The sequence below is a fragment of the Mustelus asterias genome, chromosome 5, assembly GCF_964213995.1.
Source record: "Mustelus asterias chromosome 5, sMusAst1.hap1.1, whole genome shotgun sequence".
Taxonomy (NCBI): Eukaryota; Metazoa; Chordata; class Chondrichthyes; order Carcharhiniformes; family Triakidae; genus Mustelus; species Mustelus asterias.
This window is the reverse complement of record NC_135805.1, coordinates 99,488,723-99,560,811: the sequence shown is the minus strand read 5'-3', so window position 1 is coordinate 99,560,811 and position 72,089 is coordinate 99,488,723.

Here is a 72,089-nt window from a genome sequence, read left to right as displayed (position 1 = left end):
CCCCGATCACTGTCCTCCCTCCCTCTGCCTGCAATCCTAGTGCAGAGTGGCAGCGGGACCCCCCCCCACCCCCACCAATCGCCCCCAATAGGCCCTGCCCACCAAGTAGGCCCTGCCCCTCTGGCCCCTCCCCTTCAGCACTGCCCGATGCCCGATGGGCAGTGCCAGGAGGCCAGATTAGCACTGCCCAGGGCACCCCACTTTACCTCACGAACTCCTGGGAGGGCCTCAATGGCTGCCTGTTCCCCATTAGTCGGGAGCTGCTGTAGCCCTGCTGGAATGAACCACTCCTGGAGGGGGCGGAGACGCTAGTGGGCCCGGAGGCTTCAGTCCCAGGCCTGCTAATGACATGGAAATGCCAATTTCAACATGGTAATCAGCTCCATGCAGATTTCCAACACGGAGGTGATTACTCTGGAAATCTTTGGCTGGGAGATGTGAGGAGGCCTGGGCGCCCCATGGGATGCCCGCGAAATGGCCTCCGCTGATGTTTCCCGGCCCACTGCACTGGGAGAATTGTCCCCCCAGATGCGTAATTTGAAATCAGCAAACATTTTCAAACAACTGATAAGAATACTTTTTATATTGAAAGGTGTGCAAATATTTAGGGTCAGATGAAGTAACAGAGATTAGCCTCAAATTTGAACTGGGGCTAAAAATAAGATTGGGGTTACCAGGGAGCAAGACCAGTTTACCCTGTCTCATCAGCACGAGGCCCCGGTCACTTCCAATTTAATCTGCTAATTACGTGCCTATTCACAGGTCTCCCTGTCTGTTTCTTCCTTTGTGTTGACTGCACCTCCCACACTGCTATCAAATTTTGAAATTGTACTTCTGACTTCTGAATCCAAATCAGTAAAATATGAGCAACTATGATCGCAGCACCAATTCTTGTGGAATGCCATTTCCCAGCTTCTGTCAGTCTGAGTAGCTGCCTTCAGTTGTATTCAGTGTTCCTGAAGATTGTGGATCAGAGCCAACAGCACATAGAATCATAGAGACCTTACAGTGCAGAAGGAGGCCATTCGGCCCATCGACTCTGCACTGCCAACAATCCCACCTAGTCCTTATCCCCATAACCCCACGTATTTATCCCGCTAATCCCTCTAATCTACGCATTCCGGGACACTAAGGGGCAATTTAGCATGGTCAGTGCATCTAACCCGCACATCTTTGGACTATGGGAGGAAACTGGAGCACCCGGAGGAAACCCACGCAAACACAGGGAGAACGTGCAAACTCCACACAGACAGTGACCAAGCCGGGAATCAAACCCAGGTCCCTGGAGCTGTGAGGCAGTAATCACTGTGCCACAATGCCACCCAAATACGTAAACATTTACATAAGAACATAAGAACTAGGAGCAGGAGTAGACCATCTGGCCCCTCGAACCTGCTCCGCCATTCAATAAGATCATGGCTGATCTTTTCGTGGACTCAGCCCCACTTACCCGCCCGCTCACCATAACCCTTAATTCCTTTACTGTTCAAAAATTTATCTATCCTTGCCTTAAAAACATTTCAAGAGGTAGCCTCAACTGCTTCACTGGGCAGGGAATTCCACAGATTCACAACCCTTTGTGTGAAGAAGTTCTTCCTCAACTCAGTCCTAAATCTTCTTCCCCTTATTTTGAGGCTATGCCCCCTAGTTCTAGTTTCACCCGCCAGTGGAAACAACTTCCCTGCTTCTATCTTATCTATTCCCTTCATAATCTTATATGTTTCTATAAGATCTCCCCTCATTCTTCTGAATTCCAATGAGTATAGCCCCAGTCTACTCAGTCTCTCCTCATAAGCCAACCCTCTCAACTCCGGAATCAACCTAGTGAATCTCCTCTGCACCTCCTCCAGTGCCAGTATATCCTTTCTCAAGTAAGGAGACCAAAACTGTACCCAGTACTCCAGGTGTGGCCTCACCAGCACCTTATACAGCTGCAACATAACCTTGCTGTTTTTAAACTCCATCCCTCCTGCAATGAAGGACAAAATTCCATTTGCCTTCTTAATTACCTGCTGCACCTGTAAACCAACTCCTTGAGATTCCTGCACAAGGACACCCAGGTCCCTCTGCACAGCAGCATGTTGCAATTTTTTACCATTTAGATAATAGTCCTTTTTGCTGTTATTCCTACCAAAATGGATGACCTCACATTTACCAACATTGTACTCCATCTGCCAGACCCTCGCCCACTCACTTGGACTATTTATATCCCTTTGCAGATTTTCAGCATCCTTTACACACTTTGCTCTTCCACCCATCTTAGTGTCGTCTGCGAATTTTGACACACTACACTTGGTCCCCAACTCCAAATCATCTATGTAAATCGTAAACAATTGAGGTCCCAACAAATTTCATTGTCTGAATGACATACTCAGACCCCCACCTTCCGAATTTCACACACAGCTATATACACATGTACCTGACACAAGGTTGATGAGAAGCTTCTGTAAATTTAACCCTGCTCCCCTGTACACCTGTTCTTCCCATGTATTTTTAAATTAAAATTAGCGCTTACAAATAAAGCCATTAGTCCACAACAGATAGTGAATGTAAGTCTGCTCAGCCCACTGAAACAAAGAACACCACAAACACCTTTATTAAGTATCTATTGTAATACAGAGCAGATCTCATTGGATTTCACTGAAAATGGTAGCACCAATCACCAATTTAGAGGTTTATGAAATGTACATACAGACTGTAGATTAGCGGGTAAAGTGCTTTCTTCTGGACTCCCCAATGCAAAGGTACATTGTCATTTTGTGAAAATATCCCACTAATTTAAAGGTCATTAGGCATTTCTCTCGTTGAATTTTGTACTTCTTAGTTCTGTTTGTCTAGGTTCGTGCTGCAGATTTTAAAAATTTGCTTTCTTGCCTCTTTCCAGTTCTTCACTCTTCTGCCTCATTCTTGTGTTCATTGTTGACGCAATTTCATGGATCATCACCCTCGAGTCAATCACAAAGAGCTATCCATCCATTGGGAAACATGCTGTCAGTCTTTGTACCGCTGCTAATAACATAATGTTCTGGATGTTGATTTTTACATGGTTCTGAAAATTGACAGTTGACACAGCTTGAATCCGTGACCACAGAAAGGTGAGAGGATATTTGCGCTTGTGATTGTGTTTGTGGCTGAATCAAATAATTCTGGTTCCAAATGAAATAAGAATGCATTACATTTCTACATTAATACATATTCAAAATATTTTCAGATAAAGCACTGAATTTGCTAGTAGGGGATGTGATGGTGGTGGGGGTGTGTGCATGTGTAGGGATGGTCTTTCCTCTGGGGTTGTTATCGCTGGTTAGTAGATAAAACATAACGGGTTAATTTTTCCCTATTTGCATGGTAATAGAACATAGACCATAGAAAAAATACAGCACAAACAGGCCCTTCGGCCCACAAGTTGCGCCGGTCATGTCCCTACCTACCTAGGCTTATATATAGGCTTACCTATAACCCTCAATTCTATTAAGTCCCATGTACTCATCCAGAAGTCTCTTAAAAGACCCTATCGAGTTTGCCTCCACCACCACTGACGGTAGCCAATTCCACTCACCCACCACCCTCTGAGTGAAAAACTTACCCCTGACATCTCCTCTGTACCTACTCCCCAGCACCTTAAACCTGTGCCCTCTCGTAGCAGCCATTTCAGCCCTGGGAAAAAGCCTCCAAAAATCCACCCGATCTATACCTCTCAACATCTTGTACACCTCTATCAGGTCACCTCTCATCCTTCGTCTCTCCAAGGAGAAAAGACTGAGCTCCCTCAGCCTATCCTCATAAGGCATGTCAACCAATCCAGGCAACATCCTTGTAAATCTCCTCTGCACCCTTTCAATCATTTTCACATCCCTCCTGTAATGAGGCGACCAGAACTGAGCACAGTACTCCAAGTGGGGTCTGACGAGGGTCTTATAAAGCTGCATCATTATCTCCCGACTCCTAAACTCAATCCCTCGATTGATGAAGGCCAGCACACCATACGCCTTCTTAACCATCTCCTTTACCTGCGAGGCCGATTTAAGAGTCCTATGGACCCGGACCCCAAGGTCCTTCTGATCCTCTACACTGCTAAGAGTGTTACCCTTGATATTATACTCCTTTATCCCATTTGACCTGCCAAAATGGACCACTACACATTTATCCGGGTTGAAGTCCATCTGCCACTTCTCCGCCCAGTCTTGCATCCTATCTATGTCACGCTGCACCTTCTGACATCCCTCCAACCTATCCACAACACCACCAACCTTCGTGTCATTGGCAAACTTACCAACCCATCCCTCCACTTCCTCATCCAGGTCATTTATGAAAATGACAAACAGCAAGGGTCCCAGAACAGGTCCCTGGGGCACTCCACTGGTGACCGACCTCCATTCAGAAAAAGACCCATCTACAACCACTCTCTGCCTTCTGCAGTCAAGCCAGTTCTGAATCCACAAGGCAACAGCCCCTTGGATCCCATGCCCTCTCACTTTCTCGAGAAGTCTTGCATGGGGGACCTTATCGAACGCCTTGCTGAAGTCCATGTAAACCACATCTACCGCTTTTCCTTCGTCAATGTGTTTAGTCACATTTTCAAAGAACTCCATCAGGCTCGTAAGGCACGATTTGCCTTTGACAAAGCCGTGCTGACTACTTTTGAGCATACTAAACTTGTCTAAATGTTCATAAATCCTGTCCCTCAGGATCTTCTCCATCAACTTACCAACCACTGAGGTTAGACTCACCGGTCGGTAATTTCCTGGGCTATCCCTATTCCCTTTCTTGAACATAGGAACCACACCCGCAATCCTCCAATCCTCCGGAACCTCTCCCGTCTCCATCGACGACGCAAAGATCATCGCCAGAGGCTCTGCAATCTCTTCCCTCGCCTCCCACGGCAACCTGGGGTACATCCCATCCGGGTCCCGGCGACTTATCTATCTTGATGCTATTCAAAATTTCCAACACATCCTCTTTCTTAACGTCCACATAGTCAATCTTTTCAGTCCGCCTCAATCCTGTAGTACAATCACCCAGGTCTTTTTCCACCGTGAATACCGAGGTAAAATATTCATTAAGCACCAATAATCTGCTGAAGCGAGTGAAACAGGGATCGATTATACAAGCCACCCAATCTCTATTCTATGTATTTCAATGCAAGATTGGGACATAGTAAGTCTGAGGTTTCATTGTGGACCTGAAGGTAATCCTGCTTAATCTTGATCATGAAATTCATTGAGTAAGATGCCATCTTTTTTTATTCATTCTTGGGATGTGGGCATCACTGGCTCGGCCAACATTTAGTGCCCATTCCTAATTGCCCTTGAGAAGGTGGTGGTGAGCTGCCTTCTTGAACCGCTGCAGTCTCTGAGGTGTAGATACACCCACTGTCGTGTTATAGAGGGAATGCCAGGATTTTGACCCAGCGATAGTGAAGGAACGGCAATATTTCCAAGTCAGGATGGTGAGTGACTCTGGAGGGGAACTCCCAGATGATAGTGTTTCTATGCCTGTTACTCTTGCCCTTCTAGATGGTAATGGTTGTAGGTTTGGAAGGTGCTGTCTGAGAAGCCTTGGTGAGTTCCTGCAGTGCATTTTGTAGATAGCACACACTGCTTACCACCGTGTGTTGGTGGTGGAGGGAATGGATGTTTGTGAATGGGATGCCAATCAAGCAGCCTGCTTTGTCCTGGGTGGTGTCACCTATCCAGGCAAGCGGAGAGTGTTCCACCACACTCCTGACTTGTGCCTTGCCGATTATGGACATGCTTTGGGGAGTCAGAATTTACTCCCTGCAGGATTCCTAGCTTCTGACCTGCTGTTGTAGCCATAGTATTTATATGGCTACTCTAGTTCAGTTTCTGAGTCAATGGTAACCCCCAGCAAGTTGATAGTGGGGGATTCAGCGATGAAAATGCCATTGAATGTCAAGGGACGATGGTTTGATTTTCTCATGTTGGAGGTGGTCATTGCCTGACACTTGTACAAAACAGGCTTCATCAATGAAAGAGGATTTACCATCCCATACTCTGATGCATTCTACTGGTAACAGAATATCTCTACCGATTTTAAAAGCCTTTCAAGAATTCAAGCTTGACCTAGAATTATTCTTGTAACGTGAGGATTCCTCTTTTTCAGTTTCTGTTTTCAAATTTACTATTAATTGAATTATGCTTGCCCCTTTGCTTTACAGGGTAAGAACTTAGATAATGAAATGTTCGGCAGAGTTTCCTTATTTCAATTCATGATGCCAAACCAGATAAACCTCAATTGTGTTAAAGGTCTGCATAAAATGAATGTTTTCCAAGAGACTGTTTGATGTGGCATTGTAGAAGTGCCACTTTAAGTCAGGGAACCAAAACAGGTTCACAGCACAGATAAATTGGAAAGAATTTCACAAAGGGTAATTGAGTTTCCTACAGCAATAAACAGTATTCAGTCAGTTGGGACAACCTTACGTGCATTACAGCCTCATAGCAATCATCAATAGATATTCAGTGGATCAGAATGAAGGTAAATTATATATTTCATTTTATAGTAAATACTTATGAGTGTCAAAATTTGTATTCTTCAATGAGTTTCAATGGAAGTTATGACCTTATAAGAATACAACTAATGAACTGCTCGATAACAGTATCATGGTACCAGGTGCATTCCTCAGTATGTACTAAGTTAGCAAACCTGAGCGGGGTTATTGGGAGGGACGCTGTAATTGACAGCAAGGTCTTGAAATTACTCCTCGGAGGCCGGTGTCCCTTCACCAGATTCCCTTTATTTGCAAACTCTCTTCCACTCCTAGAGTGCTTCAGGTACAAAGTCAGAATCAGGAGTGCTAGTGGACCTGACACTCCCATATTTATATACAAGTAAGGCTCCCTGACTGGGCAAGCAACTATGACCTCAATCAGGGAGCTCATACTCCAAGAAGCTAACCTCATGGCTCCCTTTGAAGTCATTACAGGTTTCTGGTCTACAGAGCTGAGAAATCAACCTGGGTTCCTTCTCTCAGTTTCTAGCCAATGTTGGGTTGTAATGTTGCGTGAATATTGGGTGAGAATTGAATCGGATTTTGTGATGCCTTCAGTGATAGATGGGCTCAGCAACAATTCCTGCTTGAACAGCTTGTTGCTGCTGTCCACCTGTTTTGGATGGACAGCTGACTGGTTGGTGGCAGGCTGGTGAAGCCCAGATGTTAAAATCATCTGGGCTTCATGCTGTTGAGGCTGTAAGGTATTTGTCACTCACTTCTCCTGTCTAACTGAATCCCAAAGATAGGAGAGGCTCAGGTCAAACAGGGAGGAATTCTCCGGTCGTTCATGCCCCACTGCCATTGCCAGAGAGGATGGAGAATTTGGTGCTCTTTATTCACTACAATGGAATGAGAGAATCCCATTGGCATGAACGGCGGGAGAATCCCGCCCATAGAACATGGATCCAGTAAAGTTTGTCTGACTTGTGCCTACTTCTGGTGGGAAGTCTCACCCACCAGCCTGGTATACCTGACATTGTCTGCATACTCCCACAATTTTCCTAGCATTTATTAATGATGAGAAAATCACATGCAATCACATGCTCACTAAAGGATTCACACCCGAGGAGCTTCAATTCATAAGCAACATTCAGACTTGGGCTAATAAGTGGCAAGTAACATATGTGCCACAAAGGGCCTGGCAATGACCATATTCAACAAAATAGAATCTAACCATCTCCCCTTGACATTCAATGGAATTATCATCACTGAATCCTCCCACTATCAATATCCTGCAGATTACAATTGACCAGAAACTGAACCGGACTAGCCACATAAATACTATGGCCACAAGAGCAGATCAGAGGCTGGGAATTCTGTGGTGAGTAAGTCACCTTGTCAGGACAATGGATCATAGCCTCAAATTACATACAGACACATTGAATTTTAAAGTAAGGTATGTGATTCTAAAAAGGACATACAAGGCAAAGGTGGCTGAGAATGTGAATTCTGAAAATGTAATTAGGTGTCCATCTGGAAAGTTCCTGTGTGGATTATACTCAGTCCTGAGAGAGACAAAGGGATGTCGTACTTTGAAGTGTCAAGGAATTTCATACAGAGACACTTCAGAGGAAGAGATGCCATGCAAGATCTGAACTATAATCTCCTGTCATAAAGGAGGTTGATTACCATCTCAGCAGAAACCATCTCAAGTGAGTTATATCCCAAACTGTGGACATGGTGTGAGTTGAAAGAAAGCAATTCCGGGCAAAAGATATTTTTGTGCTTTTCCCCTTCCAGGAATACTTAAGAAATAGTGTTGAGACCCTGGTCTCTGTGTGTGAATCTTGTGTTCTCCTTCTATTGTTTTACTGAAGGTCACAGCTGAAGAATATCCACTAGGGGTCCCTGAACTTGCAGGTAAAATAAAGGTCTTTCTCTTTCTGATTTCTGGAAGCAAGTCACAAGTCAGCAAAGCCACAGTTGAAAAGGAAACAGTACAATTCCTTCCAGCTACCCTGCAGAACCAACAATTCCCAAACCAACTGCTCAACTGTTAAAGTCAGCACTACTGGAATCACCCATCTTAATGGCCACAATGTTTCGCCATCTACTGAAAGACTGATTCATATATTTTTGTAAACATTTATTTTTGGACTCACTTCTCATTTTTGATTTGTGTGGAATTTTCTGGCCAAGAAGGCATACAGTTTGCTTGCCTCCATTAGCCCGGCATCAAGTATTAAAGTTAGCAAGTTATGTTACGGCTATATAAAACTTTAGTTCGGCCACATTTGGAATATTGCATGCAGTTTTGGCCACCACACTACTAGAAGAACATGGATGCTTTGGAGAGGATGCAAAGAAGGTTGACCAGGATGTTGCCTGGTCTGGAGGGTTTCAGGTGTGAGGAGAGATTGGATAAACTCAGATTGTTTTCACTGGAAAGGTGGAGGCTGAGGAGCAACCTGATAGAGGTCTACAAAATTATGAGAGGCATAGATGGGATGCATAGTCAGAGACTTTTACCCAGGGTGGAAAGGTCAACTACAAGAGGGCACAGGTTCAAGGTGAGACGGAGAAAATTTAGGGGAGATGTGCGGGGGAAGTTTTTCACACAGAGGGTGGAACGCACTGGCAGTGGAGGTGGTGGAAGCAGGCATATTAGCAACGTTCAAGGTGTATCTTGATAGACACATGAATGGGAGGCGAACAGAGGGATAGAAACCGCGTATCGGCAATAAGTAGTGACTCTAAATAAGGATTAGAAATCAATGCAGAGTTGGTGGGCCGTAGGGCCTGTTCCTGTGCTGCATTGTTCTTTGTTGTTTATTCTTTAGTTATGTTTTATTATTTTCTTCTCGTGTTTTAGTAACTAATAAACTCAGGGAGGAATTCTCCCATCCCATCCACCATGGAAATCGTAGCGGGTGGGGAGGTGGACCACGCAAAGGTCCATTGATCTCGGGCAGGATTCTCTGGTTTTGGGGCGAGCGTAGCCGGAGTATCCCATCCTCAGTCTTTCTTTAACTCAGGAAAGCTTGGTTAATTTGTTTCCTTTCGAAACATTAATACATTTGGACTGGGAAGAGCTGTCCATGAAGGAAGGGATCCATTTTTAAATTAACTTTATTGTGACCAACTGAGGGTGTCAAGTAAAAAAAGGAAACCAGTTCATTTCTCTTCGCCTGGGAGCAAAACAATTTGGAGGTATCTTGTCCAGAATCATAACAAATTGGTGGACTTCACCCGGGGACTGGCTATCACAACATCCTGACTCCCCAAAGCCTGTCTGTTGTCTATAAGGCACCAGGCTGGAGTGTGATGGAATGCTCTCTGTTTTCTTGGATGAGTGCAGCTTCAGCAACACTCAAGAAACTGAACACCATCCAGGGCAAAGCAGCCTGCTTGATTGGCACCCCATCCACTACCTTTAGCAATCACTCTGTACACTATTGATACAGAATGGCAGCAATATGCACCATCTACAATTCACTGGGGCCCTTTTGATAGCACCTTCCAAACCCATGACCTCTAACACCTCAAAGGTCAAGAGCAGCAGATGCATGGGAACATCACCACCTGCAAGTTACCCTTCAAGATACCCACCATCCTGACTGCACTGTTTCTTTGTCAAAATTGTGGAACTTCCTTCACAATAGCACCATAGATGCACCTACACCACAAGGAATGTGATTCAAGAAAGTGGCTCACTACCACCTTAAGAGCAATTGGGGTTGGGGAATAAATACTGGCCGAGCCAGCGATGCCCACATCCTGTGAAAGAATAAATGAGAAATGAATAGTTTATGAATTGTGCTATGTTACTGTGAAACACAAATATTGATTGTAGCCTGATGAAAATAGAAATAATTACCTCAGTGAGTCCATGCAATTGTCCTGCACAAATCTGCAGTGTTGTTATTTGTATAAACCTCAGCACATTCCAAGTCATCTATGGGCTCCCAGACTATCACTTCCATAGAATAAGGAGTTCACAGTGGGTGAAGATTTTTCCCACTGCCAGTCCTGTCACAACTGTGTCTGTTGAAGTTAATCTTCGAATAAAGGATAGTAATGCATGCTCATTCCATATTGCAAAATCTAGCAGAATAATGTGTGAACAGCCATTGCCAATTCATTTGATTTGATTTGATTTATTATTGTCACATGTATTGGGATACAGTGAAAAGTATTGTTTCTTGCGTGCTATACAGACAAAGCATACCATTCATAGAGAACATAGGGGAAAAGGAAAGGAGAGTGCAGAATGTAATGTTATGGTCACAACTAGGGTGTAGAGAAAGATCAACTTAGTATACGGTAGGTCCATTCAAAAGTCTGACAGCAGCAGCAAAGAAACTGCTCTTGAGTTGGTTGGTATGTGCCTCAGACTTCTGTATCTTTTTCCAACGGAAGAAGATGGAAGGGAGTATGTCCAGGGTGCGTGGGGTCCTTGATTATGCTGGCTGCTTTTCCGAGGCAGAGGGAGGTGTAAAGAGTGTCAATGAATGGGAGGCTGGTTTGAGCGATGGATTGGGCTTCGTTCATGACACTTTATAATTTCTTGCGGTCTTGGACAGAGCAGGAGCCATACCAAGCTGTGATACAACCAGAAAGAATGCTTTCCATGGTGCATCTGTAAAAGTTAGTGAGAGTCGTAGCGGACATGCCAAATTTACTTAGTCTTTTCCGGGGCAGTGGGATGTGTAGACGGAGTCAATGGATGGGAGGCTGGTTTGCGTGATGGATTGGGCTAAATTCACAATCCTTTGTAATTTCTTGAGGTAGATGGTGCACACTGCAGCCACTGTGTATTGGTGGTGGAGGGAGTGAATATTGCAGATGGTAGACTGGGTGTCAGTCGAGCAAACTGCTTTGTCCTGGACGGTGTCGAGCTTCTTGAGTGTTGTTGGACTCATTCAACTCCTAACTTAAAGATGGTGGACAGACTTTGAGTAACAGGAAGTGAGTTACTCACTGTAAAATTCCCAGCCACTGAAATACTCTTTGTAGCCACAGTATTTATGTGACTGGTCCAATTCAGTTTCTGGCCCATGGTAACTCCAGAATGTTGATAGTGGGGGATTCAGCCACTAATAATGCCATTGAATGTCAAGGGGTAAAGATTAGATTCTCTTTCATTGAAGATGATCATTTCCTGGCACCTGTGTGACACGAATATTACTTGCCACTGAGCAGCCCAAGCCTAAATGTTGCCCAGGTATGCATATTGCTGCATATGGGCAGGGACCATTTCAATATTTGAGGAGTCACAAATGGTGCTGAACATTGTGCAGTCATCAGTGAACATCCCCACTTCTGACCTTATGATGGAGAGAAGATCATTGGTGAAGCAGATGAAGGTGGTTGGGTCTCGGACATTACCCTGAGGAACTCCTGCAGTAATGTCCTGGAACTGAAATGATTGAACTACAACAACCATTTGTTTTTAATGCTAGCTGTAACTACAACCAATGGAGAGCTTTCTGGACTAGACTGTAATGAATTCAGGAACTGAGTGGCCCTGGCAGAACCCAAACTGAGCATCAGTGGCAGTTACTGCTGAGATCCACATGAAAGCACCATGGACAACCCCCTCTATCACTTTACAGATGGTCAAGAATAGACTGAAAGGACGGTAATTGGCTGGGTAGGATTTGTCCTGTTTTTGTATTACAGGACATATCTGGGCAATTTTCTACATTGCCAGGTAAATGCCAGTGTTGTAGCTGTACTGGAATAGCTCACCTGAAGCACACATCTTCAGGACTATTGCTGGAATATTGTCAGGGCTCACAGATTTTGCAGTATCAAGTGCCTTCAACTGTTTCTTGATATCACAGAGGGTGAATTGGCTGCAGACTGACATCTATCATGGTGAGGACTTCAGGGGAAGGCTGAGCTGGATCATCCACTCAGCACTCATGCTGAAGATTGTTGCAAGTGCTTCAGCCTTGTCTTTTCCACTGATGTGCTGGGTTCCCCCATCATTGAGAATGGGGATATTTATGGACCCTCCTTCTCTAGCAAATTGCTAAATTGTCCACCAGTATTCACAGCTGGATGTGGCAGGATTGGAGAACCGATATCTGATCCATTGATTGTGAGATCACTTAGCCCCGTTAATCACATGCTGCATTTGCTGTTTGGCACACAAACACTCCTGTGTTTTAGCTTCAACAGGTTGACCCTCATTGTTTTATAGCCCAGATGCTCTTCTGTACTCTACATTGAACCAGGGTTGATCCCCTGTCTTGGTGGTAATGATAGAGTGAGGAATGTACCAGGCCATAAGGTTACAGTTTGTGATTGTGCACAGCTTTGGTGCTGCTGATGCTCCACAGCACCTCATAGATGCTCGATCTGTTTGAAATCTATCCCATTTAGCATGTTGCCAGTGCCACACAACACAGGGCGCGATGACATTGGGACGCGTTTCTGACGGTTTTCATGTGCTTCTGGGAATCCGCCCAAGCAGCGTAAAATTCTGGCCCATATTTTTGTCACATTGTCATCTCATGCAATTGCTTCTCATGCCTGCTTGACTTTCTGTTTATTTGTAGGTATTTATCCAGGAATGTACATTGGCCAAAATAAGTTGAAAGCTCTCATGAGAGAACAGGTCTTCAGGCATTTTGCTTCCACGAGTGATGGTGCAATTTTCAAAATCCCTCTGAGTATTATTTATTTTGTTTACATGCCTATTGTGGTGTCCGTTTATTATCAAACACCATAACTGTAGGTTTTGGGTTATGTTGAATTAATGATTGGGCATTCTAAATTCAAGGGCAGGAAGGATTTCACTGGTTGTGGGGTCGACTGCCCTTTTTTCACAAAAGGCACTGTGAAATCCAGGAAGGTTGTCAGGTCTCCCTGCAACCAGTTAGTGTTCAGAGGAGCATTAAGTGGATCAGAGTTATACCTCTGCACCCATCTGGGGAGGAAGTCCTGCTTCCGAGAGCTGCCAGCCAATCTAAATGGCCGGCAGGGATCTATTCCCAGCATCGTCATTTGAAGGGGTGGTCACTCACTTCTGGGACTGTGTCCAGTCTTAGCAAGGAAGAGGCAGGAAGCCAGGATTTGGAGGCAGCTAAATCAAATGTTCTTGGTGGGACCACAAGAGAAGGCCCCAGGGAGGGAGGGTTGGGGGGACGGGGTGGGGTGGGTGCAGTGAGTGGGATGGGAACTGAAATGCAGAGGCCAGGCAAGAAAGGGGCACCCGGTGTGGACGGACCTTTGGAGGTGAGCTCCAGTCTGAAAATAGGGTCTGTGAAGGAGGCAGTTCTCTTCTCATCCAAGGCCCAAGTAAGCTTTCCTATGAGGTTTCTCACCTGTCACTGAGCTCCACCCAATGGTTGAAACATTGCAGCAGGGCCTGAAGTGGCCCTTAAGTGGCCAGTTAAGAGCATCAATTGGGATGGGTGGTTGGTCATTTCCCATTAAATTGTGGCCTAGTCTAGGACAGGCAGTTTGGCAGCAAAAAAGACACCCATGTAATTTTATGGACCCCCTCACCTGTCAACCCGCTCACAGAGGCCTGTCAATTGCTGCCCCAAGAATGTGCTTCAAGGATATGATGTGAGGAAATGTGTGCATTTCTACAAGTGTACGTGAAAGAGAAGGGAAAAGAAGCTTACGTAATGCAAAGCCCGCATGCTAAGAATAAATAAAGTTTAATTACACTTGCACTTTTAAGACATAAAATTTAAATAAGGTTTCAGGGGACTGCCAGGATCCACTGAACGAGACGAATCGCCACCTTTTGGAAAGAAGGAAAGTCAATTTTGAATAAAGACCAAAATAATAAGGAACTAATATAAGTATGTAAGTAGCGCGGCACGGTGGCAAAGTGGTTAGCACTGCTGCCTCACAGCGCCAGGGACCCGGGTTCAATTTCTGCCTTGGATGACTGTCTGTGTGGAGTTTGCATGTTCTCCCCGTGTCTGCGTGGGTTTCCTCCAGGTCCTCTGGTTTCCTCCCACAGTCCAAAGATGTGCAGGTTAGGCAGATTAGCTGTGACAAATTGTCCCTTAGTAACCAAAGATGTGTAGGTTGGGGGAATTAGTGGGGTAAATACATGGGGTTAGGGGCCTGGGTGGGATTGTTGTCGGTGCAGTCTCAATGGGCCGAATGGCCTCCTTCTGCACTGTAAGGATTCTATGTCCATGAGAAGTATTAGTAACCTACATTATAACAGACATATGACCAAGAGAGAAAAGGGATAACCATTTCCTGCCTTTTTCTCAATCATGCATTTTGCAATAGGACCCACTGTTTATTGAAATGAGATATTACAGCTGGGCAATGTGACATTCTCTATTTTACATTATGCTTTGTAAGGGATAAAATAGGCAAGTCATCCCTTGTCACTCTCTTGTATGTTGAGAAAAACGTCAACAACTTTTAAATGAATGCAGCATAAGTTTTTTTTTTAAATCAATTTTTGTTGCCTAATTTGAATTTAAATGTAATCTTACAAAGAAATTGCTTTTCCAAACAAGGAACAATGGCAAATGCAGATTGTACAAAAATCAGAGATTCTAACCTCGCCTCAGAAAGCAATTACTGTCATGCACAAACGCTACTCAAGTAACAGGATATTTCCTCTGACTCACACACAGTCGATGGAATACCATATTGAAAAATATTAAAACATTAGTTCTGATTTGCTTCCAAGTCATACAGTTAAAGCAAAACTATCCACAGAATATGGTTGGAATGAATTAGTTCCCTTGCCCCAGTGTGACATTGCCTGGAATTGTAATAGACTACACGTCAATCTAATAGACTGAGCCTATTAGAATTACATTAAATCTGTCTTAGCCTCACAATTCTCTTTGCTGAAACTGTTATTAAGATGCTATTAACCAACTAATCTTCTGGCAAAAGAACTGGGACTAAAAATAGACAATTAATCATTAAATTACGTGTACATGGACTCATCATTTGTGATGCTTGCTCTTGCCAATTGTTTTGGCTATTTTGGCTTTTTTTCCACTGCACTACTTTCATTTCACCAGCATTTTCCACACAAAAAGTAAAATTTGAAGTAAATATCACAACTTCAATCACTTTACTATTCAAGCTGATCCCAATATTTTTAGGGGCACATCACCGGAGTGGGATTCAGTACGGTGAGGATATCTAAATTTTCTCTGCTGAGTTCACATCATGATGTGGAGATGCCGGCGTTGGACTGGGGTAAACACAGTAAGAAGTTTAACAACACCAGGTTAAAGTCCAACAGGTTTATTTGGTAGCAAAAGCCACACAAGCTTTCGAGGCTCTGAGCTTCAGAGCCTCGAAAGCTTGTGTGGCTTTTGCTACCAAATAAACCTGTTGGACTTTAACCTGGTGTTGTTAAACTTCTTACTGAGTTCACATCCACCAGACAGCCTGATTATCAGGACTACTACCAGCCAAAGGGAAAAGCTTGCAGTCATAGAATGATTGTGATTGGGGGGTGGGGTCTTATGGTGTTCGGGGAATCGAGAGTGAGGGGAGAAATTGGTGGGGGTCGGGGGGGGGGAGAAGTATTGGCTGGGCAAGGCGTTGGTGTAGTGGTATTATTGCTGGGCCAAGTATTCCAGAGACCCCGGGTACTGATCTGGGGACCCGGGTTTGAATCCCACCGTGGTAGATGGTGAAATTTGAATTCAATAAAAATCTGGAATTAAAAGTCTAATAGAACATAGAACAGTACAGCACAGAACAGGCCCTTCGGCCCACGATGTTGTGCCGAGCTTTATCTGAAACCAAGATCAAGCTATCCCACTCCCTATCATCCTGGTGTGCTCCATGTGCCTATCCAATAACCGCTTAAATGTTTCTAAAGTGTCTGACTCCACTATCACTGCAGGCAGTCCATTCCACACCCCAACCACTCTCTGCGTAAAGAACCTACCTCTGATATCCTTCCTGTATATCCCACCACGAACCCTATAGTTATGCCCCCTTGTAATAGCTCCATCCACCCGAGGAAATAGTCTTTGAACGTTCACTCTATCTATCCCCTTCATCATTTTATACACCTCTATTAAGTCTCCCCTCAGCCTCCTCCGCTCCAGAGAGAACAGCCCTAGCTCCCTCAACCTTTCCTCATATGACCTACCCTCCAAACCAGGCAGCATCCTGGTAAATCTCCTCTGCACTCTTTCCAGCGCTTCCACATCCTTCTTATAGTGAGGTGACCAGAACTGCACACAATATTCCAAATGTGGTCTCACCAAAGTCCTGTACAGTTGCAGCATAACCCCACGGCTCTTAAACTCCAACCCCCTGTTAATAAAAGCTAACACACTATAGGCCTTCTTCACAGCTCTATCCACTTGACTGGCAACCTTTAGAGATCTGTGGATATGGACCCCAAGATCTCTCTGTTCCTCCACAGTCTTCAGAACCCTACCTTTGACCCTGTAATCCACATTTAAATTTGTCCTACCAAAATGAATCACCTCACATTTATCAGGGTTAAACTCCATTTGCCATTTTTCAGCCCAGCTTTGCATCCTATCTATGTCTCTTTGCAGCCTACAACAGCCCTCCACCTCATCCACTACTCCACCAATCTTGGTGTCATCAGCAAACTTACTGATCCACCCTTCAGCCCCCTCCTCTAAGTCATTAATAAAAATCACAAAGAGCAGAGGACCAAGCACTGATCCCTGCGGCACACCGCTAGCAACCTGCCTCCAATCCGAAAATTTTCCATCGACCACCACCCTCTGTCTTCGGTCAGACAGCCAGTTACCTATCCAATCGGCCAACTTTCCCTCTATCCCACACCTCCTCACTTTCATCATAAGCCGACCATGGGGGACCTTATCAAACGCCTTACTAAAATCCATGTATATGACATCAACTGCCCTACCTTCATCAACACACTTAGTTACCTCATCAAAAAATTCTATCAAATTTGTGAGGCACGACTTGCCCTTCACGAATCCGTGCTGACTATCTCGGATTAATCCGCATCTTTCTAAATGGTCGTAAATCCCATCCCTAAGGACCCTTTCCATCAATTTACCAACCACCGAAGTAAGACTAACCGGTCTATAATTACCAGGGTCATTTCTATTCCCTTTCTTAAACAGAGGAACAACATTCGCCATTCTCCAGTCCTCTGGCACCATCCCCGTGGACAGCGAGGACCCAAAGATCAACGCCAAAGGCTCTGCAATCTCATCCCTTGCCTCCCACAGAATCCTAGGATACATTTCATCAGGCCCAGGGGACTTATCGACCTTCAGTTTATTCAAAACTGCCAAGACATCCTCCCTCCGAACATCTATTTCCTCCAGCCTATTAGCCTGTAACACCTTCTCTTCCTCAAAAACATGGCCCCTCTCCTTGGTGAACACTGAAGAAAAGTATTCATTCATCACCTCGCCTATCTCTACTGACTCCATACACAAGTTCCCACTACTGTCCTTGACCGGCCCTAACCTCACCCTGGTCATTCTTTTATTCCTCACATAAGAGTAAAAAGCCTTGGGGTTTTCCTTGATCCGACCCGCCAAGGACTTCTCATGTCCCCTCCTAGCTCTCCTAAGCCCCTTTTTCAGCTCATTCCTTGCTAACTTGTAACCCTCAATCGAGCCATCTGAACCTTGTTTCCTCATCCCTACATAAGCTTCCCTCTTCCTTTTCACAAGACATTCCACCTCTTTTGTGAACCATGGTTCCCTCACTCGGCCATTTCCTCCCTGCCTGACAGGAACATACCTATCAAGGACATCCAGTATTTGTTCCTTGAAAAAGTTCCACTTTTCATTAGTTCCTTTCTCTGACAGTTTCTGTTCCCAACTTATGCCCCCTAATTCTTGCCTAATCGCATCATAATTACCCCTCCCCCAATTGTAAACCTTGCCCTGCCGTACGGCCCTATCCCTCTCCATTGCAATAACAAAAGACACCGAATTGTGGTCACTATCTCCAAATTGCTCTCCCACAACCAAATCTAACACTTGGCCCAGTTCATTTCCCAGTACCAAATCCAATGTGGCCTCACCTCTAGTCGGCCCATCCACATATTGTGTCAGGAAACCCTCCCGCACACACTGCACAAAAACTGCCCCATCCAAACTATTTGACCTACAAAGGTTCCAATCAATATTTGGAAAGTTAAAGTCCCCCATAAAACCATTGTTGATTGTTGTAAAAATCCAGCTGGTTCACTAATGTCCTTTAGGGAAGGAAACCTGTCGTCCTTACCTAGTCTGGCCCACATGTGACTTTTAACTGCCCTCGGGGATGGACAATAAATGCTGGCCCAGCCAGTGACGCCCACATCCCAGGAATGAATGAAAAAAAGGGTGCTAACAAGATAGTAGGCGGGGGGGTGGGGTGGAGTCGGATGGGGCAGGAGAACAATTACAGGACGAGGAACAGATTATGGGACTTGAAGAGTTAAACTTATTGAGCCTGGAGGAAGCACAACTGCTCTACCTAGTCCACAAACAGTGCTGGAAATGCTCGCACCTCATGGATCCAACCCTTCTCACCTTCTTTCACCCGCCAGATTTGGTGAAGCCTTAGCAAGGAAACCTGGCTGACAAAAAAAAAGATTTTAAAAATGGAGGTGATTGGCCTTCTTAAAGATTTCACCGAGCACCAAGTCACCTGGGAGCTGATTGATCCCCCGTCCGTGAGCTGTCTCCATTTAAACCGCAGGTGGGTGGATTCGAGCATGTTGGTGTCTGGTCTGAATGTTTTTTTTCATTCTAACCTGGATTAAAATTACCCCCTCTTTCTCACATGGTGGGTAAAAGATACCTTGGCACTATTTTAAAGCAGAGCTGAGGAATTCTCCCTGATGTCCTGCGCACTGTTCCTCTGTTGACCAACATCACTGGAAAAGCAGTCACATTTCTGCTTCGGGAGCATTTTTATTTTGCATTTCTAAGAGAAAAATAGATTGCTGTTTTTAGTGAGTACCTTTCACAGGGAGGAATAAAAATGACAAGGTGTTTTACTGGATCGGCAGAACATACGTCAAGTGAAGCCGCGCTGACACTCTGACAATTATACTTTAACACTTTAAAAAATATCGGGACCATGGAAAAGTACAGAGAAAAATAAGGATAATTCTGAATTTTAGAACTAATTTATAAGAAAGACATGGAAAATGTTACATTTATTTTCACTGAAAATGCTGCACGTTATTCAAACAATGAAAGGAAGTGACAAGGAGATTTCGAGAAGCTCTTTGGGTTTGGAAATTCTCAATACACAATCTCAGCAGTGTAAGGACCCTCATTATTTCTGGTGTTAGCCATTCTTAATTTGGCCAGATCTTGCAGTGCCCAGACAACTCCCTCCCCACCTACACCAGTCTCGTATAACCTAGTTTCAAATTCATTTCAAGACTTATTTTCGTAGCTCCAGGCCATTACTCACTGGTCTGGACTTAACTAGTGAGACTCAGATTGACCTTATTGGAGGCCAGTATGATTTAACTCACTCAGCTGACAAACTTCACCGATGGGCTGTATCTGAGCAAATAGAGTGAGCGTTCCAACAAGGGCAGTCCCAAGCTACTCTCTCTCTTCCATCATTTTCTATGTAATGATTAAGGGGAATTTCCACCACACACACAGTGGAAGCTCGAAAAATCAGCAAACTCTCAAAAAAATCAAAGGTTTGGTATAAAAGCCATGAGTTGCTACTTTTTTTCAATATAAAGCTTGAGTATAGGTTAAACGTGTTTATAAACCTCACTAGTGACTTATTTCATTTCTAATAGATTCGAGTTCTTTACAAAAGCTATGTTATCGCATCTGAAAATGCTTCACAAAAAACATTTTAAAAATTCTTCCCATTATCGTCAAATGTGTGAAAGAAGGATCTGCCCTCCCAGCACAGTAAGAGAGGCAACACGGGGTGGAGGCCATTTGGCTCATTGTACCTGTGCTGACTCTTTGGCTATCTGATTAGTCGCACTAATATCCCCAATAGCACGTGAATTCCTTCCTTTCAAGTATTCAACTGATTTTCTTTTGCAGGTGCAGTTACATCAGTCTTCACCACCCTTTCAGGAAATGCATTCCAGATCACGACCATGATTCATGATGCAAATATGCATAAAAAGATTTACTGATAAAGTTAGATTAAATAAGTTGAAAGTAGATCCAAGTGGAGAGCAAACATGGGCCTTAGACAAGCTGGGCCAAATCACCAGTTTCTTTGCTACAAGTATGTTCTATGCAGTCCTGCCTCTCGAACAGTGCAGCACTCCCTCTTCACTGACCCTCCAACAGTGCAGAACTAATCAGAATCGCCTCAGGGTGTCAACCTAGAGTTTGGGTTCAAATATCTGGAGTAGGACAGTTCATGCCTTTCTGAGCTACCAGACTGGATGTGTACATGTGCACATGTGTGTGTGCACGTATGGGCATGTGTGTATGAGTGAATGGATGGATGTGTAAGTGTGTCCATGACTGATTATCTGTCTATGTGTTTGAGGCATTAGAGTTCTGCCTAGCCCTCCCAGCTACGATCCTGTGATTACTCAACAGATGTGGAGATGCCGGCGTTGGCCTGGGATGGGCACCGTAAGTAGTCTCACAACACCAGGTTAAAGTCCAACAGGTTTATTTGGCCGCACAAGCTTTCGGAGCGCTACTCCTGAAGGAGCGGTGCTCTGAAAGCTCATGCTACCAAATAAACCTGTTACTCAACAGAAGTGGAGATGCCGGCGTTGGACTGGGGTAAACACAGTAAGAAGTTTAACAACACCAGGTTAAAGAAGTCTTTAAAGGTCTTTAACCTGGTGTTGTTAAACTTCTTACTCAACAGAAGAACAGGACAAATGTAAGTTTACAAAAAGGGTATGTTTGAATATTTGATACCTGTGAACAACCCTGAGATTTCAGAAGATGGTAAATGCAACTTAATTTACTTACAAATTAAATTTCTCACGATAAATTCACTAGAGCTGTCATTTTTGGAAACTGCCAGAAATAATGCACTGGATGCCTGATGTTTTCTTGGGGTGGGAGGCTGGGGATTCTGAAAATTTACCTCCAATGTTACAGCTGGAGAACAGTTTAACACCAGAGGAATTTCATCCCTTTTCTGTACAATCAGGGTAGAAAAGCCAGAGAGCGTGATTATGAACCAAAGACACAGCGGGCTATTTTAAAAAGAAAACTAATTGAAGATAAGACTGCTGTGTTTTTACACATTATTTCAAGATGTGATTCCCCTTTATATTGGCTTTAATGGCTTCACTAGGCTCCACACATAGTGGCATATAGTGACAAATACCAAGAAAGCTGGGAACAATTATTTAATTGTTTCAAAACAAAAGTGGCATTGCTTTATTTTAGTCACAAATTCTCTTGCAGCATTAATGCTTGGGAAAATAGGCAGCATAAGAACAGGAAGGAAAATGTTCTTGGTGCACACAAATATCAGTACTGCTGTTCAGCCACTGAGGACTGCTGCAGTTACATTTGTATAACTCGCAACTACCTTTCTGCTACATCCATTCAATCATCTTAGGGAATCTCTGTGGTATATAATATTGCGTACTATTGTGCAATAATTATTTTATGCCTCAATATTCCAGTAATCTGTCACTTAAACCTTCCAAATGAGATTTATTCTGTTGCGGCCGCAATTGTTATGTATAAAGAGAGAGAAGCTTTTATAAACACTCTTCCACAAAGGGTTATCCAATTAGTCCCGCTCCCATATTTGTTCCTCATAACCCTGCAATTGTTTTATATTCCTTCTTGTATTTTGATGAGTTTTGTTTAGCTTCTAAATTCTACTGTTCTGCTTTTGTGCTTGGCTAATGCTGACTGATTTTCTTAGCTGCTGACTGGGCGAAGATATACTCAGGCGAAAAGAATATCAGTTCCACGTAACGAGGCAGACCCAGAAAACCATCAATGCTCTGAAAGGTTCAATTTGTCAGAATTAAACGCAATGAATGCAGGGTGGCCCAGTAAAGAGCCATTCTCATTAGTAAGTTCATAACTGGGAGAAAGAAATCCACAACCTCTATTCTCATGCAAAAAAGAAGGATTTTTAAAATAAAGCTATGTGTTTGAGAGCGCAATTACCAGAAGGAGGTAGTCATCATTTAAATAATAGGATCATTTACAGTCAGACGCTTGATAAATGAAAGAAAAGAATGTTCTATCTTTAGGATATCTTCAACATCCAATAGCCAGCGCTCCTGCTTTATTCCCAGAAGTCTTAATAATTTGTCTTTAATAGGAAGCTGTTACTGTGAGATACGCCTGATGAGAGTGTATATTGGGAACTCAAGCGTGAAGGGCAGTGGTCCCAGCAGGATTTTCCATCTGAATTACTGAAACACTGTGACGGGTGATAAAATTTGCCATCTAATGTACAATCAAGTCTCAATCACAATCGACATGCCTTGGTGAAATTTCACCTATTTGTATTGTAAATGGACACTTGCTTATTTCAGAGAACTCCTTGTTAATGATAAATTGGAGCCAGTGGTGGCAATTTAGGAGCATAGGAAAGGGACTCAGGCATTCACCTTCTCAAGTCTTATTGCATGCCACTCAACGATGGCTGATTGGTATCTTAACTCCATCCACCTCCTCGGTTCCATATTCTTCTATACCACTGATTAGCAAACAATTTTCTACCTCAGATTTAAACCTATAAACGGAACTAAAAATCTACTGCTTGTTATAGGAGAAAGTTATGTGCTTCTACTGCCCTTTGGTACAATCATTTTCTCCAATTTCTCTCTTGGTTGGCTCTGATTTTAAGGTTACATCCTCATGTCCTAGCCTCCCACATAAGCTATGCAAGTTTCTCTCGACCTATTCTTTCAATTTTTTTAATATTCCAAAAAATCTCAATCAAATTACCCTTTAATTTTTTATACTCCTGAAAATACAAACCGAGTTTATATCATCTTGCCTCATAAGCTAACCCTTGGAATGACATTCTGATGGACCTATGCTGCACTTCTTTCAAAATCAATAAGCGAGATTCCCTGGCCGCGCTTGCCCCAAGAGCCAAATATCCTGCCTGAGGTCAATGGACCTTTACATGGTCTGTGTCCCGCCTGCTACAATTCCTATGGCAGGCAGGATGGGAAAATTCCACCCAGTATATTCTTTCTAAGATGTGGTGCCTAGAACTGTATCCTGTATTCAACATGTAATCCAAGGAGGGCTTTGTTTTGATGAAGTAAAGCTTCCTCTCCTTAATATTCCAGCCTCCTAGTTAGAAGTACTAACATTATATTAGCCTCTTTGATTAAGTGTTGTCTTTATTATTGTAACCAGGGTCTCGTAGGATAGGTGAAATTGGTTATGGTGTGCATTCAGCTGAGAACAATAGAGTCATACGGGAAAGAAGGAAACCTTTATACTATCATGTCAGCACCAGTTCTTTGAAAGAGTTAGACACACTCCTTGTTCTTTCCTCAGAGCCATACAATTGTTTTCTATCCCTTCAAGTATTTATCCAATTACCTTTTGAAAGTTATCACCGAATCTGCTTCCACTATCCTTTCAGGAAGTCCATTCCAGTAAATAAACTCTACACTCGCTCTAAAGGGTGGGATCCAGATCTGCGCACATTGAAGGTGAGGCCTACCCACTTACTATAAAGGTTTAACATATCCTTGCTGATTTTGTTCTCTATTCCTCTATTAATAGGAGCCACAGTTTCCATGTGCTATTTTAATAACCTTTTCAACTGATCCTTCACCCTCAAAGCTTTGGGTACATAAACTGTTCCTGAACGTCACCCCCCCCCCCCTTTAAAACTATATTATGTAATAATTGTAATAGCGAGGCATACTTCCAATGTCATCAAGAGGCTGCAGACTTTGTTAGAAACAAAAGGTATTTATTGATACCGAGAACTATGTACAGGAGGTTATTGCCCTAGGCTGTCTGGAGCAGCGCTCCAGCCTTTACATATCCACTAAGTGTGTTATCCACTTTGAAAGGAATAATAGGAAAAGGGACTATTATTTAAACGGTGAAAAATTACAACATGCTACTGTGCAGCGGGACCTGGGGGTCCTTGTGCATGAATCACAAAAACACAGTTTGCAGGTGCAGCAGGTAACCAAGAAGGAAAATGGAATGTTGGCCTTTATCGAGAGAGGGATAAAGTATAGAAGCAGGGAGGTCATGCTGCAACTGTACAAGGTGCTGGTGAGGCCGCACCTAGAGTACTGTGTACAGTTTTGGTCCCCTTATTTAAGAAAGGATGTATTGGCTTTGGAAGGGGTGCAGAGAAGGTTCACTAGGTTGATTCCGGAGATGAAGGGCAAGTTGTGCCTCACAAATTTGATAGAATTTTTTGAGGAGGTAACTAAGTGAGTAGATGAAGGTAGTGCAGTTGATGTCATATACATGGATTTTAGTAAGGCGTTTGATAAAGTCCCCCATGGTCGGCTTATGAAGAAAGTAAGGATGTGTGGGATAGAGGGAAGTTTGGCCGATTGGATAGGTAACTAGCTATCTAACAGAAGACAGAGGGTGGTGGTGGATGGAAAATTTTCGGACTGGAAACCGGTTACCAGCAGAGTGCCACAGGGATCAGTGCTTGGTCCTCTGCTATTTGTAATTTTTATAAATGACTTGGAGGAGGGGGCTGAAGGGTGGATCAGTAAATTTGCTGATGACACCAAGATTGGTGGAGTAGTGGATGAGGTGGAGGGCTGTTGTAGGCTGCAAAGAGATATAGATAGGATGCAGAGCTGGGCTGAAAAATGGCAAATGGAGTTTAACCCTGACAAATGCGAGGTGATTCATTTTGGTAGGACAAATTTAAATGTGGATTACAGGGTCAAAGGTAGGGTTCTGAAGACTGTGGAGGAACAGAGAGATCTTGGGGTTCATATCCATAGATCTCTGAAGGTTGCCACTCAAGTGGATAGAGCCGTGAAGAAGGCCTGTAGTGTGTTGGCGTTCATTAACAGGGGGTTGGAGTTTAAGAGCCGTGGGGTTATGCTGCACTGTACAGGACCTTGGTGAGACCACATTTGGAATATTGTGTGCAGTTCTGGTCACCTCACTACAAGAAGGATGTGGAGACACTGGAAAGAGTGCAAAGGAGATTAACCAGGATGCTGCCTGGTTTGGAGGGTAGGTCTTATGAGGAAAGGTTGAGGGAACTTGGGCTTTTCTCTTTGGAGCGGAGGAGGTTGAGAGGAGACTTGATAGAGGTTTATAAGATGATGAGGGGGATAGATAGAGTGAACGTTCAAAGATTATTTCCTCGGGTGAATGGAGCGGTAACTAGGGAGCATAACTATAGGGTTCATGGTGGGAGATATAGGAAGGATGTCCGAGGTAGGTTTTTTACTCAGAGAGTGGTTGGGGTGTGGAATGGACTGCCTGCAGGGATAGTGGAGTCAGAAACTTTAGGAACATTTAAGAAGCTATTGGATAGGCACATGGAGTACTTCGGGATGATAGGGAGGAAATAGCTTGATCTGGGTTTCAGACAAAGCTTGGCACAACATCATGGGCCGAAGGGCCTGTTCTGTGCTGTACTGTTCTATGTTCTATGTTCTATGAGGGGGTTGGCTTATGAGGAGAGATTGAGCAGACTGGGCCTGTACTCCTTGGAGTTTAGAAGGTTGAGGGGAGATCTTATAGAGACATATAAGATAATGAAGGGGCTAGACAGGGTAGAAACATCGAGATTGTTTCCACTTACAATGGAAACAAGAACTAGGGGGCATAGCCTCAAAATACGGGGGAGTCAATTTAGAACAGAGTTGAGGAGGAACTTCTTCTCTCAGAGGGTAGTGAATCTTTGGGATTCTCTGCCCAATGAAGCGGTAGAGGCTACCTCGTTAAATGTGTTTAAGTCACAGATAGATAGGTTTTTAGCCAATAAGGGAAAGTAAGGGTTATGAGGAGCAGGCGGGTAAGTGGAACTGAACCCACTATCAGATCAGCCATGATCTTATTGAATGGCGGAGCAGGCTTGAGGGGCCAGATGGCTTCTATTTCTTATGTTCTTATGTATTACATGGCTGCCAGATGTATTCTAATTGAGAAAGGTCTTCACCCTGTGGGGTGGTCACTCCCACTTCCCTGCACTTAATTTAATCTACCATGCTTCTCCCCATTTCACGAGTCTGTCTATCCTCCTGAGGTCTGTTACTGGCCAGAATTCTCCGACCTCACCTGCAGGTGGGATTCTCCGGTTCTGCTGCAGTGAATGGAAATTTGGCTGAGTGCCAAATTCGCCATTCTCTGGCAGCATTGGCAGGGCACACATGATCTGAGAATCCCAGCCACTATCATCCTTGTAAATTACATGTCTAAACCTGGTATCATCTGCAACCTTTAAAAGATCGGGTCAAAAGTGAAAGTTCAGGTCATTCAATATATATCAACAGGAGCTGTGGGCCTAATACCAATCCCTGACAATCAGCATTGCACAATCCACTTGTGGTGAACCATCGTTGGTTACCACTGTGGGGTTATTCCAATGCTGCTGTTGGGTTAGGGTGTTGACACTGTGGGGTTGTTATAATGTTGTTGTTGGGCTAGGGTGTTTACACTGTGGGATTAATATACCTGTGGTGGATGCTGTTATGGCACATCCCGGTCGGGCCCCGCCTCCTGGGAGAGGTATAAGACCCTCTGCTCAGGCGGGACCCCTCCAGTTTGGAATGGTGTACTCGTGTTTAGATCGTTCCATTGTTTGTCAATAAAAGCCTTCAATCGCTGAAGCCTTGTACCTCGTGCTTGATTGTCGCGCATCAATTTTATTGACAAACACGAAACTCTCGACAGTAAAGAGAGTATGGAGCAAATGCTGAAACCAGAGCGTCTGACGCTGGACCCACGTGCGGTCGGCGCCTCTAACACCTTCGACCACTGGCTGAAGTGTTTCGAGGACTACCTGGCAGCCTCTGCAGCAGTTACTACGGACAACGACAGACTCCAGGTCCTCCATGCGAGGGTAAGCGACACGGTCTACCTCGCGATTTGTGCGGCCACCACTTACCCGAGGGCCATCGAGCTCTTGAAAAAACGATACACGAGACCACCCAACGAGATCCACGCTCGTTACCTCCTCGCTACACGACGTCGGCAGTCGGGCGAAACCATGGAGGACTACGCCAATGAGCTCTTGCAGCTTGCCAGGGGCTGCGACTGCAAAGCTGTGTCGGCTGAGCAGTACATGTACGACCTCGCCCGAGATGCGTTTGTGGCAGGGGTAGGGTCTTCGTACATCCGGCTCAAGCTGTTGGAGAAAGGGAATCTCAACTTGACCCAAGCGATGGAGATGGCTGAGATGCTGGAGGCGGCGTCGAAAAGCTTGGCGCTGTATCCAGAAGACCACGTGGAGACAACATGGCAGGAGCAGTCACAAATCCCTCCTCGCCCCACGGGCTCGCGCTCCCATATCGACCCGACGACGGCGGCAGCCCCAGGCGGTCCGCGGTGCTATTTTTGCGGAGGAGCCAAGCATCCACGGCAACAGTGTCCAGCTAAAACGGTGATCTGCAGTCAGTGCGGTAAAAAGGGGCACTACGCGAAAGTCTGCAGATCGAAGCCCAAGAACGGCAGTGCAGCCTGTGACCCTCCAGAACGGAGACAATCTCCATCGGCGTCGCAGTACCCACGAGGTCCGACCACGTGCGAACCCAGGACGACGCCATTGTGGCTGGCGGAGGAGGAGGATGACCACCAGGAGTCGCTACGCTTGGCGCCCTCACCCACGTGCGATTCATGGGGGCGGCCATCTTGGTCGACGACGACCAGGAGCGACCAGCAGGGGTCCTCAGCATCAACCTCGGCTGCCTGCAGTGACGTCCAAGGGCCAACGGTGGCGTCGATCACCCTGGACCAGGCAAGGCATCACAGGCTTGACTGTTCAATGATGAACATCAAGGTAAATGGTCGTACTGTGTATTGTCTGTTTGACAGTGGGAGCACCGAGAGTTTTATTCACCCTGACACTGCAAAGAGGTGTGGACTCCGGGTTCTACCTGCCAAACAGACAATTTCTATGGCATCACGGTCCCGGTCTGTACCGATCCAAGGACGTTGTGTGGTAACTCTGGAGGTGCAGGGCACAATTTACGAGCGATACAGGCTCCTTGTGTTGCCGCATCTTTGCGCGCCAATTCTCCTCGGACTAAACTTTATGGTCCACATGAAGAGTGTGATCCTACAGTACGGTGGGCCACTCCCTTCGCTGGCAGTAGGGAATCAGCCGCAGCCTCCAAATCGTCCAAAGCGCCCCGCATGCAATCTTTCCACACTAAAGATCACCACACCCTCTTTATTTAAGAATCTGGTACCAGGCTGCAAGCCCATCGCTACTAAAAGTAGGCGTTACAGCGCTGAAGACCGGATCTTCATCAGATCTGAGGTTCAGCGGCTCCTCAAAGAAGGGATCATACAGCCCAGCGCTAGTCCGTGGAGAGCACAGGTCGTGGTGGTTTAAAGCGGGAACAAACCCCGGATGGTCATCGACTACAGTCAGACCATTAATCGTTATACGCAGCTGGATGCGTATCCTCTCCCGCGCATATCTGATATGGTCAATCAGATTGCGCAGTACCGGGTGTTCTCCACCATAGACCTTAAGTCCGCCTACCACCAACTCCCCATCCGCCCAGAGGACCGACAATACACGGCTTTTGAGGCGGATGGTCGTCTGTATCAGTTTCTTAGGGTTCCATTTGGTGTCACCAATGGGGTCTCGGTCTTTCAGCGTGCTATGGACCGAATGGTGGACCAGAACGGGTTGCGGGCTACCTTCCCGTACCTGGATAATGTCACCATCTGCGGCCATGACCAGCAGGACCATGACACAAACCTCCAGAACTTTTTGCGCACTGCGTCTCGCCTGAATCTGACCTATAACAGGGAGAAGTGTGTATTCCGTACGCGCAGGTTAGCTATCCTGGGATACGTGGTGGAAAACGGGGTCATCGGCCCTGATCCAGACCGTATGCGCCCCCTTACTGAACTTCCCTTGCCCGCCAGCGCAAAAGCACTGAGGAGATGTCTCGGCTTCTTCTCTTATTATGCGCAGTGGGTCCCCAACTACGCGGACAAAGCCCGTCCGCTCATCAAGTCCACGACTTTCCCACTCACGCCGGAGGCCCAATTGGCCTTCAAGGCTTTGAAAAGCGGCATTGCGAAAGCCACGATGCACGCGGTGGATGAATCCATCCCTTTTCAGGTGGAAAGTGATGCATCGGATTTCGCCCTGATTGATAATATTCTGTTTTCTAAACCCAATTGCCTTTGGGAGGGGCATTCCACATTCACTCTGAGGACTTAACTTTACTGCATCTGTCCCTTTTGTCTTTGTGACACTCGTTGACTGGCAGACTACCTCAGACTGGCTGTCTCAAGAAAAGTTTTCACTGACACTTGAGCTGATCTGGTGACCAATCAAAACACTCCCAGAGTTTTCCACCCTTGTTACGAGGCTGGAATCAATGGCTGGAATTTTACTGTCTCTCCCACCATGGGAATCGGAGTGGATGAGGGCAGATAATGGAAAGGTCCATTGACCTCGGGCGGGATCTTACAGTTTCAGGACGAGCTAGGCCGTAAAATCCCACCCATTGTAACAAGCATTCAAACATCCTGTACCTTAAATGTTAAAATCTCCACAGAGTGCTAACTTAACACCCGGGGACATACAGATCAATGGGTTTCATGACAGCACATGGGAGTAAAGTTTATTTAATGTATGTTTATTAGTCACAAGTAGGCTTACATTAACACTGCAATGAAGTTACTGTGAAAATCCCCTAGTCGCCACACTCCAACGCCTGTTCGTGTACACTGAGGGAGAATTTAGCATGGCCAATGTACCTAACCAGCGCATCTTTCGGACTGTGGGAGGAAACGAGCACCTGGAGAGAACCCATGCAGACACGGGGAGAACATGCAAACTCCACACAGACAGTGACCCAAGCCAGGAATTGAACCTGGGTCCCTGACGCTGTGAGGCAGCAGTGCTAACTACTGTGCCACCATGCCACCCCCCTCCTATTTATGACGTACAGCTCACACTGGCAAAATCTGGTAACAGGTTGCAGGGTGAGTATTGGTAGAATCATCCCCAGCTTTTCCACATATTTTTAGGTGAAGATAAATTGTACACTTCTTAATCTAACTGCCTGAATCACGATTTTCACACCAAGCTTAATACAGAATTAGATTTATTCAAGTCTATCCAAGTGCTTCGCAGGAAAATGGATCTGGAATGACTGGAGGAGTCAGATCTTCAAGCAATGAGATAAGTTGGCAACTTAGTGCTTGGCATAAAACCAATGTTGCAGATTTCATTTTCATTGACCTGTAATTGACACTGGTAAGATTCCAAAGTGGAAAAGCAAACTTGAAAGATTCAATTCAATTGTAATACTTCATGTTCAGCTTCGAAATGTCTCCAATGGCATAATTGGTGGTTGGTGCAAATTCAAAAAAATGAGGAGACATATGAGGAAAGGAGCAGAAATCCCAGTGAATACGGTATTCTGCATCTCTTGGAAGTGAGCTCAGTTCCTCCCTTGGCAGCTCTCTGCTCACTACCTCAGCCAGCTGCAAAATGAAAAAAAATGGAACAGGGGCAAATGAAAAATCATTAAATGGCTGCCCTAAAGGAAAGTTCAATCAGCAGACAAAGTAGAAAGTATCTTTCTTAATCCCAGTGCAGAGCGTTCCCTGCCTGGGGTGGCAGAGTTTAACTTGCCTGAGGTGTACACTGGGAATGTGAGTGTGCAGATGAGTGGCTTTAATTAGATTTTCAGTCTGTTGACAGTTACTCTTCTGCCCCAAATTCCCAAAGGGTGCTTCCTGTGACCAGCTCCAAGTTATCAGTGTGAATGTGTAGAAGTGACTGCGTATTTTTGTTCTATAGATTTCTGGGGTAAGCCAGGGAACAATTTGAAATGCTTGGTTTTTTGCTCATCTGTCACCAAATATCTAGGGTTTTGCTGGGCTGATCTGTGTCAAACGTAGCCAAGCTTAATGAGTCTCATGGTATTTTTCTGATGGATCTGTGTTATGTTTCATGTTAAGAAGAAAACTCGGGATGTTTTATTTGTATAAAAAATTTACAGAATCACAGAATGGTTACAGTACAGAAGGAGGCTATTCACCCCATTGTGTCTGCAGTGGCTCTCTGAATAAGAAATTCACATTGTGCCATTCTCCCACCTCGGAGTCTAACCATGCACATTCTTCCTTTTCCAATAATAGACTAATTCCCTTTTTAATTCTTTGATTGACCCAGTCTCCACCGCACTCTCCAGCAATGAATTCCAGATCCTAACAATTCACCGCATGAAAGCATTTTTCCTCACGTGACCATTGCTTCTTTGGCCAAATACCTTCGATCTGAGCCCTTTCAAAGAACAAAGAACAAAGAAAATTACAGCACAGGAACAGGCCCTTCGGCCCTCCAAGCCTGCACCGACCATGCTGCCTGACTGAACTAAAACCCCCTACCCTTCCGGGGAACATATCCCTCTATTCCCATCCTATTCATGTATTTGTCCAGACGCCCCTTAAAATTCACTATTGTATCTGCTTCCACTACCTCCCCTGGCAGCGAATTCCAGGCACCCACCACCCTCAGTATAAAAGATTTGCCTCGTACATCTCCTTTAAACCTTGCCCCTCCTACTTTAAGCCTATGTGCTCTAGTAATTGACTCTTCCACCCTGGGAAAAAGCTTCTGACTATCCACTCTGTCCATGCCCTTCATAATCTTGTAGACTTCTATCAGGTCGTCCCTCAACCTCCGTCGTTCCAGTGAGAACAAACCAAGTTTCTCCAACCTCTCCTCATAGCTAATGCCCTCCATACCAGGCAACATCCTGGTAAATCTTTTCTGTACCCTCTCCAAAGCCTCCACATCTTTCTGGTAGTGTGGCGACCAGAATTGAACACTATATTGCAAGTATGGCCTAACCAAGGTTCTATAAAGCTGCAACATGACTTGCCAATTTTTAAACTCAATGCCCCGGCCTATGAAGGCAAGCATGCTGTATGCCTTCTTGACTACCTTCTCCACCTGCATTGCCACTTTCAGTGACCTGTACACCTGTACACCCAGATCCCTCTGCCTATCAATACTCTTAAGGGTTCTGCCATTTACTGTATATTTCCTATCTGTATTAGACTTTCCAAAATGCAAAACCTCACATTTGTCCGGATTAAACTCCATCTGCTATCTCTCTGCACAAGCCTCCAATCGATCTATATCCTGCAGCATCCTCTGATGGTCCTCATCATTATCCGCAAATCCACCAACCTTTGTGTCATCCGCAAACTTACGAATCAAACCAGTTACATTTTCCTCCAAATCATTTACATATATTACAAACAGCAAAGGTCCCAGCACTGATCCCTGAGGAATGCCGCTTGTCATTACCCTCCATTCAGAAATGCACCCTTCCAATGCTTTCCTCTGTCTTCTTTGACCGAGCCAGTTCTGTATCCACCTTGCCACCTCACCTCTGATCCCATGCAACTTCACCTTCTGCTCCAGTCTGCCATGAGGGACCTTGTCAAAGGCCTTACTGAAGTCCATGTAGACAACATCCACTGCCCTACCCTCATCAATCATCTTCATCACTTCCTCGAAAAACTCGATCAAGTTAGTGAGACATGACCTCCCCTTCTCAAAATCATGTTGCCTCTTGCTAATACATCCACCTATTTGCAAGTGGGAGTAAATCCTGTCTCGAAGAATCCTCTCCAATAATCTCTTTGCCACTGATGTAAGGCTCACCGGCCTGTAATTATCTGGATTATCCTTACTACCCTTCTGAACCAAAGGAACAACATTAGCTATTCTCCAATCCTCTGGGACCTCGCCTGTAGCCAGTGAGGATACAAAGATTTCTCTCAAGGCCCCAGCAATTTCCTCCCTTGTCTCTCTCAGTATTTTGGGGTATATTCCATTTCATTTTTGGGGTATATCCCTTTCATTCTTGATTCCTTCACAAGTGAGAACAGTTTTTCCTTATCTGCTCAGTCCCTCTATCAAATCTCCTCTCAGCCTTCGCTTCTCCATGGAAAATAATCCCAATTTCTACATCTATGTTTCTAACTGAAGTTCCTCACCCCGGAACCATTCTTGTGAATCTTTTCTGCACTCTTTCTGATGCCTATGCATCTTTGCTGAAGCATGACAGCAGATATAGATGCAATACTCCAGTTGAGGCTGAACCAGTGTTTTATATAAGTTTAACAGCACCTCGTTGCTCTTATATTTTATTATCCACATTAATAAAGCCTAGGATACCATATACTTTATTAACCATATTTTCAGCCTGTCCTGCCATCTTTAATGATTTATGCACATATACCCCTCGGTCCATCTGCCTCTGTGCTCTTTTTAAAATTTTCCTTCATTTTATATTGCCTGTCTGTGTTCTTTCTACCAAAATGAATCACTTCACACTTCTCTGCAGTCAAAGTACATTCTGAACATTATCTGCCAGCTGCCTACGCATTCCACCAACTTGCCTATGTCCTGTTGAAATTCTACACTGTCCTCCCCACGGTCCCACAATGGTTCCAAGTTTTGTTTTATCTGCAAATTTTGAAATTGTTCCCTCTACACCAAGGTCTCGGTCATTGAAAGAATCAAGAAGAGAAAGGTCCCATTGCAAACACGTGGAGGCTCCATCACAAACTTCTTTGTCTGAAAAACATCCACTAACAACTACTGAATCTATGTTGCTACTATCTGATTTATTCGATGAACTATAACTTTGCTCACAAGTGGTATCAAGTACCTTTTAGCAGTTCATGTACACCGTATCAACAATGTTACCCTGATCAACACTCTCTGTTATCTCTTCAAAAATCTCCAGCAAGCTAAACACAATTTTCCCTCAACAAAGCCACCTAACATCTGCCATATCTTTCCTTGTTCATCTTAATTATTTGTCATCCAGGGAGGACTGGATTTGTTTGCCCTATCTTTCCCTTTTTTAGGAATGTAATTTGACTGTGCCTGAGCTACCTCTTCTTTGAAGCATAAGACATAGGAGCAGAAGTAGGCCATTTGGCCCTTTGAGTCTGGTCCGCCATTCAATGAGATCATGACTGATCTGATATGATAATCCGCAACCGCACTTTCCCGCCTTATCTTCATAGCCCTTGATTCCCTCACTGATTAGAAGTCTATATATCTCAGTCTTGAACAAACTTAACAACTCAATCTTAACAACTCTCTGCAGTAATAAATTCCACAGATTCACCACCCTCTGAAATTCTTCCTCATCTCTGTCTTAAATGGACAACTTCTTACTCTGAGATTATGCCCTCTGGTCCTAGACTATCCCACAATGAGAAACAACCTCTCGGCATCCACCCTGGCAAGCCCCCTGAGAATTCGATATGTCTCAATAAGGTTGCCTCTCATTCTTCTAAACTCCAAAGAGTGCAGGCCCAACCTACTTAACCTCTCCTCATAAGAAAACTCCTCCATATCTGGCATCAACCTAATGAGCTTTTTCTGGACTGCCTCCAATGCCAGTACATATTTCCTTAGATAAGGGGAACTGTTTACAGTATTCCAGGTGTGGTCTAGCTAGTGCCTTATATAGTTTTAGCAAGACCTCCCTATTTTTATACCCCTTTTCCTTTTAAATACAAGACCAACATTCCATTTGCCTTTCCTATTACCTGCTGAACTTGCAAGCTAGGTTTGTGTGATTTATGTAGGAGGACCCTCGAATCCCTCTGTGCTGCAGATTTCTACAGTCTTTCTCCATTTAAATAATATTCAGCTCCTTTATTCTTCCTACCAAATTGCATAACATTACATTTTCTGACATTATATTCCATTTGCCAAGTTTTTGCCCACTCACCCAATCTGTCTATATTCCTCTAGAGACTCTTTGGGTGTGATCTTATGGGCCATTCACACCACCATCGTGCTGCAGCAAGGTCGGAGAACTTGGCAGCCAGCCAAATCACCATTCACTGTAATGGGATGGGGAAATCTCACCAGCATGAACGGTGATAAGATTCTGGCCTTTGTGTCATCCTCCCACTACTTGCCTTCCCATCTATTTATGTGGCATCCACAAACTTGGCCATAGTATGTTCACTTCCCTCAACCAAGTCATTAATATATATAATAAATAATTGTGGCCCAGCATTGATCTCTGTGGCACTCCATTAGTTAAAGGTTGCCATCCTAAAAATGCCCCTCTTATCCCAACTCTGCCTTTTATCAGAAAGCCAATCTTCTATCCATGCTAATGTATTACCCCAACACCATTGGCTCTTATCTTATTACATAGTCTTTGTATGGTATCTTATTGAATACTTTTTGGAAATCGAAGTATATTACATCTGCTGGTTCCCCTTTATCTATCCTGCTCACTCATTGTTACCTCAAAGAATTGTGATAGATTTGTCAGGCATGATTTCCCCTTCATGAAGCCATGCTGACTCTGCTTGATTATATTATGTATTTCTAAATGCTCTGCTATTATATCCTTTATAATGGACTTCGACATTACCCATTGTCAGAGTAGCCCATTGTTTAGATATTATTTTTTCTGCCAACTTTTGACTCCAATTTATCTGGCTCAGATCCATCCTTACCTAATTTTCTCAATTATTCTTACTCAGGACTGTTTTTTTTTCCATAGCCAACCTAAACCTTGTGGTACAATTATGACTGTCCGATAGAAGTTCTCTGACTGGCACTTGATCCAATTGTCCCACTTCATTCCCAAGAGGCAGGTCTAGCAGTGCTTTCTTTCTCACTGGACTGGAAACATACTGTTGTAGAAAGTTTGCTGAACATGCTCGAGTACCTCTTGCCCTTCTCGCCCTTTATGCAACTATTATCTCAGTCTATATTTGATAATTAAAGTTTACCATCACAGCTATTCTATAATTCTTGTACGTCTGTAATTTCCTTGCTCTATATCTTTCCCACTTGTTAGTGGGCTATAGACGGCACAAAGGACTGTAATTGCACCTTTGTTGTTCCTGAGCTCTAGCCAAATAGATTCTGTGCTTGATCCCTCTGGCAGTTCCTCTCTCTCCAGCACTGCAATATTCTCCTTAGTCAATACCACCACCCTTCCCCCTTTTCTTGCATTCCTGGATACCTTGGGGGCAATCTTACCGGCTTGCCACGCTGGTCGATCAGCGTGGTGAACCAGTAAGATCATGAGAGAGGCGGAAAATCAGGTTCACACCTGATTTCACATCTCCCACGATCTTACCGTCCTGATCTGCCGTCATAATCAACTTCGCAACTAGGAAGGGTGCCAGGCTGATTTTAATATTTAAATTCTAATTTTAATATATTTAGTGAGTCCGGGATGCAATCGTCCAGGCTCACCTGCCTTGACGGCCTCACCAGTAGAGGTCCTCACCGGCGAGGATCACGCATGGTCCCCAGTAATGGGGACCTGATATGATGGCCTCGCTGGTGGGACTGGAAGCCAGGAGGTCTCCAGGTAGTCAGGAGCATGGGGGCAGTGTCCCTTAGGCAATGCCAGTCTGACACCGCCAGCCTGGGACCTGGCAGTGCCAGCCTGTCACCCTGGCATTGTCTACCGGGCAACCTGGCACAGCCAAGAGGCGAGGCCTAAATGGAGGGGACAGGGCCTAAGGGGAGACAGCGCATCAGGAGTTGCACACTCTGCAGTGGGGGATCGGTGGGAGAAGGGGTGAATGGAGCGGCAATCGATCAGGTGGGTGAATGGGGGGCATGATCCACCTGTGGGGGTGAATGAGAGGGCAATTGGCCGGGGAGGGTGAATGAGGGGGGGGGGGCGGGGGGTGATCAACTGGGGTGAGGTGAACAAGGAGGGCGATCATCTGGTAGGGCGAATGGGGAGGTGGAACAGCCGTGGAGGCTGGGTGGATGAAGGGGGAGACAATCGATGGAGTTGGGCAGAATGATGGGGGATGGGGGTTCAATGTCCTGGAGGGGGGTGGGGGGTGAAATATCTCCCAATGCATTAACTGTGTACACTTGTACACAGTTACTGCATTGGGAGATCAGACACATGCGCAATGGCACCCTCTAAAAGTCAGCAGCTGGCTGCCCAGCATGAATAGACTCCATTCACTCCCCCTATTGGTGAGAATCAAACTTTGCCTCATTTATTTTCTCTAAGCGGCATAAGATTTGAATCATTTTCACGTTTGTTCGGCATTTAGAATATTTTTGATAAGATCACCCTCTCCCCTTGTGGTTACTAACATTCCACCAATTTACCTAAATTCCCACTGCAGGAGCATATCTCTCTTTTTGCCTGTGTCGCTTTTGACAATGTGGACCACAATTAAGTTGATTTAACTTTTTCCCTTTTCAGGGCTAAACCTGAGTCAATTATGTAAGAACAATTATAATAGCAGGAAAAAAATGCAAGGCTAAAATAAAAAAAAACCCAAAGTCCAACAAGAAAAATAAAGCAAAGGCAGAAATTCTGCAAGGAAGAAATATGGGCACATACTCCCAGCTTATTCTGAACAATACCATTCACTTATTATGAACTCTTAACCTTTCTTGATAATACACATAACCTGAATACACAAACTTTGTAAGTAAATAAAGAACCAAATAATCACTAACAGTAAATCAATCTCATTCTACATGTGCTGTATTTAGTCCAAATTCAACTACTTCAACACTTTAACTTTCTGAAGAAAATTCTTGTGGTGAACCAAAATTTCAAATATTCCACCAATGGTTTTTTTAAAAATCTTCCCTTAATGTCGTTAAGTCTGTGAAGTGTTTTCTCTGCTTTTTGCTGCCTGGAGCAGTGCTGCATTGCACATGTGTCTGTGGGATAAAGCTGCTACCTGTGTGCTTTGCTAAAGCTTCCTTTCAAGCTGTCTTGGTGTTAATTAAGCCAGGTAAATACCACCAATTAACTTCATAATAAATGTACCCGTAATTGGCTTTTCCAGACTCTAAATTAATTAGTTGTCACAGTATGTCACAAACTGTCCTTTACCCCGGTATTCTAGCATAAAAGTCTTGGCGCTCTTTTCTATTCACAGGTTGCATTTTGAAATGAGACTACCCAGAGGTAATTTTTATTTTGAACCATAATGCAAAAAGGACAATTGAAATCAATGGAAATGAAAATCTGGAGACACGTAATGAGCAGCTGGAGGGTTGGCGCTCATTTTTCCCAAAGTCAGAATTAACCCTATCATGTCCTTATATTGAGTGTATTGCTTTATTGCTTTTGTGCAAGCTTGAATATTTTATGAAAATTCCAGGATGTTCCTCTTCACATTACATGAATCTTTACCCTGCGCATTTCTACTGTTCATATGTGTATCAGGCCTGCAAGGAGCCAAGTGGCTGCAGAGGTTGTTTGCACAAAATTCCTTGTTCACCAGCCTTGCAAATTTGCTTTGACCTTAAAGGCAAGGGGTGAATGATTTGAGAGGCTTCTGAGAGACTGTCCTGATTAACTATGAACCCTACTATGATTGACAGTTTTATTTAATTGTGTCAACTTCACATGCAAGCGAAAGAGAAAGATATAACTCGGGATGACAGTGTTAGCTTTTCAGTCTAGCTGTGCCGCTACACCGACAGAGGTTGATGAAGGGCACCGTGAAAGTTCAGTGTCACATAATATTCCTCATCATAGACTCTATTCATGTGCTACTACAGCTAGGATTGTTATTTTGAAAGAGACTTTGGGGTAAACATCCTGACAGGAGGTATTGCTACCAGTGGTAGGTTTTGGGCAAACTGGGATTGGGAAAGTGTGTGGCATGGTGTGGTCTTGTCCACTTCCTATTGGGATGGCATTCTCATGCCTTTCATCCCTACCTCCTTTGAAGACTTCAAGCAGGCATATTTCCCGCTCTGGAGACATTTCCAACCATTTTATCATGCATTGAACAGAGGCTGCTTGAGGTCACACTGTGTCTAACTAGAAGTTACACCAAGTGCAGTTTCCTTTGGCAAGTTGCCAGTGAGGACGCTTGGAAATTATTTGATGTTTTATGTGGTGCAAGATGAATTGAAACATTGAAGAAAGATCAGAAGACACTACTTGAATTTGCTCACCTGCCATGATATTACTTCTCACAACACCAGGTTAAAGTCCAACAGGTTTATTTGGCAGCATTAGCTTTCGGAGCCCCAAGCCCCTTCTTCAAGTGAGTGAGGACTCGTGTTTACAAACAGGGCATATAAAGACACAAACTCAATTTACAAGATAATAAGTTTGTGTCTTTATATGCCCTGTTTGTGAACACGAGTCCTCACTCACCTGAAGAAGAGGCTTGGGGCTCCGAAAGCTAGTGCTGCCAAATAAACCTGTTGGACTTTAACCTGGTGTTGTGAGACTTATTACTGTGCTTACCCCTGTCCAACGCTGGCATCTCCACGTCATGATATTACTTACCATATCTGTAGGACATAGCACACATAATTGGCAATGATAGCCTGACAGGCAATGAACCAAGCAGGAGTTCGGGAGCTACATTATCTGCTGCAAGGACATTCACACAAACCTGCACCTTATCAATAACACTGCAAGTGGTAGACAAAGGGTTGGAGTTAATGCAGCCCACCGATGGGAAACGTGGCAGCCAGGCCTACTAAATTATGGGAGAGGCCGCATGCCATGTCGCAGTTGGGGAAAGCCTCCGCGGTTAAGTTGCAAGTAGCAACAGGCCCGGAGAAGACTCGCTCACTCACAATGGGTAGTAGATTAAGCTCATCGTTGAGCCAATTGACACCAATTATCTCTGAGCCCACCAGAATTTAATGGTACTTCACAGATTAACTGTGAGTGGCATGGCTTCCCCATGCCCCCTGAAGGCTGCCAAACCCTGTTGGATTTATCTGCAGCCTTCTATTGGGTGGAGTCCCTATTTAAGAGGCATGGTGACCAACTCAGCGACCCGGCATTGGGCAGAGGATGGTCAATGAAAACGATCTTACCAGCTTGCCTCTGTGCACCCCCTTCTCCTGTGACCCCTCCCCACGACCCCCAATCCAGCTTGGCCTTGCATCCTTTTGAACCCAAGCCTCTGGTGGCTGTGTTTCCAGAAGCTTCCACCTGCTCCCAGTGGCGCTGACAGTAATGTGCCGGCCTCTGATTGTCTGGCAGCTCTTGGTGAATGGGATTCCTGGGGAAACAGGCCAGGCGGTGGCCATTTAGGTGTCTGATGGGCACATAATTCCGTTGGGCTCCCAGAGCCACATGCCTGATTCTTCAACTGGTGCGCAAGACACCCAGTAGGCTTATTAAACTCTGTCTATAATTAGCGATGCACAAGGTGGGTGGTTTTTAATGCAGCCAAAGGGGGTCTGCCAGCCAGAAGGAAAGTGAGACACTCCCTATCACTTCTATTGGTTAGGCACGCCAATTAAATCCTTCCCAGGCATTTAAGTGACCAGTGGCAGGTCTGCCCCAGGTTGAAGGACCATGAGGTGGATAACCCACCCTTGGGTGCTGCTGGCCATTCAGAGGTTTGCAGGTAGTGCCAGTGGGAACAATGGCAGCTTTTGGCATTGCATCCAGGGAATGGTCTAGGGTCAGTGAGGAACTCAGACCATAGGGGAGTGAGAGTAGCATGGGAATCATGTGGTTGGGGTTACAGGAGAGTGAGGAATTGGGGGTTTACAACGGTCAATGGCAAGAGGTGGTTTTCAGCCGGCCCCCCTGCTTCACAAGGCCTCAGTCAGGGACTGAACGTCTGACAATGAGGGACCCATTCCCGGCTTGATTTGCTTCTTGGTTTTTCCACAAGACAATGACCCCCCCGCCATTGGGTGAGTACCAGTACCAGTTGAATCAGGTACTTAAATGGGTATTAATTACCCACTTGAAGCCTCAATTGAATCATAGAAACCCTACAGTACAGAAAGAGGCCATTCGGCCCATCGAGTCTGCACTGACCACAATCCTACCCCCATATCCCTACATATTTTACCCGCTAATCCCTCTAATCTACGCATCCCAGGACACTAAGGGGCAATTTTAGCATGGCCAATCAACCTATCCCGCACATCTTTGGACTGTGGGAGGAAACCGGAGCACCCGGAGGAAACCCACGCAAACACGAGGAGAATGTGCAAACTCCACACAGACACCCAAGCCGGGAATCGAACCCAGGTCCCTGGAGCTGTGAAGCAGCAGTGCTAACCACTGTGCTCCCGTGCCGCCCATTGGTGACTGTGTAGGAATGCCATCCATATGAGCCTTCTCACCACAGCCCATATCGGGGACAGAGGCGGTGTGGATCCCCGTCTGGCACCATCCTGCCCGATTAAATCCCACCTTTGCCTCCAAACTTGTCACTGGAGAGGCCTTTGAATTTTTGGTTGTGTTAATCCCAGTATGGGAGTAACTGAAATGGACGGACAAAATATTTTCTTCCCTGAAGTCCTGCCGCAGGTGCAGCCTTATGGAGATAAACTGAGCCTGTGAATGGATGAGTTGGAATGCATTTCCTGGCCAGGGCCATTTGAATAGTACGGGTAGAATGAGGAGCAGATAGCCACAGACACGCAGTTATTTCCTTGGCAGTGAAACTTTCTGGGACCTGTTTGGAACACCCGTCTCAAGAGGCTTGGAATACAAAAGCAGGGATGTACTTCTGAGGCTTTATAAAGCACTGGTTAGGCCCCATTTGGAGTACTGTGAGCAATCTTGGGCCCCACACCTCAGGAAGGACATACTGGCACTGGAGCGGGTCCAGCGGAGATTCACACGGATGATCCCGGGAATGGTAGGCCTGACATACGATGAACGTCTGAGGATCGTGGGATTGTATTCATTGGAGTTTAGGAGGTTTAGGGGAGATCTAATAGAAACTTACAAGATAATGAACGGCTTAGATAGGATGGACGTAGGGAAGTTGTTTCCATTAGCAGGGGAGACTAGGACGCGGGGGCACAGCCTTAGAATAAAAGGGAGTCACTTTAGAACAGAGATGAGGAGAAATTTCTTCAGCCAGAGAGTGGTAGGTCTGTGGAATTCATTGCCACAGAGGGCTGTGGAGGCCGAGACGTTGAGCGTCTTCAAGACAGAAATTGATAAATTCTTGATTTCTCGAGGAATTAAGGGCTATGGGGAGAGAGCGGGTAAATGGAGTTGAAATCAACCATGATTGAATGGTGGAGTGGACTCGACGGGCCGAATGGCCTTACTTCCGCTCCTATGTCTTATGGTCTTATTCCAGGCCTATGCCCACTACAGGCAGAAATTCAATTTTATTGACCCCCCAAAAAACAGAGGAAAATTATGAAGCAAGGTTGCAGCGGTGGAGATCTGCTACAAAGGGGTCTGCATCTCTGTCTCTTTGCTGTCCCAGAAAATTGAACATCCTGGTTGAAGCATAGTTGTAGGAGACTCAAATAATTGATATTGATCCCTTTCCTAGGTGGCATCCTGGAGGAGTATTGAGTTCTACTTAATGATTTCTTAGCTGAAGGCAAGGAGGAGTCAATATACAAACAATAGGAAGCTAATAAATCTTATTCTCGGCACTTGAGACAGCTGAAAGTAACCATAGAGGAAGAAACCAGGGGCAATGGAGTGGCCGCTGGAATTTGATTGCCAGCCAATTGTCAATTCAATAAATGCAATTTCACTTCAATTTGAAAGTTGTCCTTTTTTTCCCATGAGCAGCTGAGTTTAGAGTTGGCCAATTATTCTCTGGAGGGAGTTTTAACACAGCACGGCGGCAGAGCGGTGAGCACTGTTGCCTCACAGCGCCAGGGACCTGGATTCAATTCCAGCCTTGGGTCACTGTCTGTGTGGGTTTCTTCCCGCGGTCCAAAGATGTGCAGTTTAGGTGGATTGGCCATGCTAAATTGCTCCCTTAGTGTCCCAAGACGTGTAACGGATAGGTTGGAGGAGAGGGCTTGGGTCAGATTCTCTGTCAGAAAATCGGTGCGGACTTGATGGGCTGAATTGCCTCTTCTGTCGGGATTCTATGAAGAACAGGTGGGTTTGGATCAGGTGTCATGTAAAAATGTAATAAGTTGTGAAATTTACCACCAATCAGCCGCTTCCCATTTGAACAGAGGCAGGAGGGAGGGGTTGATAGCCAACCTGCTCGCAAGAGGCAGTTTTGTCCTTTAAATAAATAATGAGGTTGTCTGATCTTATATAATACATTGATTATATAATAACAATATAAGATATATAATATAAGATATATGATAGTATCATGAAATAATTGCATTAGAAACTGTTCATAGATTGTCTCTTGACTGATTACTGAGATGAGGGGTTACCTTCTGAGGAAAGATTGGATATATTGGGCCCTCTTCCAATTGGAGTTTAAAAAAGTGAGAGGTGATGTTGAAACATATTCTCCCCAAAAAAATTCTAAGTCCCCAACGTGCGAAAAAATGGGAGTAAATCCCGTTGTTTTTTTTTTGGTGTGATTTCCAGAGTGAATCTCCGACACTCTGTGCATTGCAGAGTGCCTTCGTGTGATTCGCTCTGAAAATCTGGGCACGGGGCCTATTCCCGTCTGAGAGGCCGACAGTGTACCGCTGAGTGGCTGCTGCGAGATCGACGCAAGCACAGTGGCCCTGCATTGCCAGCCTCCAGATCGCTGGCCAGCCCAACAACCCCACATTGCTGGCCTTCCAACCCGCCCATTCCCTGATCGCTGGCCTCCTGGACCTCCCCTGGCAAGCACCGATGTCCCCCCCCCCCATACCCCTCCCCCCTGGCCAGCCCCGTTCTCTCGATACGCCCCCACAACTGTCCCAACCAAAACCACCCCTCCCCCAACCCTCCGGCAGCCCTTAAACCCCCACCGACAGCCCTGACCCCCACCCCCACTCCCAGCAGCCCCGAGCCCCCAACAGCCCCGACATCCCCAACCCCTCCTCCGCCCCTACCCTCCGACAGCGCCAACCCCCTCTAGCAGCCCCGAGCCCCCGGCAACTCCAACTCCCCCATCGCACCCAGATGACCAGCCCCGATCACCTCCTCCTTCCCTCTCCCAGTCATCTCAGTGGCAGCGGATCCCCCCACCCCCAACGATCAACCCCACCTCAATAGGTCCCACCCCCAATAGGCCCCGCTCCATCTGGCCCCAGCCCCTTGGCACTGTCTGGTACCCGGTGGGCAGTGCCAGTTTGCCCCTTGGGCAGTGCTGGGGGCCCGGCTGGCACTGTCAGGCTGGCACTGCCCAAGTGGCATGCCCCCTTACCCCTGTCCTCCTGTCGGGATTGGGAGGGCCCTCAATGGCCTCTCTTCCCTCCAGTATGGTCATGCCACCAGCTCCCCCAAAGTGTGGAGCAGGAGTAAATCCTGCTGGGAGGAACCACTCCTGGAAGGGTGCGGGGGGTGGGGTGGGGGGGGGGGGCGGGGGGGATTGTGGAGGAGACGCTTGTGGACCCAGAGACTTCAGTCCCGGGCCTGCTAATGAAATGGAAATGCAGATCCATATTGTAATCAGATCCGCCCCAATTTCCAGAAGGGAGCTGATTAAGCTGGAAATCTTAGTCGTGGAGACTCACAAAGGCTGTGACACCCAGCAGGAAGCCAGTAAAACGGCCTCTGCTGATGTTTCCCGGCCCACTGAGCTGCTCGAACAGTGCAGCAGGCTGGGAGAATCACCCCCATAAGATCCTGAGGGGACTTGACAGGCTGGATGCTGAATGATGTTTCCCTTTCTGGGAGAGACTAGAACCAGGGGACACAATTTATAAAAATAAGGAATCTCCATTTTAAGACAGAGATGAGAAGATTTCTTTCCTCACAAAGGATCATGAGTCTGCAGCAGGGTCATTCAACATTTTTAAGGCTGAATTAGATAGATTCTTGATTGACAAGGGAGTCAATGGATATGGAGGGGTAGGAAGGAAAGTGGAGTTGAAGCCACAGTCAGATCAGCCATGATCTTATTGAATGACGTATCAGGGTTCAAGGGGCTGAATGGCCTACTCCTACTCCTAATTTAAATGTTCGTGTGTGTCCCTCAGAATTGCCACTGTTTTCTATTTAACCCTGGCTAGCTGTGTTTTCTGGGCTTTAGAAACCCATTGGTTAAAGCAGTGAGGGCTATTGGATACAGGTGGTAAGTGTCATTCCAACTCTTCACTGGATCCAGCTGACCTGCATCACCCAAACCCTGCAAGTGGACATCCCCCAACCATTCCAAATCCATTCAAAAGTTTCTGATTCCCCCCAACACTGCTGCTCATCACACATACTCTTCTGATTTCCCTGACCAGGTCTCTGATCTCCTCCCTGACTCTTCCGATCTAACCCTACCGCCCGTCAATGAGGCCGTTCAGATTGTTACCCATGGCTATTCCAACATTCCCTCTCCCGAAGTCTCCGGTCTCCCCCACCCTTGACCAGGCCTTAGATCTCCTCCACCATTGACCAAACCAATCGGGGTTCTCCAATCTCTCTCTCCCTCCTGTCCAGCCTCTGGATGCAGTTTGTGGTTCAAGCCTACTTGCCCAACCACCAACAGCCTCTCACACTGGCTGGCTGCGGCTGGGAAACTGAGGCAAAAAGATTATATACAGCAGCACTTGAGGGAAAGTTCTGACCGACAAACAGCAATAGCTGGCAATGCCACCAGGATAGTCATAATCTTAATGAGTGAGGAAGGTGGATCGAGGGACCCAATGGGCTACTCTTGTTCCTAATTCATATATTCGTACTCCCAACCCATGCCTTTCCTGTCTCTGAGATAGAATCTAGCTCTCTGTGTCTTTTTGGTACCTCAGTCGATCGCAGGTATTAAGAGAGTGCGTCTGTTGTAAATTTGAGATGCAGCCTACAGACTGGAAAACATATATTGACAGTAAGCTGAGTGATGTGTAGCTTCTGTAACAATTTATACAGCTGCCAGTAATTTATAACATTATGCCACATGGTTGTGTCTCAGTGCTAGATTGTTTTGCTAGGGTCAGGGCACTCTAAATGAATTGTTGCCACCTGGAATAATCAAACATGAGGTATTGTACGGGACAACGTTATTCAGTTTCACCCTTGAGCTTCTTTGAACATCCTTTGTTTTAGGTGAGAATCCACTCCTCCAAACAGCGGGCAGCCTTCTCCTGACCCTCTGTTAAGAAGGAGACTCAATCTCACCTAATTCTCAATGCTCCAACTCCCTTGTTCCTTGTGGATCACGGAGTACTCCACTTCCTTGTGTGATACCACCGGGTATCATAAAATCTCTATAGTGCAGAAGGAGACCGTGAACCGCACAACAATCCCACCTAGGCCCTATCCCTGTAACCCCACGCAGTTACCCTGCTAGTCCCCCAACACTAAGGGGCAATATAGCATGGCCAATCAACCAGACCCGCACAGCTTTGGACTGTGGGAGGAAACCGAAGCACCCGGAGGAAACCCACGTGGATGCGGGGAGAACGTGCAAACTCCACACAGACAGTGACCCGAGGTGGGAATTGAACTGGTCTCCCTGGTGCTGTGATGCAACAGTACTAACCATTGTGCCACCATGCGCCCCTCAAATTTCACCATCTGCCATGCTGGGGTTTGAACCCAGGTCCCCAGAGCATTACCCTGGGTCTCTGGATTACTAGTTCAGTGACAATACCCCTGTGCCACCGCCTCCTGCTATGGAATATGTGAGCTGGTGTGTGGAAGGGAAGTATGTGATATGTAGTTTGAGGAGATAGAACATGCAGAGAAATTTGGATTGACCTGCATCCAGAATCATCTCCTGTACTTTCTGTTTATGATCCTCATCTTCCTCCTCCTGAGACCTGCCTGTTGCTATGATGGATCTGAAAAAAAAGAATGTAGGAGGTAAGGATGAGTGAGTATTACCTCTTTGAGATTTAATGGCTGAAGGGACTGGGAGCTTGTGTCTGGGCGGTGTGCCACAGAGATCCACGGCAAAATGCACTCATGCTGACGATAAGCCGGTCACTCACGACCAGAACAAAGTACCTCACCTTACCCACCATTATCTTTCCAAAGTGTGCAAAGTGTCTCAGGCTGCAAAGAATGGCTCACCTCTTCCAACCATTTCCTCCTGTGACATGGTGGAGAGCAGCAGTTAAGAGTCACGAGTAGCCGCAGAGAGCTAAAACTTTGTGATAGTTTTGGGGAACTGTTTCTTGGATCAGTAAACTGCATTAACATTGATTTTGACAAGCTGTATGAATTATAACATGATCTTTTTTTCTGCAGTAGGTCTATTTTGACATCTGGTAAAAAAAAACACCATTTCATTGAGCACAACAGCCTCATGTGTAATGTTTCCTGGAAGTCAGCTACAAGCCTGGAGCACTAGAAGCTATTAACAACCTTCTGAAAGAACCTGCAGTGTTTGTACGGGATACACGATGGCTGTTGTGCTGATGCTCACAGCAATTCTGCTGCACCTCTAAACATTGTTGACCTGGAGTGAGTTCCCAGGGCAGCTCAGTAAAAACAATCAGCGGCTTTATTTTTCACATCAGCCCAAAAGAATGTGTTTATGCCCTTAAATGTTCATTTGATATTGATTGCATCATGCATCAATGAGTCTAGAATCAATCTGGATGGCAAAATAATAAAATACGTTTAACCATTCTCTTTGGGCGATGTAGGGCCCTATTTTACCATTTTGATTCTAAGTGCTGGGTGAACTTGAAACTGGAAGTGTTTCAGATCCGACTTTTAGACCTGTTCTCAGGCGCCCCCATACGTATTCTGCCTGCAAAAATATCAACGATTCCGAATCGCGCTGCACAAGGCTGTGGTGGGGCTTAACACGACCAAAATCCTGCAGCTCCGATCGGCGCCTCCAACTGCGCATGCGCAGACAAAAAATAATAGAATGCTGCTCCCCTGCCACATCCCTCCCAGGCCAGATAATGCCTCCCCCTGGCCCCCACAGACATTGCCCCACCCCCCCAACATTGTTGACCCCCACTTATCCCCCGCCCCCTCCTCCACCCAGACCGACTGCGGGCCCCTCCCCCCCTTCTCCTCGACTGATCTCAGGCAGAGTGGCAGCGGACCCCCCTTTCTCCCCACTACCTATCTCAAGCAGAGAGCAATCAGACTCTAGGCACCTACCTCCTCACTAACTGGAGCGCCCCAATCAGACTTTTATGGACCATGTCTGTTTCACACCGATTCTGGATGGGCGAACACAATGGTAAAAGGGGGAATGCCAGTAAAGTTGAGCGTGCAGCCCCATAAAGTCAATTTAAATGTCTGCATTAAGATAGGAAAAGGCACCTGCAAAACAGGTACTAAGGGGTTGCACAAGAGTAACTAGAATCATAGAATAGACCATTTAGAAAGATGCGGATTAATCCGGGATAGTCAGCACGGATTCGTGAAGGGCAAGTCGTGCCTCACAAATTTGATTGAATTTTTTGAGGAGGTAACTAAGTGTGTTGATGAAGGTAGGGCAGTTGATGTCATATACATGGATTTTAGTAAGGCGTTTGATAAGGTCCCCCATGGTTGGCTTATGATGAAAGTAAGGAGGTGTGGGATAGAGGGAAAGTTGGCCAATTGGATAGGTAACTGGCTGTCTGATCGAAGACAGAGGGTGGTGGTGGATGGAAAATTTTCGGACTGGAGGCAGGTTGCTAGCGGAGTGCCACAGGGATCAGTGCTTGGTCCTCTGCTCTTTGTGATTTTTATTAATGACTTAGAGGAGGGGGCTGAAGGGTGGATCAGTAAATTTGCTGATGACACCAAGATTGGTGGAGTAGTGGATGAGGTGGAGGGCTGTTGTAGGCTGCAAAGAGACATAGATAGGATGCAAAGCTGGGCTGAAAAATGGCAAATGGAGTTTAACCCTGATAAATGTGAGGTGATTCATTTTGGTAAGACTAATTTAAATGTGGATTACAGGGTCAAAGGTAGGGTTCTGAAGACTGTGGAGGAACAGAGAGATCTTGGGGTCCATATCCACAGATCTCTAAAGGTTGCCACTCAAGTGGATAGAGCTGTGAAGAAGGCCTATAGTGTGTTAGCTTTTATTAACAGGGGGTTGGAGTTTAAGAGCCGAGGGGTTATGCTGCAACTGTACAGGACCTTGGTGAGACCACATTTGGAATATTGTGTGCAGTTCTGGTCAACTCACTATAAGAAGGATGTGGAAGCGCTGGAAAGAGTGCAGAGGAGATTTACCAAGATACTGCCTGGTTTGGAGGGTAGGTCTTATGAGGAAAGGGTGAGGGAGCTAGGGCTGTTATCTCTGGAGCGGAGGAGGCTGAGGAGAGACTTAATAGAAGTTTGTATAAAATGATGAAGGGGATAGATAGAGTGAACGTTCAAAGACTATTTCCTCGGGTGGATGGAGCTATTACAAGGGGGCATAACTATAGGGTTCGTGGTGGGAGATATAGGAAGGATATCAGAGGTAGGTTCTTTACGCAGAGTGTGGTTGGGGTGTGGAATGGACTGCCTGCAGTGAAAGTGGAGTCAGACACTTTAGGAACATTTAAGCGGTTATTGGATAGGCACATGGAGCACACCAGGATGATAGGGAGTGGGATAGCTTGATCTTGGTTTCAGATAAAGCTCGGCACAACATCGTGGGCTGAAGGGCCTGTACTGTACTGTTCTATGTTCTATGTTCTAGAATCATAGAATCCCTACAGTGCAGAAGGCCATTCAGCCCATCAAGTCTGCACCGACCACAATCTCACCCAGGCCCTATTCCCGTAACCCCACATATTTACCCTGCTAATCCTCTGACACTAGGATCAATTTAGCAAGGCCAATCAACCTAACCTGCACATCTTCGGACTGTTTAACCTGGTGTTGTTAAAACTCTTACTGTGGGAGGAAACCAGAGCAATCGGAGAAAACCCACTCAGACACGGGGAGAATGTGCAAACTCCACACAGACAGTGACCCGAGGCTGGAATTGAAGCCAGTTCCTTGGCGCTTTGAGGGAGCAGTGCTAACCACTGTGCCATCGTGCCGCCCCATTAACTCACTTTTGAAAGGAATATTGGATTTGTTGTTGAGTAAAGGTTTTAATTTCAGGATGTTGGCCAAGACGATGCTGTGATGGAATGCGACAGATTGAAAATTGGGGAACTGTGGGTGTAAAGGTGATGTGGGGATGAGGTCTTAGGGGATCAGGGCCTTGTAACTACTCACAGATAGCCAATTCCCACATGCCACTTCTCTGCTTCCTCTGTCTCCTGTTTGTTCCCTTACTCCACCAGAGGTGGCATTGAATACCTGGTGTCCTAATGATGGTGAGATTGTGGAGAGCACAGCAGATCACCATGAACTTGGACAGCCTGATAGGTACTGGAGGGTTCCAGCTCAGCAGTTCATGCAACAAAAGATTGCTTCTGGCTACTGATTATTTACTCCATGAGGCTGCTTGTTGGCTGCTTGGTTCTCATTACAGATGTGTTGTTCTTGTCTGGTTGGGTGGAGGAGGGGAGCCATGAGCCAAATGTATAAAAGGTATCCCAATTACCTCTCCAAAAGTGCACCACAGTACTTCCACAAACTTTGCAAGGGCAAAATTAAGAATAACAAAAATAAGTTATCAATACATTTCAAGCAACAGCTACAAATCTTGGGGAGGATTGGAAAATCCTTGCATCTGAACCTGGAATTGGATTAAAAAAGAAATCAGATGCTTTACAGATGCAGAAAGGAAGTCAATAATGTTTCATTGCTAATTCCTGCACGAGCTGCAGTGTCTCACTGGAATGGCTCTGTTTCAAATAATACCAGCTGGGAGGGATCCTTCATGCAGTAGAATATATATTGAGGCTATAGAAGATGCTGGAAAATGTCAGCAGGTCTGACAGCATCTGTGGAGAGAGTTTTGAGTCTAGATGACCCTTAAACTACAGTTGAACTGAACATCTCATTTAACAGGACCTAGAGCCTCAAAGCAGGGTGAGGACAATGCTGCCAGTGACTATCGAGGTGATTGTCACTTACAATTTGTACAATTACAATCTCCATAGAGAGCAATAATGTTTAGAAAGATCTTCAAATTTCTAACTGACTGACTGGAAGGATGACACCTGCTTGAGATTTTCCAGCATTTTCTGTTTTTGTTTCAGATTCCAGCATCCGCAGTATTTTGCTTTTATATATTTAGTCTGGTGTGCTTGGGACATGGTCTTAACTGGACCTGCACATTTTAATTTGGGAGAACTTGCATCACAAGTAAGTCTGAGAGCTGTTTGACGTCACAACCCACCCACTGCCAAAGCTTCTGGCATATGCAGGGCACTCCCTTACCAGCATTGGCATGTGCTGAGAGGTGCATTGGGAGTAGCCAAATGCTGATTTTCATTGTGTAGGCTCAAGGGGTGCTACCAAGCCAAGCTTTACACTCAAGTTATTGCTGCTCATCCCTTGGTGACATACTCAAGGACAACACCAGCAGAGACCAACAAACTGGAAATTGTATGTAGGTCAAGTAAAGAGAATAAACAGTCAATAGAGAAAAGGGAAAAAAAATAATTAATCTTTGAGAACCCTTAGAAAGGTTATAATGCTAAAAAAGAAATGGTCAACACTAAAGTTTATTTATTAAAGTTTATTTATTAGTCGCAAGTAAGACTTACATTAACACTGCAATGAAGTTAACAGGCATCCAATTGCATTGCAATGCAAAAGAGAATTTCGACTGGCCTCTACAATTGTGCCTTTCTCCAGGGTTTTGCATTGTGTTCTACTGACAGGTCTTTAGAAGTTTCCGGAGTTCTGGAGAAAGCTTTCCAAAACCTTTTACAACAATGTCTCTGTGAAGTTGCTGAGAATGGAGGCCATGCAATTTCGCTGCACACATTTTCCAGCCATCAGGTTATCTGTTTTCTCAGTGAAGGCATAATTTTATGCAGGAAATAAAGAAAGCATTTTATACCAAGTAATATAACTGACAGCAATATAATTGCGCACTCTACTGCAAATTTTCATCCGTGATATTGCCAGAGCACTGCAATTTTTCCTTGGTACAAATGTCAATAGATCAGAAATTTCTGGTGACAGCATTCAATTCTTCCTCTTCACACCATCTCAAATTGATTTCTTTCACTGACATTTCCTTCCAGCTTTCTAATGCTCGATATTTCGCAAGAATAGAGGCCACTCCCTTAATGAGGTGTTATTTACATGAGTCACGCAAGGCCGTATATCTAATTAAAATACATAATATATAAATCTATAATAAAATATATCATGCATCATTTATAACTGCTGAAGTTGTTTGGTTGGGTGGGTATTTCGCCTGGCTGGCGAGGTTAGAACTAGGGGTCACAATATTAGCATAAGAGGTCATGAGGAGAAATTTCAAGGGATTATGAATATTTTCTAACCCAGAGAGCTTAGTCACGGAGCACATTCTGCCCTGTTTTGATGAGCAGGCTTAAAAATGAACAAATCAGGACACTCTCAGGCACTGATCTCCCAAAAGGGTCCTAATTCTAGAGCAGGGTCCCTCTTTGCATAATATAATCAGGCCAGTATTCTTTTCCCTTGGGCAGATAAAGTGTATTTGGGCGGCATGGTGACACAGTGGTTGGCACTACTGACTGACAGCACCACAGACTCGGGTTCAATTCCGGCCCCGGGTGACAGTGTGGAGTTTGCACGTTCGCCCCTTGTCTGCGTGGGTTTCCTCCGGGTGCTCCAGTGTCCTCCCACAGTCCAAAGATGTGCAGGTTAGGTTGATTGGCCATGCTAAATTGCCCCTTAGTGTCAGGGAGATTAGCAGGGTAAATACATGTGGTTACAGGGATAGGGCCTGGGTGGGATTGTTGTCGGAGCAGACTCGATGGGCCGAATGGCCTCCTTTTGCGCTGTAGGGATTTTATGATTCTATGAACCAATATGGTAGCTGTGACATTTCAATGGCCATCTTTAAAACTGGCAAATGTTACCACCCAATTAACTTTCCACCCAATAATTTCACAAAAATGAAGCTGACTTTGCAGTTGCCTAAATAAGCTGTGCCCCATTCTATTTTAGGTTCCATTTTATGGGATTTGATATTGGTTATACAAAAGGCCCCCAACTGGGTCCTTGATGAAGTGTAATTGGAATTTTGCACAAATAATTTGTTACAAGACGTTCCTTCAAAATACCTTCGAAGAGAAGGTTCTGAGAAGGACAAAAATGATGGTCATGTGATGTATTACTCTGAGTCACGAAGATTCGTAGAAATTTACTTGTCTTCACTGAAAAATAGATTATATTAAGTGATTAGAAACATGACAGAATATAATTTTACATCAGCGTGGTGTTGTCAGGTTGCATGAGTGTAAGTGAGATTGCAACTGAACTCAATCATGTCCATACATGTACATTTCCCAACAGGAGTGCTGGATAGCATCGAGTAGCAAGAACACTGACTGCCTCCTTCCTTTCATTTGCCCCAAGACATTGTGGCTAATCAAAGTATCCAATTGGCCTTAGGTGAGATTCAACTTAATCTACCATGAAATAGAATCAAATTTGCCATCTGCGATTTAGTTTGGCTCACTTTTACATCGAGTAACGATTTCACTGAATGGACTGTTGTGGTGCCATATTTTTACTGTTGTCACTAGATGGAGTTAGTAGTCATTTTTATGGGCAGGAAAGTTTAGAAAATGCTCATGTTTGCACTCAGAATATTTGGAGTTTATGCTGCATGTTGTCTATTGGAGATGTGATTCACAGGACAGACTTTGGTTAAAAACGGAGCTTAGTTAATGGTGTGTGATCTCTTCCATGGCTGCTTCTTCTCCCTCTATTTCCTGTGCTAGATCCATTACGTCACTTCCGGTGCATATATTAATACAGCAGAGCTCTGCATGAGCCAATAGGAATAAATGCAAAAACGTAACACTGGAGACAACATGGAGCAATGAAATGGTAACTAAATCTTCTCATTGCATCCAACGGGGAAACTTCACTATAATCTGTCATTGGTCCATTTTCTTGCAGGTCAGTTTTATATTATTCAGTTATTAAATTAATGATCTTTTATCTATCACGCTGTGCGATATATCTTTGACCTTGCTTTCCATTCCTTCAATCCTTTAATCTTGGATTAGTATTGTTGTTGTGATGAGACACCAAAGCCAGGTATGAAGGTGTCATGGAATGAAAAATAAGTCAGAAAATTGATGTTAATCCACATTGGACTGAAACCTACAAATTGTGAGTAACATCAGAGCAATGTGTGATGAGATTTAATGTACATTGCAATGAATGGGGATTCGGTGGTGGAGGTAAGGCAAGTTTCAAGGGATCAAGATTGACTTTATGCTGTTGCCCATGTGGTGTGAATTTGATATTTTGTTTCATTGTACTGCAAGAATTATGTATAAAGTAATCACATACCTGAGCAAACATCTGGGACAGAAACAGATTATCTTAGGATATATTATGCTGCTTATTTTAATGGCTGTTGTATAGAACTGATGGCCCCATCACTTTGAAGCAGCTGTTTCTCTAATTAGCAATTGACCAGTGAGTTGTGCTACATAACTGAAGTTAAACTGTGTTGTTTAACTATAAGTAAATGAGACAGTCTATTTTTCTGAGTGAGTTCAAGGAAAGGATAAAATAGCCATTCCTGGTGATTCCCCCAACTACAGCTGCTAAATGAGCAGCAACGTACACACAAAGAGATCAACCCCAGGAATACCAATGTTGTTTCAAGAGCATCAAGATCATTTAACATGAAACTCAAATGAAACCTGGAGCTTGTTAGGCTCAGATCAAGATTGATCAACACAAAGGCAGGCAACTGACCCTAGTTAGGGATAGAAAGGCAACAAGTAGGAGGAGCCGCAACAGGTAGAGGGAGAGAGGTACCAATAGAGAGAGGGAGGTAATGGATAGAGTGGGGGAAGTGATAGATAGAGTGAAAAAGGTGAAGGCTAGAATGAGAGGTGATGGGTAGAATGAGAAAGGTGACATATATAGAGAGAGAGAGAGAGAGGTAACAGGCAGAGGCAGAGAGTGAGTGAAGACGGATAGAGAGGGAGGTGATGGATAGAGTGAGAGAGGTAATGGGTAGAGGGAGAAAGGTGATGGGTCAAGGAGGAGAGGTGATGAGCAGAGTGAGAGAGGTGATGCGTAGAGAAAGAGAGAATAGGTAGGGAGAAAGCAAACTAGTGGAAGGAGTGAGTGACAGGCCAGGAAAGAGATGATGTGTTGGGAGAGAGATGATGATGATGACTTGGAAAGTAGCTACGAGTTATCAAGCCGACAAAGTACTTAATTTGTTCCAATTTCAAAGTTCACCTGAGAACCAGCCTCCTAGATATTCAGCTACAAGAAACCTCGCAACCTGCTGCGAACCCTTAACCTTCACAAGATCCTCACTTCAACTATAAATCATCAAATCCATTCACGAAACTACAGGCCTACCACATGAGAGACCAAAAATCATATATCAGAGGCTAAATTAACTGTAATCTGTAAAAGTGCACTATCTTTAACTGTATCTAATTTGTGCGTGTATATCTATGCATGTGTACATGCTTAAAACCGATAGTGTGAAGTTGCATTGATTTGGAGTAAATGCGTGAGAATAAATATCTCTCTTTATTTAAAACTCATAAAAGCTTGCTGCTGAATTATTTAATCGTAATACACATTTCAATGTTATGAAGATACACCTCTTTCCACACAAAATACACTGATTAGGACCAGCAAGAGAGTAAATACATTCTGTCTGTGACACAGTACTTGTGGGGTGTTAAAGTGGAACAAGCACTTTTGTGTCAAAATAAATTCACATCACAAGAAGATGTGATCAATAAGTACTCTCAGCTGTCTAGTGAAACTGATTTGAGGGTATGAGTTCAGAGGAGTGCAAGACCCAGTTCTCGTCCACTACACTACGTACCAAGTAGAGCAAAAACTGAAATGACAGAGGTATGAGAACATTAGCTCTAAGTCAGGTAATTTGGCTACTCCCTTAGCGGGAGTACCAAAGTCAGATGGTGGTGTAAAAAGATGTGGTGATTATAAGGCAACTGTAAATTAGATACTGGAATGTAATCCACCAGATAGTTTGCAAAACCTGAAGGAAGGTGTGTTCATAATGTTGTCAGGAGGTCAGATTTACTCAAAGTTAAATCTGACAAATGTCAGTCTGTGATTTGAGTTACATGATAAGTCTCAGTCATATTTGACTATTAATACGCACATGAGTCTCCTTCAGTTTCATTGGCTGCTATTTGATGTCGTCATAGAAGTTTACAGCAAGGAAACAGGCCCTTCAGCTCAACTTATCCATGCTGTCCAGTTTTTACCATTAAGCTAGTCCCATTGCTCGCATTTGGCTCATATCCCTCTCTACCAATCTTACCCATGTAACTGTCTAAATGCTTTTTAAAAGACAAAATTGTACCCACCTCTATTACCACTACTACCTCTGGCAGCTTGTTCCAGACACTCACAACCCTCTGTGTGAAAAACTTTCCCTCTGGACCCCTTTGGAACTCTCTCCTCTCTCCTTAAACCTATGCCCTCTAGTTTTAGACTCCACTACCAGTGGGAAAAGATGTTGACTATCTATCTTATCTATGGCCCTCATTATTTTATAGACCTCTATAAGATCACCCCTAAGTTTCCTACGCTCCAGGGAAAAAAGTCCCAGTCTATTCAGTCTCGCCTTATAACTTAAAGCATCAAGTCACGGTAGCGTCCTAGTAAATCTTTTCTGCACTAATTCTGGTTTAATGATATCCTTTCTATAATAGGGTGACCAGAACTGTACACAGTATTTCATGTGTGGCCTTACCAATATCTTGTACAACTTCAACAAGACATCCCAACTCCTGTATTCAATGTTCTGACCAATGAAACCAAGCATGCCGAATGCCTTCTTCACCACTCTGTCCACCTGTGACTCCACTTTCAAAATGGCTTAAGCTCCTTCCCAAAGTACAGAAAGTTTAGGTCAAGAAAGGCGGTATCTCCTAGGAATAGGAAACCTGTGATTACGTTTGACTTGTAAACAAATTAAAAACAAAAAATGTATATAAGTTGTATGGAGCACAAACATTGTATAGCTTTCCATTAAGAAGGGAAGTGTCCTGTGGATGGTAATAGGAGGAAAGTGATAAGAGATGGGAATTTTACCCCTTTGATGTGTGAGCGGCAGACGTTTCAGTTCCTGCCCAGCTAACCTCTCCACTGTGGGGAAGAAGGGAAGAGTGTAATAGCACCACTATTCTGACCATAGATATATGCATGTATATCAACCCAAACCAGAATAAACAAGCATTCACTCGATTCTATGCTATGAACAGTGCTTTTGTCCTGCAAAGAGATAACAGGGTAGGAGAGTGAATTACTGGGGAAGGCGATGAATCAAGGGACAGAGGAGCGAGATGATAAGTAGGGAGAAATGGTGGGAAAAGGAACAAGTGAGCATGGGCTGGCAGGGGTTAGAAATTTGCTGTACTGTTAGGAGGTGTGCTTCTACTAATAAATGACATGAAATAACATGAATCAATCATGTTTCCTTCTCTTTTTTTCAGATTTTTGAAGAATGCATTCTGAAGTGTGATATCTGGAAGTAGAATTTCTTCAGCAGGATTGCCCTTTTATCAGTTTTAACTTCGGATGGACATCGACAGAAACCCCAGATAAAAAAGGATGCATGAGCATTTAAATTGCTTGTTCAAGGATTTGCCAATTCTCCAAAAGAGTTACGGAAAGAAATAGAGAGAGCTCCTGTAAGAACTCTACCCTTGGATGCATCTTACACAGAATAGATACAAGGACACTGAAATTACATGGGAGTTCCCTCAGTTATCCATTGCAACACTTGGAAACCCCCACACATCAGCTTAACACTGTCTCTACTACACCTCTGAAGGTCCCACAGATAGCTTGCTGGAGTTATGACCGGAACCTGGCAGAACCCAACAGAATTTTAGAGCTAAGATCTTTATTATCACAATTCTTGGGCTATTATCTTGGATATTTCTCTGGTTTAGCATCATTGACCACTCCAATAATTAGAACCTCAGGGCCCCTTTGTTCCAAAGTTTATCCTTTTCTGTATATTATCACATAAAATAATAGCATGGTTTAAGATCGTTAAATGAACCTCACTTCATAGACTAGTTCAAAAATACAACAGCATGTAGGTTTACCTCACTTTACAGGTGATGGAATGAAATTGCATTTTTACAAAATGTAGCATAGCTTTGGGCTGCAAAATAGCCAGTGAATTCATAGAATCCCAACAGAAGGAGGCCATTTGGCCCATCAAGTCTACACTGACCACAATCCCACCCAGGCCCTATACCCATAAACCTATTTATTTACCCTACTAATCCCCTGACACTAAGGGACAATTTAGCGTGGCCAATCAACCTAACCCACACATCTTGGAATGTGGAAGGAAACTGGAGAACCTGGAGGAAACCCATGCAGACACGGGGAGAATGTGCAAACTCCACACAGACAATGAAGCAAGCCGGGAATCGAACCTGGGTCCCTGGTGCTGTGAGGCAGCAGTGCTAACCACTGTGCCACTGTGCCACCCACAGCAGAAGAATATATAATTTTCACAGGAAGAACAATCTATCCACCTGTATTACTTGGTGATGAAAAAAAAAACAATAGGACCACAGCTTGAATTTCTGCAAAGTTTTAGTGACTTTTTCTTTCTTGATATGAAAGGCTTTTAAGATTAAGGTGACTATTTGCTGCTGTCGCAAATCACAAAGTGTCCTGCGAATGGTAATAGGAGGAAAGTGGTAAGAGATGGGAATTTTACCCCTTTGATGTGTGAGCGGCAGACGTTTCAGTTCCTGCCCAGCTAACCTCTCCACTGTGGGGAATGATAAAGAGGCTTTCCCTCTGCTGTCAGGTGTCATAGGGCACCATATTTTTATTATAGCCAGTAATCTATGAGATTATGAGATAGGATAATTCTACCTCAGAATTAATATTCCAAACCCCAATTCATGAGAGGTTGTTGAGTTAACACTAAATTAAGGCAAAATACTGCTTCCAGTTTTGAAAGTTAATCTCTTATAAGATGAATGCATAATTACAGCAACATTTTAAGTCAAGAAACTTTAACTCAGGCCAGACAGGCAAGTGTCCCACTTGCTAGATTTAAATATAGAGGTATATCTATGTATTTGCAGCTTGTAATATTTGCATTAGTCATTCCAAGTGTAATTATTGACAAATAAGATTAGAGGAATCGATGCAAACTTCTATTAGTACTTGCTTTGTGCAATTTTCTATGTCTAACAAAATCATTCAGTTGATTCATTTAAATTCCGAGGAACTCATTTCTAAACCAGCATGTTAAGGCACCTACATGGGGCTTATTTCTAATGAATGAAGAAGGTACAATAAGAAAAGTAGCTGTAAAGACACATTTGGGATCTAATGTCGTAATGTTCTGACATTTAGAGTCGACAGGATGGTAGAAAACAAAAGGAAGCTAATTAAGAAGCTAAATATATAAAAAAGGTATCAGGATCCTGTTACATTTTGTCCTTTCCTACCTGAGGAATGGTGAAGCTAATCATACCATCCTTAGCATTGTCTTGGCTGAGACCAGGTCACTCAGCGTAGACCAGGATCAAACGTGGGCCTCACTGGTTCACATTGAGTTGTTTATTTATCAGTGTCACAAGTAGGCTTAGATTAACACTGCAATGGAGTTACTGTGAAAATCCCCTAGTCGCCACACTCCGGCGCCTGTTCGGGTACACTGAGGGAGAATTTAGCATGGCCTAACCAGCACATCTTTCAGACTGTGGGAGGAAACTGGAGCACCCGAAGGAAACCCATGCAGGCGAGAACGTGCAGACTCCGCACAGACAGTGACCCAACCTGGGAATCGAATCTGGGTCCGTGGTGCTGTGAAAGATCAATGCTAACCACTGTGCCACCATGCCCCCCTTGGTTACTTGTGAATTCTTTGGGATCTAAGCAGGTGGGATGACCAAGTGAATCCCTTCCCACATACAGAGCAGGTGAACAGTCTCTCCCCAGTGTGAATTCGCTGGTGTATAGTGAGGTTATTTGAATGCCCGAACCCAGACCCACAGTGAGAGCACGTGAAAGGTGTCTCCTCACTGTGAAAACGTTGATGGCAGTGTCTGTATGACATCCATACCACGCAGTGTGTTCCTCATCATACACTGAGGCAAGAGATGACTACCAAAGTTGCTTTTTAATTTTATTGATTTGTTAATGTTTAAAGTTAATTTTATGAATCACAGGTAAGGCTTATATTAACATTGCAATGAGGTTACTGTGAAATTCCCCCAGTCGCCACACTACGGCACCTGTTTGGGTCAATGCACCTAATCAGCATGTCTTTTGGACTGTGGGAGAAAACCGGAGCACCGGAGGAAACTCACGCAGACACGGGGAGAACATGCAAAAGAACAGTGACCCAAGCCGGGAATTGAACCCGGGTCTTTGGCGCTGTGAGGCAGCAGTGCTAACCACTGTGTCACCGTGCTGCCCACATTTGACTTGTTATTGCTGTATTAGTATACAGTATTGTTTCTTGTGCGCGATACAGACAAAGCATACTGTACATAGAGTACAAAGAGGAGAAAGAAAGGAGAAGGTGCAGAATATAGTCCTGCTAAATCTATAAGAGATTGAAATAGAGCATTGTTAGAGAATTCCTAAGAGTTAGAGTACAGTTTTAAAAGCATAGAACAAGAGTGAAAGATAGAATTTTAGGGTACACTGGGGACAGCTCGCAAGAAGTCACCACACTCTGGCATCATCTGCAGACATGTGAGAGTGATTCCAGGATAAATCTCCCACTCAACATGTTTGCTCATGTAGAATCCCATGGCTCAGTGATGATGTAGATTGGCAATTTAACATGTGGAGATCATGGGCTCAAATGTGCGACTCACCGCTCTGTGACTAGGCACACTGGCTCCCATTGTGTTGTGACCACATTCTTTCCTTGCTGTGTATGATGTCGATGTCAGCAGTGTAAATTTTCTGAGATTATAATTTGCTTAAAAACTTCATGCCTTTACATCGGAATGATGTAAAGACATGGGATGAGGACTTAAAGAAGCATTGTTGCAATAGAGAGACTAATTTCACCACAAGTGGTTTGTGGGTCTCTGCTAATATACTCACAATCCTCTTTTATGGAATACATCCAGCATCATGTGTGGGATGGGTGTTTGCAAAATAAAATTTCATCAATAATATAGGCTGGGATTTCCCAGTCCCAACGGTGATGACGGGCAAGGTCAGGGGCACTGGGATTTCCAGTCCTGACAGTGATGACAGGCAGTGTCGGGGGCACTGGGATTTCCCAGTCCCAACAGTGATGACGGGCAGGGTCAGGGGCACTGGGATTTACAGTCCCGACAGTGATGACGGGCAGTGTTGGGGGCACTGGGATTTTCCAGTCCCGGCAGTGATGAAGGACAGGGTCGGGGCACTGGGATTTCCAGTCCTGACAGTGATGACGGGCAGTGTTGGGGGCACTGGGATTTTCCAGTCCCGACAGTGATGAAGCGCAGGGTCGGGGGCACTGCAGCAGTAGCTGAAAGATCAGTTCTCCACCAGTGTGAATTCACGGCAGGAAGAGGCACTCGCGCCCGTCATAGCGGGTCACCATTCCAACCAGAGGCCAGCATGAATCTGTTTTGTATCCCTTTTTGGGACACAGATGAAACCCTGGCTGGAATTGTCACCCCCCTCCAATTATTTGTGTCACCAGCAGGGTATCATGCTGCTCTGGAACACATTCAGTCCAGCTCGGCATGGACATGGCGAGGCTCACTTGGAGGAAGGCCTAGGGCAGCTTGAGGAGACTGGAAGGTGGAGGCTGCCAGCAACTGTGGAGCCTGAAACACCATGAACAGCAGCAAATGAGCAGAGCATCGTGGATCAGAGTGCTACAGGTCATTGGCTGCATGAAGTACTGTTGAGCAGCGATGCTCTGTGCTGGGGTTGGGGTGGTGGGATTAGACAGGGAGGAGAGGAATGGCACGGTGGGTGCAAGGTGGGAAAAGGTTGATGGTGGTAGGGGAAAGAGAGAGATGCTGCAGGCCTCGTGATTTGGGTGAGTTGGTAAAGAGCTGGTAGGTGGGAAGGACCATAGTGCAGTGCACCTGCAGGTGTGTGTGCACAAGTGTGAATGGGCATGGGGGTGTGTGCACAAGTGTGAATGGGCATGGGAGTGTGTGCAAGTGTGAATGGGCTTGGGGGTGTGCAAGTGTGAATGGGCATGAGAGTGTGTGCAAGTGTGAATGGGCATGGGAGTGTGTGCAAGTGTGAATGGGCATGGGGTGTGTACAAGTGTGAATGGGCATGGGAGTGTGTGCAAGTGTGAATGGGTATGTGGGGGGAAGAGGGGAAAGGGATTCAGACAGTGGGATCCATGGTGTCAACTGGTGAGTGCTAGGGGACATATTGAGGGGATTGTTCATAGGCAGGGATGGTGAGGATTGAAGAGGCAGTGAGAGCCAGTCGGGTAAGAGGGTGAGGGTCCTGAGATAATGGGTGAAGGGACACTGTTGGAGGGAACATGAAGTAAAACCGGAATCTGGGGTCAACAGACTGAAGAAGGGACATGTCAATTGTCACGGGGTTGGTTTGTTAGGAAGTTAGTGAATGTGGACATTAACCTGTGTGGAATGAAGGTTGATGGAGAAGGGCTGTAGGTTGACTGTGTGGAGGTCAAAGGTCACACCAGGAGGCTCAATGATTATGGTTGGGGGTGAGGGGGGAGGGTGTGGGTTATAGGGGAGGTTGGAAGGTGTTGGACGCATTGGTGTCACATGCACTATGGTCACTTACAACTTGGAGCCTCCAGGTGGAGATCTCGAGATGCTGCATGGGAGTTGGGTCATTGAGGGGGGTGGGCGGAGTGGCAGGTCAGCTTAGCTGGACAACTGAAGGAGATCAACAGCATGTAGCACTGACAATGTTGGGACATTTCAACACATGAGTGTGTGATGGGTGAAGGCTTAGGCTTGTGAGGGAGACTTCTTGCACATGGTTCACAAGTGCCCTGGCAAAGATCCTTACCTCCCTGTATATGTCTGATTCTGGGGGACAAAGACCCAGCCCAGGATGCCCCTGAATATGGGGTGGAGGGGCACATAGGTTTAACAACTATGAATCACAATTAAACCACATCAGACCTCATGAAAGTGCCAATGTAGTCTATTTACAAAAGTATAAGAACATCAACAATTACAGTGCACGCATGCAACCACATGTCAAATCATAGCTTCCGAATCTTGCATTCCCTACCACTTCTCAGTGCACCCCCAACATCTGCAGCAGGGGTGGAGGCAGCCAGCTGACCATGTTGCCCTGTTGTTCTGGATCACCTTGGTGGGAATCCTCTGGAGACTCGAGGCCTGGAGGGTTCCAGTTTACTTTGACTGTCCTGCTGTGGGGCAGCCAGACCCTGTAGTCACAGAGGATGAAGCTGTAGAGGTGGACTGCGAAACGTCAGACATCCTCAGATATTCCTGAGTGGAGGTCTCAGCCGTCCCTCCTTCCTTTGGGCACCTGAGGGCACCAGCCTGACTCCACGATGAGCAGGGGCATCTGATGGGTGGTCTTGATGCCCTGTCTCCTCTCATGTAGCCATAGCAAGATCTCATCTATGGCTACAGTGATGAAATGCAGGTCTATGCGCAACTCCGACAGAAACTGCCATTCTGCTGGACAAAGTTCTCCATGGTTTCTGCTCCCCTCCCCATGAAGACCACCATGCGCGCAGAGGTCAGAACTGTTTCATCAGAGAGCTGGCAGATGGACTCCTCCGCCTCACGTGCCACTCTGTTGAGGGCCTTCACCACCTCTGCCTGATGCTCCCTCATCTCTCATAGCATCCCCAACATCTCGGGGAGGGCCAATCTCAGAGGCTGATCATCTGACTTGGACATCACAATTGCCTCTTCTCCAGCAGTACTCCAAATGCCAGCGAGCTTGGCTGACCCTGCCTTTACCTGCTGCAGACGTGCCTGTGCAGTGACCACCACAATATGAGATCCTGACCGAATTAGATCTAATACCATCCAAGTGTGTGTCTCTGGGCTGATGGAAGGTGCAGGAGACACTGATGCTTCTCCAGGTGTACATTCTTCCTCCTCTCCAACGTTCTCGGTCCTCTGTGGGCTGGAGGTACAGTTGGACAGGGTCTCCTCTTGTTCCCCTCTTCTGTCCCTGCCGACACCTGCAAGTGGGAGAGGAGAGAGTGAGTGACTGAATGAGCTGCCTCCAACATGGAGGAACACATGACCCTTAGATTATTCCTGAATCCTTACTGGATGGGAGCTGCCCTATGGCCTCTTTGTCTGTACAGCACGGTCCAATTCTTCTCCTGCCAGCTCAGCTCCTCAAACTCAGTGAGGTTCTTGAGGACAGGCCATCACCCTCCCATCTTCTCTCGCTCTTTCTCATATTATGCCTTAACTTGAGAGGGAAAATGAGGCTGAGAGAAATTGGGCTTTAGGTATCTCTCTCAAGTTTCCAGTCTTACAAGTGACACATTGGATTGTGAACCATATGATTGACACACTGAAGGTTGTTCAGAGGGGTTTTGGGGTCACACCCTCCCGCGTGGTGAGCCCATGTGGATAGAAGGATATACACACAGAGGTATGACATTAGGAATGCTTGCTGGTGTCCTCAATGCCTAAACCCCTCCCATCCTTCTCCGTTCAGACAGCATGTGAGCTTGCTGTGGAAGGGTCAGGGAAGACTCTCCACCTGCAGACTGGATAGACCGTGGTGGGGATATGAGGCAATAATTTACCATGTTGCATAGATCGACTATGTATGGTCTGCCACTGAGGCTCCTATCCCTTCTGCCATTAAGTGAGGTGAGTGTGAGCAGTTGAGCATCCACTTACCCTGGCAGAGCGGATGAGATCATTCATCCATCTCTGGCACTGCAGAGCAGTCATGCGGTGGAAGACCTGGGCACTGACCATCCTGGTGACCTTTTCCTATGCAGGGTTGATCACACACACACACCTCAACCTCCTCCTTCTATCCCCAGGGTACAGGACATCCCTCCTGGCCTTCACTGCATTGAGCAGCACTTTGAGGGAAGTGTCACAGAACCTGGGAACTGGAGCTCCCTGGGATCAGAGGGCCATCTCCTCCTTCCACGGAGGATGCCCAACAAAGAAGTTGAGATCTGGCTGCCTTTTAAATATGGTGCCCAGATATGATGGTGAGGTGCGCGACATCCAACCCATCCCACCATGTTTCCATGGGAAACCACTGACTGTGTATTGGACTAGCATCGCACAATTCGGCAAGAGTTCACACTGACCTCCGCAGTGGGAAACACTCCTGGTCCCACCCCTCCCCCGACACAGGACTTAGGCCCGGAATGGAAAATCCCGGGTATATACTGGAATGTTACCACCATTCACACCGGCGGGATTTTCCCATCCCGCTACAGTGAACGGAGAGTTGGCTGGGCGCCAAATTCTCTGACCTCGCTGCGGTGGCACCGTGGTGCGAATGGCCAGTAATATCACACCCATGGTCTTTTTCAAAAATTTTGCTTAGTTGCTATTGCAAGAAATTTTAAATAATACCAACAAATAAATCCCACCCATCCCAAAATATAACTGCAGGGGTTTGGTGCAAAAATGTACTAACTATAGGATAAGATACTGCTGGTGACAACATATAAATATCCAACTGGTGTTTTTGTCAAATTAAGCAGTGAAGTGAGTTTAGCAGGGTTACTGATGATGCAGAGACACAGGGCCTACATCTTATGGCCAGTGACAGTATGGAGAGAGCACGCTGCTGACCACATTTAAAACTGGCTCCTTGTCTTTTCTAACTGAAGCTTTAGGAGCTTTTCTATTCTGGCTCCAGCCTGGCTCCATTGACCAGCAGACTGGGGAGACTAGTGGCAAAGTGCAACTACAGTCAAGCCAAGCCGTATTTTCATCAGCATCGCCTTCAGTTCATTGACTGTCAGAGTTTTTCAATGGCCCTGGCTTTGCTAGACTCTCCCCACCCCTGCCCACCTTAACCCCTTACTCCCACCCTCTGCAATACTGCTCAACCCCAGTCACAGCTCAGCGCCCCCGCCCCCCCCTCCCCCCCCATACATCTGACAATGTTCACCTCAGACACAGCTCACCCTCTCTCCTGCATCTCCTCAACCCTGCTTACCTGCTCCACATTGCTAACAAACCACCTTGACACTACTTACCCCCAGGTGCTTGTCAGCCCACCCCCTCCCCCAACCCCCCACCACCCTGGCCCAGATAATGCTCAAGACCACTCTCCCGACATTGCTTCCCCCCCGATGCCTCCTCCTGAAAATGCGCATTACTCCCTCCCCCCTCCTGACAATACCCACACCCCCGACAATGCTCACCCTCCTGCTCCCCATCTCCAGGTCACCCCTCTCCCACTAACCTGAACAGCCCAACACTGTTGGCTATACCACTTGAGCTATGACAGGATGGGGGGTGGGAGTTGTTGCACTGGAGTGGTTTGACAAATCGCCTGATTTACTTCGAGGGCGGCACGGTGGCACAGTGGTTAGCATTGCTGCCTCACAGCGCCAGGGACCTGGGTTCAATTCCGGCCTCAGGTCTGTGTGGAGTTTGCACATTCTCCCCGTGTCTCCGTGGGTTTCCTCCGGGTGCTCCGATTTCCTCCCACAGTACAAAGATGTGCGGGATAGGTTGATTCGCCATCCCAAATTGACCCTAGTGTCAGGGGGATTAGCAGGGTAAATATGTGGGGTTACAGGAATAGGGCCTGGGTGGGATTGTGGTCGGTACAGATTCGATGGGCCGAATGGCCTCCTTCTGCACTGTTGGGATTGTATGATTCTATGAGCTGCGCTCCTGAGCAGGTTTTACTCCTGCAGGATCAGCTCTAAGTAAGTCAGTGTAAAAAGCAGAGTCAGTACAGAGTAAACTGCCTGTGTTGCATGTCTACGGGTCAGAGAGGAGACCATCAGTGAGCCATTTCTGGGGCATCAGAAGTTCCTGATTCCAGTAAAAAGCAACTCCCCACAACTTTCAATGCCATTGCAAAGCTCCTGCTATTGGGATTGGAAGATGTGGGGTCATCGAAGATAGACAGTTTGTTTAATTATCATGCATGTAAGTTGTGTGCAGTCAAATTCCATAAAATGTTTTGAATATCAAAAATAAGAAAATAAGAGGAAGCAGGTCAACCGATGGTTTTATTGTTTGTATAACTCAGATTAGCTCAGGTAACTCGGGGGGGGGGGAGGGGGGGGGGGTGGCACAGTGGTTAGCACTGCTGCCTCACAGCACCAGGGACCCGGGTTCGATTCCTGGCTTCGGTCACTGTCTGTGTGGAGCTTGCACTTTCTCCCTGTGTCTGCCTGGGTTTCCTCCGGATGCTCTGATTTCCTCCCACAGTCCGAAAGACGTGCTGGTTAGGTGCATTGACCCAAGCTGGAGTGTGGCGAATAAGGGAATTTCACAGTAACTACATTGCAGTATAAATGTAAGCCTTGCTTGTAACTAATAAATAAACTTTAACTTTTAATTTTTTAACTTGTAACAGTATGTCCTGCAACAAATATTGGTCTTCAATGATGGGGCTTCATTAGAATTTCATTTGTGATAAACTCTTTTCGGATGAAATGATGCATTACATTGTGTTCTACACAGACAGTACAAACTGCAGGCATGTTTCCCAAATGCATAAATAGTAGACACAAGAGCTAAACAAAACACATTAAATTAACTTATTTATATCTTAATCTATAGTGGCCCCTCGCCCCTTCAAAATGTGGCTCTTTTTGGTATTATTATACACAATGCTGTCTACTCAATTAATTATTATTCTGTTCACACAGCTCTCTTCATGCATGAGAGCTTTCCATCTTAGAAATATAAAATTAATGCAAAAAAGGAGTTTGGTTTGATGTACATTAATGAAAACAGGTAAGAAACAAAAATTTTTAAACCATTAGAACAGATGAACAAAATTAATTGTATCGACCTTGTTTTGGCTTTGCAAACATAACAATACAAATATAATTCCTGGAGCAACAGCTTATATGTTATATGTAGCTCTATCTGACTGACGGTGCTTATCATAATGAAGTATGATGGCTGCGTTTCTGAAACTATCTGGGCACAAAAAATCTACAATGATCCTCTCCTTGGAAAATTGTCTAATTTTGGATTTTTGATTTGATTTGATTTTTTTTTAATTTAAATTTTTTTTTTAAACTTTAAAATGGAGTGGAAACAAAATGGACAAGGCAAGTATGTTCGATTGGCAAAGGGTATGACAGTGCAGAGGCTTTGTTACTGAATTAATAATCCAGAGACTAACAACCCGGAGAATGTGATTTCAAATTTTGATTTGATTTGATTTATTATTGTCACATGTATTAACATACAATGAAAAGTATTGTTTCTTGCGCGCTATACAGACAAAACATACCGTTCATAGAGAAGGAAACGAGAGAGTGCAGAATGTAGTGTTACAGTCATAGCTAGGGTGTAGAGAAAGATCAACTTAATGCAAGGTAAGTCCATTCAAAAGTCTGACAGCAGCAGGGAAGAAGCTGTTCTTGAGTCAGTTGGAAGATGACCTCAGACTTTTGTATCTTTTTCCCGAAGGAAGAAGGTGGAAGAGAGAATGTCTGGGGTGTGTGGGGTCCTTAATTATGCTGGCTGCTTTGCCGAGGCAGTGGGAAGTGTAGACAGAGTCAATGGATGGGAGGCTGGTTTGCGTGATGGATTGGGCTACATTCACGACCTTTTGTAGTTCCTTGCGGTCTTGGGCAGAGCAGGAGCCATACCAAGCTGTGATACAACCAGAAAGAATGCTTTCTATGGTGCATCTGTAAAATCGAATGATGGCAGGAAAACCCAAGCTGATTGATTTGCTAAATGCCCATCACACTAACAATCCCAAAGCTGATTTTATTTTTAAATGGTGCTGTAGATATTGAAATGAGAATCACTGCTGGGCCTAATTACACACATATAATTGGTCCACTTGTTCCTAACCCTACAACACCCTCGAGATGATATCAACTGATTGAGCACCAGGACTAAAAAGGTTTCTGTGGTTACCCGAGTTGTGTGTGAGGAACCACTTCCTGACTTTTGTATGCAAAAGATTCTTATTTGAGGTATGTTTGACTGCAAAAGAATAGGTCTGGAAGATTTAATTAGAGGCTTTTATATTTTTAAAGTGCTAAATTGTGTTAAAAAATCATTGATAAAATATATCTGTTGCTGAAATAAACATTTCTACCTTAGAATTGATAGTTCAGATAATGGCCAGGATTTTACCATCACGTTCCACCTGTTTTCAGGAACGAAAATTTGGTAAAGTTGGGCATGAGGCGAGTAGCGCGATCTGCGCCCCCTTCCATGCCGGTTCACACCGAAAATGGCCACGATCAGGAACCCGCCCAAAATGGCGCAACATCAATTTAAATAAATCTGATGTATTTCAATCCACTTAACGAGCTGCACGCCCCACTTTATCAGCACGTCTGCCTTTACCACTGCATTCACCCAATCCGGAATCAGTCTGGAACAGACCTGCTCCATAAAAGTCCGATTCAGGTGCTCCAGCAGTAAGGTTAGTGAGGAGGTAGGTACTTACCATCAGATGGCTCTGTGCTGCTCACAGGGGATCCATTCTGGGGGCAATGTTGCTTTTTGGGCCAGGAAGGCGCTGCGCATGTGTGGGAGGGTGGGGGGCTGTTGCTCAGCAGGGTCCCCGATGTCCGATTTGCAGCACAGACCCGGAGCTCAGTGCTGACCTCGGGTCTTTGGGATGTTGCTGGGTCCTAGTGCACTCAGCACTCTTCCAGCTGAAGGATGTGCCCGAAGCCCTTTGAAACTGCATTGCTGCAGCCTCTCAACTTTTCAAGCGGCACTGACTGTGCTCAGCTCTGCATGAGTTTTGGGTGTGCGTTACTGGGGGGAGGATGGGGGAGGCTGTGTTGCTGGGAGGCCAGTGGGTGGGGGATGGGGGGGCTGTGTTACTGGGGGGCCAGTGGGTGGAGGGCTGTGTTGCTGGGAGGTCTGTGGGTGGGGGTGGGGGGCTGTGTTGCTGGGAGGTCTGTGGGTGGGGGGCTGTGTTGCTGGAAGGCATGTGGGTAGCGAGCTGAGTTGCTGGGAGGCCTGTGGGTAGGGAAGAGGGGGATGTAGTGCTGGGGGGTCTGTGGGTGGGGAATGGAGGGCTGTGTTGCTGGGGGGGCCTGTGGGGGGTGGGGGGTGCTGGGTGCTGGGAGGCATATGGAGGGGGGGATGGGCAGTATGGACAGTGTGTGTTGCTGGGCTGAGGGCAAGCAGCGTTCCTTAACCTCCCCATGTGTTTTTCCCCTTCATCAAACCACACCCCCGTCTTCAAATTGACGAGATGGCTTTTGCGATACAACCGATTGATCTTGCTGTTCTTCTGGTTGCTGCTGGAGCTGAGGAGGTGGAGCAGGAGGAAGAATTGCGGGCACAGGAGGTCCAGGCCCTACCACGTGCAGGAGTAGAGGGAGATGACCACCAGAGGCAGGAGGTGGCCACCATTCACCCGGGGGCAGGGGGGGGGAGTGCAGGAGAAGGAGGGAGCAGAGACCCCGGCAGTTCCACACACAAGTGTTGTTTGAACAAATGTCAGAAATGTCAGAAAGGAGACCGTGCAACACCTGTGCAACCTGTTGCAGGACCTGGCACCGAGAGGCAGCGGGGGGGGCACCTACTCTCGCTGGCTGTTAAATTGATGGCTGCTCTGAACTTTTATGCCAGTGGTTCCTTCCAGACCCCTGGCGGAGATGTATGTGGTATTCCACAGTCAGCCATGCACACCTGTGTGAAGCAGGTCTCAGAAGCCCTGTATGCCCAGGCTGGGCAGTACATCAAATAAAACCTGGACCAGGAAGCCTGGACTGCAGGGTTTGCGGCCATTGTGGGGATGCCTAACGTACAGGTGGTCATTAACTGCACTCACGTCACCCTCAGGGCTCCGATCAAGAATCCACGAACATTCATCAACAGAAAGGGGTTCGACTCCCTAAATGTGCAATTGATTTGTGACCATAAGATGAACATCATGCATGTCTGCACCAGACACCCCAGCAATGTGCATGACAGTTTTATTCTGAGGAGCTCTGACATCCCGGAGGCATTTGAGGAGGAGCCCAGGCTGCGGGGGTGGCTCGTGGGTGATATTGGTTATCCGCTTCGGACATGGCTGATGACACCTGTGCGGAGGCCTGTGACTGAGGCGGAGACCCGCTGTAATGAGGCCCATGTAGCCACCTGCTCGATAGTGGAGAGGTGCATTGGGCTCCTCAAGATGCAGTTCAGGTGCCTGGACCGCTCTGCTGGGCCTTACAATACAGCCCTCTGATTTCTTCCAACATTGTGGTGGTGGGCTGTGCCCTACACAACTTGGTACAGTAGAGAGGAGCCCTTATAGAGGAGAAGGAAGAGATGGAGGCCGACCAGCTGGGCATCGCTGGGGAGGAGGCCACCCAGCTGGAGGAGGAGGATAATGCCGAGGAACACCACCCAGGCGCTGGAGGGCTGGCAGCAAGAATGAGGCATGTGAGGGCAGTGAGGAAGGCTCTGATCACCAGGTGCTTTGCTTCCTAGGGGCCTGTGTCTGTATACATGGGTTCCATTCCCCCCCCAACACCAAAGTTCTACTATCTCCTGCAACATTGTAACACCAGAGTGGTGGGCCTGGGTATGCTGTGGTGCCCTGGTACAAACTAGT